Source organism: Haliotis asinina, chromosome 12 (assembly GCF_037392515.1).
Source record: "Haliotis asinina isolate JCU_RB_2024 chromosome 12, JCU_Hal_asi_v2, whole genome shotgun sequence".
Taxonomy (NCBI): domain Eukaryota; kingdom Metazoa; phylum Mollusca; class Gastropoda; order Lepetellida; family Haliotidae; genus Haliotis; species Haliotis asinina.
This window is the reverse complement of record NC_090291.1, coordinates 11,969,204-12,041,292: the sequence shown is the minus strand read 5'-3', so window position 1 is coordinate 12,041,292 and position 72,089 is coordinate 11,969,204. Positions and strand designations below refer to the sequence as shown.

Here is a 72,089-nt window from a genome sequence, read left to right as displayed (position 1 = left end):
GTGTGTAAAAATGTTTGCGGAAACATTGAAATGAATGAACAGCGGATGGATAACTAAACGATATATTGACAGCATCAGCTTGAGTTCAAAGTCATAAGAATATACACTCTTTGAAAAGAAAACCATCTTTAAAAATATATAGTCCAGTATGTTTCTGCTTTGTGATGAATGCGTGATAGTTTATCCGGTTCTTGGTGCCATTATTTTATGACTGTTGTTTATATGAACTTTATGACTGTTGTTTATATGAACATGATGAAACATTTTAAACCGCTTCAGGGCCTCCTTTCACAAGGCACTAAGGTGAACGTAAGTCATTAAGGTAACCTTAGTACAATGTTAAAGAATGGGAGCTAAGGTTAAACTTAGTTAAGGTTACTTCTTGAAAGGACCCCCTGGCCTCGAAATCCAGGAGCGTTGTTCATGCAGGCTAAAAATAACATTTACTGATTCACTTTTCTATGAAAACAATTCTCCTCCTGTTAAACAAGCCACTAAAGCTTATCAGAGTGATGCACTATCCATGAAAGGGCACAGCTTAACACCACACTGGCCCAAGACGTGTATATACAACACGTGGCTATATTTAGACTACATGGAAATATATTATTTTCATGCGTTTTTTTTTTTTTGTTCACGAATTACACGCAGCTATTAAGAGGATGACGGATGTTCGTATTTTGGGGACTGATGTCGTATTGGTCTCAGAACTATCTCTGTGCCTAATATGGTAATATTATTTAAAAATCTTAAATAGAAGACTGACAAACGCGTAAAAAGCCTTTTTTATCATCTAAGCCCAGTTCTTATTTTGTTTGGTTTGGTTTGGGTTCTTTTTTTTTTTCATTATTATTATTAAACGTGGTAGCTAGCTACGCCACTAGCTAAGATGATACGATGCCTCAAAACTTCTCCCATTATCGGGGCGGTGGGGTAGCCTGGTAGTTAAAGCGTCCGCTCGTCACGCCGGTTCGATTCCCCACATGGCAACAGTATGTGAAGCCCATTTTCTGGTGTCCCCCGCCGTGATATTGCTGGAACATTGCTAAAAGCGTCGTAAAACTAAACTCACTCACTCCTCCCATCATCAATTTCTAGCGTCTGTGTATCTCCTCATACAGACTCCCTTCAAACCAAACCTCATTCCCTGTGAATACTGCGATTAGTCAGTATTCATCAAATCGAAAGTATAACTAGGGTTCTTCCTCCTTTCAATGAGTATTTGTTGTTGTTTAACGGATTATTCAACGACTTTCCAGCTCTATAACAACGCTATGTAGTACTCGAGTCTGAACCAAAAAATCCAATGATAAACCTCGATTTTCTCAACTGCGATAAGTTAGCAATGCATCAGATAGGGCAAAATTAACAAGCCTCACCACCAGATACTGTTTGTCGCCTCTTACGACAACGAATAGTCTTCAGTATGTCGTAGATCAGGTTTCAGTGTGCTCATGAATACTTTTCATCATCCGACCCTGATGTTTTCGTATGAATATTTCATTTCCCACACGATACAATGGCATATTAGAAAGAGAAAACCATGCTCTTAATTCAGCTGTTACTTATTTTCCCGTTTCGGTTTCGTTGATCAATAGTGTTAGGATGAAATGAAATATTAAAGAAAACCCACGCATTTAATCAGGTCAAGGATGGAGGGGAGGGGGTTGATGGGAGTGTGTGGAGGGGTGTGGGGGAGCGCAGGGGACCCCTGTAATGGTTTCGATTTCTCACAAGACCATTCGCAACTACTTGCCTCTTTCCGGGTAGTCACGATCGAGTAGTTACCAATGCGTGCAAAATTATGTGCCTCACTCAGTAACAAATCAAGTAGCTGTTGAACATTCGGGTCTGTATCCAGGTGACATAATGAACAACATTCCATGCCGCCGTCGACAGAAGTTACCCAGCAAATCCAAAACTCTAAAAGCATAACAATCCCCACAGGCCCTCAGCATCGAGCTAAGGCTAACGACCGAGAATTAGCACAAGACTTATAGGTCACATTCTCAAGTTAGTGATTAAGCTACGTGGGGTATTTATAGCTTCACGAGACATAATACACGATCAATGTCGCTAGCTCGTGTGATAGGTTATGTACATATGCCCGTTCTACGTCAAGCTGTTTGCTCACACACACATATACAGCGCGTCCATACACCTGTTACCACCAACGAAAACATGGGTTGACTGTAATTGGTCTGACCTGTTCAGACAAATACAAACGAATCAGGATGTAGAATTAGACTAACGACTATTCTCTGAAATTAACATATTGTAATGAAAAAAGTTCACAGTTAAAGAAATTAAATGAAATAAAAAGGAGCTGAGGCTTTCCTCATTCTGAAGCTGTGGAAATCTAGATTTGTAGGGTCTTTCTTGGTTATATTTGTCCCAGGGTCTGTACGAGAGACTTGATGTAGAATATAACAAGGCAATATTGATAATTATGATGAATAATTTGATATCTATTTTCCGTTGGTTTCTTGTTAAATGCCGCAAGCAACTTTCCAGCTATGGGTCTGTAAATGGAGTTTGGACAAGCATGGGTGCTGAAGACCATTTCTAACCATGTTCGTCACGAGCCTATGTATTTTACGTCAAGCAGTGTTTTTCTGCAGCAAGATGGATATCTGATTGCAATTTAGGTTTTCATTTTTTATACCTTATCAAACTCTTTAATTAGAAATCTGTCTAGTTATAAGTGTGTTCTTTGATTGGGGTGGTTTCGTTCTTATGTATGTGTCTGCCTTGAGCAGTTCACAGAATGGTAAAATATTAACTGGTGGGTGTCAGTTTTACCACAACTAAACTTGAGTATGGTTTTACACCGCTTTTAGCAAGATTCCAGGAATATCATAACTGGGCACACCAGAAATTGGTTTCAAACAATGTACCTACGTGGGCAAACGAACCCAGTCTTCGGCGTGACCAGCAGACGCTTTAACTACTAGGCTACCCCGCCACCCTGAACAGTCTTGAAAAGGTATATAATGAAAATAGAGATCTAGAAATGTTTGTTAATAAAATACAAATGTATCTTCACACTCCTATATAGACTTGCACGAATTTATTGGTTAATAAGTTTAAATGAAGTTTCTAAATACTTTCTAAATACTAATAAATAAAGATCGTGGTCATCACACAGCTTAACCATTCTTGCCACAATTGCTATACACATCCATGAGCTCAGCATGCAGTACAACCTTAGAGCAATGCTAACCCTTGTACTACACCACCTTTAGAGAAAAAAATAACCTTTGAAAACATCTTTGTCTACCTAAAATCATCTAATATCCAATCTTAATATTTAGAACCACCAACATAAATGTTGGAACCTGACGCTGGGTGATATCCTAAGAGAGACTGTAGTTCTCCTGGATTTTGTGATGAACTCCAATACATTTTCGCAGTCGCGGCCATGTGTGTATAAACCTCATGTAAGCTATCACTTAAACTTTCGTAAATTTTCCCTCTCTATTTTTACACACTTGACACGTAGTAATGTTTCTATAAATAGTGCAACGTAAGTTACAGTTCTCGGCAAGCATTGCTATCACTGCCGCGTCTCATTTGTAAACAAGACCGTTTGGGATAGGCCTTCCCTTTCAAACAAATTAAATATTTACTGCGTTGTAGAAATGAAAGTGATAACGACAGATTATCATTCTCACGTATTTTAATATATTCTCTCCATACCTCATTCACACGGGAGTTGAATAACTGACAATAAAGTGTAAATACAAAACCGTAACAAAAGTGTTGTGAAACCAATAAATTGCAGTCCATGTCAGAAAGTCACGCCACCTGGCGTTCATCGATCAACGAATGTCGATGATGGCATTAAGCTTCGTCATCCATGACAACGAGGTGTGTCGGGGCACGCTCGCGGCACATTAGCACAGTTTGAGATAATGTATGATCGTGACGTGTTATCAACATGGGTACATTCCAAGTAAACAGTACGTATCTACAGAGTTTATCTTCTCGTTACCTATTTTGATTTCTGGCTTCTCCGAACCAACATAAACCTTCAAATAAAACAATAAGCAAAACACAAAATGAAAACACGTCTCAAATACATACAACGTACCATAAATGGTAATAAATGTCGACAATATTAAGGCAAGTTGCATTGATGTTCATGAATGATCTTGATACACAACATATAAACAGGTCTCTCGTATTTGGAAAAGTTCAGTCTTCAAATTGCAATGACAAGGTAAATAACTGATTAATTTCCTTGGGAAGATCAATGCGCCAAATACAGACACGTCAGGAACGCAAAACAGTCCAAATTGTCTCTCAAACAAACTGCTTCAAGCGCAGACCCGGAAAGAAGACACTGAACAAACAAGCAGCCATTGCTCACTCCGAGGCCACCTAGCTCGCACTCGATAGCACTACAGTACAGCGGTCATGGTTGAGTGACCCCCACACATAAACAAAACCATGTCTTGAGACTGTTGACGATTCGCTCTTGGGGTTCTGTCCGCATAACATGAGAACGATTGTCTATGCACTTAGTCCTTCCAACGAACTCGCTTCGTTCCAAGAAGACGGCCTGAATGTCTGTTTATTTTCAGATTCCCTCGTGGTTTTCAACTGGAGCCGGCGAACGGCTTCCTGAATCAGTGTTTGCTCTTTCAAAAGCCTTTGCAGCAAAATGTGGGGACTATCGTCTTCTGTTTTCAACACTGCACTAGACTTACAACAGCCTTTCAATTTATGGTGAATAAAGCTCCCTGAGTTGGTAGATGAATCGTTTTCACAACACAAATTCGAAATCCTCCCGCAGCCATTATTGGCACGATGCCCAGTCGGCGTGTATGGTGTTTTCCGATAGGAATGTAGTTTCGCCCGATTTTTCAGACACAGTCTCTCTTGAACCTGCTTCACGAGCAAATCAATGTCTGTTGGAATCACAGGACAAGCTTCGGGTTGGTTTTGGGCCTCAATTTTCACCGGCATGATTGCGTCGTTCCGTTTCTTTCGGTTTGTTGTTATAAAACTATGCCTTGTCCGAGTTTGACTCAGCCGGTGAATGAGTCTTTGTTTACAACCACGAGGCTCAGGTCACGCCGCGCACCAGACAGAAACAAGGCGCGACGGGAAATAGTCCCGCATTCCTTACATCGAACATCATTTTACAACACCATTTTCCATATTATCTTTCATTTAAATATTTGAAACACGTTCCAACATCTAAAAACCACATCCACCCATCAAATAATAGTATGTTGTTATTTTTCGATGTAAACAAACACCGCGGATTAATATATCATGCGAGACTTGCGTGGCGGTGTTGTTTTCATTCAATGTTTTGATTGGCTTGTTTGTGTTCGCGAAGCGCGGGCTGCAGATTCACACGCATTTCACAGGTTTCTGCGAACGTCATGACTGCTATTTCTGAATTTGATATTTTGGTGGACTTATTATTAGATCGCAGCATCAAGAAATGTAATGCTTCTTTATTGCAAGGATTAATGTGTTAGATTACGTCTGCATTTTGTTATTAAAGTATATATTTAGAAATAAGCTAATTCAATGGCTTCCGTCATCAACAAGAAACGGTACGAGCCCTACCGATATCGATATCGCCTAGCTTTGTAGACAACATTTTGTATGGGAACGTTTCCATCAGGGTAAAATGTTGTAATATCAGTAATTGCAACTTGAAAACACTAGTATGCATGAATAATATCACCATAACTGGATTGGATCTAAGATTTTCGAGATAATACATAAGGTTAAAGGATATAGTCAATAAATTTAAATGTTTTCAAACTGCTTTACTGTACATTGCAGTATGTTTTATTGTAATTCACAGACAAACCCGTAACGCTGATTATTATTATATTTTTACAACATACAGATATCTCTGATTAATCAACACAAAAATGTGAAAGTGTTCCCCATTCTCGTAAGTATAAGCTTGACTCGCGGAAAGCTGAGATTCCTCACACTCTAGGGAATTTCGCGGCAGTTTCTGTCAATTTATGTTGGTGAGTAATAAACAGAATACTAAACTCGCTTCCGTGAAATACCATTTTTATTAAACTCGTTAAAGATTTAGTATCAAACTCGCTTTCGCTCGTGTGATACCAAATCATTAACTCGTTTACTAAAAATGGTATTACACGGAAGCGGGTTTAGTATCCTCTATATATGATTTTTAGCCGTTTTTAGCAACATTTCAGGAATAACTGGGAATGGGGATGGGGAGGTCAGAAATGGACTTCACTCGTCGTACTGAACCACATCATTTTCCTTTCTAGATTCCCTCTGAGTTTCCCAACTGGCGGGGATTGCTTTTCAATTTAAATGGGTTTATTTGTTACTATCAAAGTTGTTTCTCTCTCTCTATATATATATATTCAAAGACTAAGAGTCAATCTAACTGCAAGTGGGGAACCGAACTCGGATCTTTGGCGTGACGAGCAACGCTGCTTGGCTATCCCAGGGATATTACACAGCGACAGGTCAGAGTATATATAGTAATGTCATGAAGTATACGGTAGGCCTATATATACTGCTGTTGATTTACGCAAATAATTCGACTATCTTATCCACATGATACATGATCCACAATCTCTAGATATGATGCTTGTTTCCCATAGAGAAACGTAAACTATTATATGATAAGCAATGATATTATCAATTATTTTCTTTTTTGGCACGTGTGGTACGAATGTCGTTGAAATTTACATTCAGACTGTTAAGTGTCTTTATAAAAAGATGATTATGACAAAATGCAATAATCACTTCAAACTTGCATGAATCTATTTCACATTTCTTAGGTTGCATAAAAAAATATTAAATGCTTTTGGGCACAAGTGACGAGGGCGGTTGGAATGTTTTCAGTTTTTGATAGAAAAAAAGTTACAAGGGGGGGGAACACATATTTTTTTTTTCTCAGAAATACAGCTTGGGAAGCTTAGCATGCGCTAATGAGTTTCAGCAGGGATTGGGAAAGGCAGGGGCCATGGGCCATTTTGCACATTAGAAAGAAAAATGGCCCATTAAAATTTTGAAGTTTACTATTGATACAAGGGCAGTGGTCCATTCTAAATTCAGAAAATGGCTAATAATCCTGATAATGGCCCATTTTCAAATTTCTCTTTCCCAATCCCTGTTTCAGTCACAGTCGTTCTTACTGACGCTCATTCTTATGGTGGACAAATGCATGAGCGGGACGCGTCAAAGTCATTTTTTTTCCAAATGGCAATACGAATTGTTACGCTCATTAATAAAGTAGTGCGCTGATGCCCGAGAAACATTTATTTTTTTTATTGAGCCTTAGATATGTACAGAAAAGATTAGTCAAAATATTACGTCATCGTTAACTATTTTCAGTTTTTTTCTACTGTTTGAAACCTTTTGTTTGTTCCAAAAAAATTTGTGAATAAACATTTTTGAAAATGGAGATTCCACCAAATTCGCCTGAAGTAAGTCAAGTAATCCGAAGTTCGAGTCAACCATGCCCTAGACAGTGGAGTCATAGTAAAGATTTTAGGTGAGCGCTTTGCTTTACATGAGCTAATTTGTGTAGCACAGTGTGTGATAAATATATCAAAACATATTTCTCTCCTCTGTATAGTTCCAATGCTGGAAAAGAGCTGCATCGACATGTTTTTCATAATCTTGGCCCGTGTTTTCATGAAGTGCATGCATTCAATAACCACTGGGCATAATTGCGATTTGACCAGTGGGGATCATATCGTTAGGTTTTCTCTATACTGTAGCTGTGTTGCTATTAAAGTCATGCTTTTATTATCATATTTATCTCTTTGTTGATAACCAGTTTCCTTGTATATTCGTTCCAAATGACGTGAACATACGCAATGCCCTGATATCGTCTCACCCGTCCAGGCTTGTTAATTTCGTTGTTGAAATCTACATTGATTGGCATTAGACATCTGTCATATTTGTCACCGGCTGAGTCACGAGGGCGCATGCTGCAGGCGTTGTTTATCAACCATATCGACCAGACTTATTGTGAATATTGCGCGATACATTCCACACGAAACACAACACTGTATAAATGGTACATTGGAGAGAACATACCATGTAAACACTGCTGACAATGTCAATATCGACGGAAACACTCTCGCCACAAGGGCATCTACAGGACAAAGTCCTATCCGAGGTGACTCATTTCAGCGTAGTGCAGCTTGAATATAATATTTAGGTCGCTATAGTATATAGTAATGCTTGCTTATATTTTATGTAAATAGTGCCCTAATTTTAGAGACGGGCCCATTTTATAGTGTTAAGTAAATAAGCACATTCAACAGTTATGTCGTTTAACGATATTTTGGTTTGACATTTGAACGCTTATGTCCATGGTGACACATAATATTGCAGTGTTGAAATGAAATCTGTTATATGACTCATGTACATGTACTGACATTCAATTGTTTGTGTTCACGGTATTTCCATGGACTATGGTCTATATTTGGGTTGCATCCCGTTGCAATATCCATGATCTCTGCAAGAAGCCGGCCTTTCGATAACTATATATAAAGATAATATGAACATATCACATGTCGATATTTATATTCGAGATCCGGGCTTTTGATACTGTCTTTACTCAATTGTTAATATACTTTATGTATTATGATAGGCCCAGAAATATGTATAAATACATGCAGCATACAAAAATATGACGAGTGTCGTTAGCAATATCTAAAAATCGAACTGATGTTGGCCAGGTGTAGCTCAAATCCACATTCCACGCAACTGAATTCCATCCACGTATCTAAAACGTTTTAACTAGGTCAGTGAGGTCGAAAGACCTGTTTTCCCTGATGACGAAACGCCCCTCGACAGAATGTGCAAGCGCGGGAACCATATCTCATGAATGAAGCTCAGCACACTACGGTCGTTGTCGGCGGCACAAAGAGAATGTCAGCCGCGTTCAGTGTTTTGACTCGAACATCCAGACAGGCCTCGTTTTGTGACACGGTTGGTGTGTTCTGAATCACGGATGTTCTGGAGATAGGATGAAATTTGAAAAGGATTAGGGGTTGCTCCGATGTTTTCATACAACAAAGCCTCCTTTGAATAAGACGATGAAATATTGGCGTTTATTTCACAGTGGGAAGAGAAATATTGCCGATTTGATATGTAATTCTTCTCTGTTCTTCTCCGAAGAAAATATTTTATACAAAGTTGGTCTGGGCATTTAGGTGTATATGCGACCGAATGTGACTGGGGGTTGTTCTAGCATTCGGTTTATCTAAGGTTAGTGCCCCTCGAGATGATAACACAAAGAGATCAGGCGCTCGCTCTCATTTCAAATCTGTCCTGGATCATTTGTTCGTTGACAGGTTTGGGGGCGTTCTGATTTACAAGGAATAATCCTTGTAATATATGTCGATTTTAGAATCATATATACTTCACTTCACTGCACACGTAGCGTTTTTATGTTTCCCCAGGAGTCTTAACGTTAAACGCGTAGGCGGATGTATATTTATCTGTAGACTAATGCTTTGTCTCTGAATATATAATGTCGGTTGTAACAAACAGACCTATTTACATTGAAAAGGAGCCCAAGGCTGACCAGAGATCATGAACCCGAGGAAACCTAGACTTGCTTTGTTAAGAGCCTTGGCAGTGCAGGGAGAGCTAAACTGTTGGGAAAATAATGTGGTTCTGAGATTGTGAGACAGACTAATTTATTTGTTTCAGCGAGAAATAGCCCAAGCAGAATATGATACCTAGCCTGTCTCACTGTCCCTTAGACAAACAACTAGTCTCTGAAATGAACATATTCTACTGAAAAAAGTTCAAAGTGAAAAACAAAATAATAATATAATGAAATGGAGCCCTGAGACTTTCTTCAGCTAGGGAATCTAGACTTGCCACATTTTCTAGACTTGCATGGGCTTTCTTGGATAATTTTGCTTCAGGGTCTGTCACGTTATTTTCCCATTCAAATCAGCCCTACCTGCAACTGTAAGCTTTAAACAAAGCAAGTATGAATTTCCCCAGGTCCTGGCGGTCTCAACTCGCTAGGGCTCCTTTTGAGTTAAATGGGTTCACTTGTTACTATAAATAGTACAGACATTCGGGACACAGGTGCCCACTGCGGCTCACAAAAATTGATAAACTAAGCCCTGGTTTACTACCCAACCCACTTACTATATAGTATAGTTATATAGTAAGGGGGTGGATAGTGAACCAGGGCTTAGTTTATCGAGTTTTCGGACCGGCGGTGGGCGCCTGTGATTCGGGATTAAGTCTGACTTTGTTGTCCCGGCAACAGATCATCCAAAATCAAGAGTGTTATGTCCTCCAACGTTAACGTTATGAGTTGTGACGTCATCCTATCCCCCAGGTGACGTGGACGCAACATTATCCCCGAATTAGACTAACGTTTTGTCTCTGAATATATGTATAATTACATATAACAGACACATTTAAATATGAAACCAGAGATTCTGAACCCGAGGAAATATACACTTTGCTTCATTTAGGGCTTTAGAGCTGCAGCGAGGGCTTGGCTGTAGGGAAAATAATGTGCATGGTTCAGGAACTCTGAGACAGACTATGGGGACTGATTTTTCCCGGAACCACCTGAGCACTGTCATTATATGTGGTATCAAGTTAGGAACAGTCCGATCTTTGATCGTGCAGTTTTGCATTCAGTACGCATGTGCACAAATTGACTATGGCTGTCCTACTGACCGATTCGATTCCCCAATGTGAGAAGACCATGTCTGGTGTCCACCGCCGTGATAATGTTAAAATATTGCAAAAGAAGGCGTAAAATTAAACTCACTCATATTTAGCATTACGTCATTCTTATCTAAAGGACCCGTGAAGGTCCCGGGGTAGAATAGGCCTTCAGCAACCCATGCTTGCCATAAAAGGCGACTCAGCTTGTCGTAAGAGGCGACTAACGGGATCGGGTGGTCAGACTCGCTGACTTGGTTGACACATGTCATCGGTTCCCAATTGCGCAGATCATGTTGTTGATCACTGGATTGTCTGTTCCAGACTCGATTATTTACAGACCGCCGCCATGTAGCTGTAATATTGCTGAGTGCGGCGTAAAACTAAACTCACTCACTCACTCTTATCTAAAGATGCACTAAGAGTTACGATAGGTCGTAAAATTACGAACACTTTGTGGATCGGGGCACTGGCGTATTGCTTTAACTCCTCACAAACCCATGGTGGCACGTGTTTTGCCAGCTGACTCGAAGACAACGTCTTGTTTCCTGACCTGAATAACACAGGAGAACTGGCACTAAACTGACACGGATACCAACACGACAACCGGGTCGTTCAGCTGGCGTGTTGACACACATATACATATACATATATGGCGACCTGTAACCTTATTCCGCCAGTGTTTTCGTATCTAGATTTGAAGGTTTTAATTGTTATTGTGTTTGATGCTTTGGCTGGTTACTTGACTTTGTATAGTATATGCTGTACATTTTGTATACATTTAGTTTGAAACTGAACATGGTTATTTAGCTGGAGTTGTACAAACAGTAGACGTCGAAAATAGATTCTAATGGAACCGCAGTAAACTTAGCCTCAGTTCTATTCGTTGCAATGTTTTTTAGTCTAGCTGTGTAATGAATTATACTGAGCCCAAGTTTACGTAGACTGAATTGTAGGGTGTGTGGGTGGGTGGGGGGTGGGTGGGGTGGGGTGGGGTGGGGGTGTTACATATCCACATTACTTATCATGTGCACAAAAGCTAACTTAAAAGTCACTGAACAACATTCAGATGTGATAGTGTGATAGGTTGAATGCAATTCATGGCTTTTAACTACTTCATTACTGGGGGAACGTGGGATATTTCGGGGCATTTTCATGCTCCATCATCAAGTACATTACTAAATGAATGAGGATTGTTTCACCATCAGGTATTCCAGATTGCTATTTGTTCAATGCCCTTGTTAGTTTCCACCTTTTTATATCTCATCACATCAAATGTACTTATGTAGCTATCTGATTCCTCGCAAGTATATACTCCGAAACGTCGCGTTTCGCATAAATGTAGTCGACATAAAAACATTCTCACCATTTACTTATTAGTATTATCAATTCTAAACGTACCTAAGGCTGTATGTATGATAATTCGATCACTTTATTAAATAACATTGCAGACTGTAAATCTCAATGCCCGCAAATCTTGCCAATCTTACAATGAACAAATGATTAATGATCCCATTTTGAATGTTTACTAAAGAATTTTCGCAAACATTCAAAACATTTGGGTCTTCAAAAGTCCTGTCCAAAGGGAACTGATATTTTACATTTGAATTTTATTCAATTGTACAATCTGAAGACAAAAGCTTATCCCGTGGAAACCGGCCGGCTTTATCAAAGCTATTGAAACAGCCGGATGTAAACACGAAAATGTGGGGCACGTAGACAATTCTCGGTGCACTTACCGTGTCGTCAAATCATGACAACGATACTTACTTCCCTTTGTAATATTATCATAGTGAATATCTGTTCTGCTTGTTTCATACTTACACAGGTTTCACTATCAAAACGCCTCTCAGACTCAACTCAAATTGACCTTTGCCGGCGACCTGAGCCATGAGGTCATCTTGTCGGGCGGTTTCCGTTTGAAGGCGAGTGGTTGGCTGTTGTGGACGATAAACTTTGTTTGTTAAACTACTGCTGGGGAATTCTGATATCTTGACATTTCCCAAATTTTCTGATTTTTAACGAGGGTTTTAATCGCTTAACGCGTATGAGAAAACGACCGCCAAAGGCAACGGCACCTACGTCAAATACATAATTATGCCTAAAGCAACATGCCGTACACCTGTCGTCAACACAGGCAGTGAGTGCAAACTGTAACACAGGATTATAAACATCCAAACGTTTAAGAAACATGTTATTGTAGGCAGTGATTTGGTGGTCTGAAAATAACATCGTTTAAAAAGGTCATTTTTACCTATCTTTATTAATTTTTGTTTCGTTGTAAATAATATTGACATTACATGGGATTTCTCCACATTACGTAATTTATGTTTTGTGAAGATCCACAAATAGAGGGATTTTTATTTTGTTTTTATTTATTTTATTGGTATTTATATTGCAACTGTAGACATGTTTTCGACTGCCTTTCAGCAAGCTGACCAGATAATTAATTATACGTCCATGTGTTGATTGATGAGTCAGTACCGCTTGTTATTCAGTATTGATTGTGCAATTCTTTCATGTTACACAACTGATGTATTGTGTGAATGAAGGTGGAACTCATGCAGTCGGGGAGATACAAAATTGTGAGTGAGTGAGGGAGGTGTGCTTGACGCCAGTTTGAACAGTATAACAGTCTGTTGTGGGAGAAGGCTCAAATTAAGTGATGAAGATCTCAGACACTGGCTGAGTTTAGTTTTACAACAAGAACTTTGGAAAAAACAGAAACTTTAAAAGTCCCCTAGTTTCTCTGCCTAGGACATTCACTTCACGATCTTGATAATTCCTGTATAACTTAACTTCCGAATACATAACTTATCGAGCTGATTCCACAATAAACACAATTAAGACATCGAACAAAAATATCAAATCCAACCGCGCAATACGTCAGGTCAAACGCCAAACCTGCTCAGAGTCGTTATGGTAGGGAGAGTTACCTCCCATTACACATCTTTCCACCTGTGGCGTTTTCTCGGTTGTTACGGCCCACGCACATCCGTTATCTCGTACAACAACGTCATGTATTTTAACCCACGCTTGTACAAGTACGTACAGCCCGGCAATGACGCTGCATAAAAACGAAAGAAAACAAAATGTGGGTGGTTTTGTCTATACATTTTACGAGTATAGGAAGCCACGACACTGATCCGCACCTGGCGAAAGCTCCTTAAAATCTTTCCTTTTCTTATCACACATTCAACATGTAATATATCAAGTCAAAAAAGACAGCCTTTGTATTTGTAACAGCCGGAAACAAACAAATATTTGGTTTTAATATTTTTAGTCAGTAAGTACTGATACACGCCGATTTTAGCAAGTTTCCAACAACATCAGGGCGGGGACACCAGGAATGGCATTCACACATTGTACCCACGTGGGGAATCGAACCAGAGACTTCGGCGTGGCGAGCGAACACATTAACCACGAGGCTACTCCTCTCCTATGTTTTTCGATGGGTGTTCACAGATTGGAAACACTGAAAAGTGAGATGGTTTTGGACTCATAAACATCTCACGCAGGCGGAGATAGGTTGCATAGAAACATAAGACATTGCTGTTAATAATTATGATTAATGTACAAAATATATTTCTGCACAATTAGATACGTTTTTAACGATCATAGATGGTCCTGTTCATGTTCCGCAAAAGGAGGGCGTCCCCCTAAAACGGATCATCGAAATTATCACCTGAGCTTGATAGTGCTAGTATAAGGGAGGTAACTCCATTTTTCCTGTAAACGGTTCAGTCCATACCCATGGTCTAAGGGAGATGACTCCATCACTCTCTCGACCCCTACAATATGGCGCCATAATTTTAAATAAATAAATAAATAAATAAATAAATAAATAAATAAATAAATAAATAAATAAATAAATTCACCTTCCTTATGTGCTTTGCGGTTCAGCAAGACACCACAGCAAGGCCCACTGATTTTTGTTGTGTAAGCAGTGTGATGGAACTGCAAGTAGTCTGTCTCACGGTCCACGAGCCACATTAATTACTTCCGCCGAGTGCATTATTCATTTACTGCAGTAGATGTATCTAAATTACCAAACATGGATCAACCCGAAAATCTCGAAAATTCTCGAAGGTCAGACTCATCTGTGAAAACCAGTCAACTCAACCCTTTGCAGTGGCGATGAAAGTTACTTCCCTTAGACTGTAGGTGTCGAGAGAGTGATGGAGTCATCTCCCTTAGACCATGGGTAGAGACTTAACCTTTCACAGGAAAATGGAGTTACCTCCCTTATACTACCACTATTAACTCGGCGTTTCTGCCATAGCAGGGGCGGATACAGTTTCTTGAGGAAGAGGTGGGTGCACACTATTGAGAAAAGTTGGTGCTTGAGTTGCTTTGCGGTCCTGTGCTACCAGCACATCAACATAACACTTTAGTTGTTGAACGTTTCAGACCCATCCATGGAAACCAGCCTTCTCAACCCGTAGAGTGACGGCGAAAGTTACTTCCCTTAGACTGTAGGTGTCGAGAGAATGAGAGAGTCGTCTCCCTTAGACCATGGGTATCAACTTGACCGTTACAGAAAAAAATGAGTTACCTCCCTTAGACCACCACGTTCGTACCAGGGGCACATCCCTGTACCGTCCCTTGGTTCCGCTTATGCATTATCTGATCATGTAGTGAGCAGTAATATCTTCATTGAAGTTTTACAGTACAACCATAAAACCACCCCAAACCTTTTTATAAACCAACATGTAGATGACCTGGGTTACAAACATTCCCCTTAACGGTCATTCTTTAACTTCAGCCATCTGTGACCAAGTGGCTTTTAGCAATATTGCGGCAACAGCACATCATAATTTAAGACAATATGCCCATATGGAGAGCTGAACCCATGACTTAGGTGTGACCAGCAAACACTTAAACCATTGGACTACCCAGTTTTCCATTTGAGTAGATGGTTTTGCAACGCACTTAACAGTTCACAGCCATACATTGAGAATAGGTTTCACACTGTACACCTCTCAAGATTCAAACCTTTGTCTTTAGTGCATCGACTGAAACCTTACATCAAAAAACAACATCCTTCATGTTGCATTAGAGGACTTACCTCCCTTCCTTGTGGTAAAATATTGAATCATCTGTTATTCATTAGTGATAAGTTAATATCCCTTCTGTCATCTTTTTGCAACCATATGCCCTGTCCAATAACATTACTAACAGTCTCTTATATAATCCTACAAGATGGTGTGTGGTCATGAGCTCAGGTCATGAATCAGTTGAAGTTAAGCACCATCGAGCTCAGACAGTCCTTGGATGAGTGACCATGACTCCTGACAGTTTCTAGGACACTCCTGCCCCACAATTAAGCACAGAGAACATGTGGTCTCACCTTAGACAAGTGAGTTGGTTCAAAATTGCCTCCGTTCATCCATCAGAAAATGGATACCCAAGGGAATAAGTCATGTAACCACTAACCTTCTAACAGGCGGCTTGGGTTCATCGGGGTATTAATAATCAGTTTGTTTGGGCGCTTTGAGCATGCATGGAGTAATGCACATGATAAATGGACTAGTATACTACTGTTATATTTATCTTGATGTTTGGTACTTTGGATTTTACTCAGCATACTACCAAAGTAGGCATATGTTTATTCCTCTTAGTAACACTAGAATTTGCTGTTCATTAATGTAACCATGTATTTGACTGTAAAATCCAGGATTTAAAAGGTAGTCTGTTCTGACTGGTTTAAAATAAAAGGAAGTTTGTCATATTCATGACCAGCACGCCCTTCCATGAAAAGTCAAATCCTGAAGTTGGCAATGGCAAATGGAATGGGATATGGTACATGTTTACTATCATAAATACACACAGGAATTAACAAATGCTGTGGTAGATGAATGAGTATACAAAGAAATACACACTACAAACATAATATTTTATTCCATAACAATATATCTACAATGCACCACACAATTCTATAACATATTCCTGAATGAAGTTTATGATAACATAATGCCAACTCAATAGAGACCTACCCTGAAACAACAAAGTGAATGAGTGTGTTTAGTTTTACGCTGCATTCAGCAATATTCCAGCTATATGGCAGAGGTCTGTAAATAATCAAGCCTAGACCAGACAATCCAGTGATCAACAGCATAAGCATCGATCTGTGATATAGGGATACAATGGCATGTGCAAACCAAGCAAGCGAGTCTGACCACCCGATCCTGTTAGTCGCCTTGTATGGCAAGCATGGGTTGCTGAATTCTTATTCTACTCCCGATCTTCACAGGTCTGAAACAGCCGAGCCACCAAATACCAATCACTTCTCATGTCAGATACCAATATGTTGTAACCACTTGTAACATTCCATCAATATCACCCTGGGTCCATAATAAACAGAAAGTTGCATGATGGCTTACATTTTTCAATGTACTTTCATCAAAATGAATACAACATTTGGTATTATATGGTAATTTTAATGTAGACACTGAAACTAACAAAAAGTTGATCTCCACTGCTGTTCATTTCATCCAGTTTTCAAAAAGATTTAATATGACTTCAGAAATTATTCATAAAGTTCAGCAATTAAATACCATATTTTACTCAACCAACACATTGATACCAAAACAATCTGTTACTTTACTGGTAGCTGATTTCTTGTTAGTAACAATGAAAATATGCAGATATTCATGTTTGGGAGAGGCATTTATATAAGCCCACTGAGCTTGTTTGCCAATCCTTTTTCTTTCTCTTGTTAAAAAAGCTTAAAACAAACCGAAAGACACAAAACAGATTGTGAAAGGGAGTGAATTGTTTCTGGCTGCTTTTAAGGCAAAGGCTTGCTATTGGTGAGAAGAGTTTCTGTTGTTATAATACAAGAAAAATATAGACTATATATAAGAATATAGGCACTGCTTTCAAAGTTTCAAAATATACTCGTGGACAAAAATAAGGGAACACATGAAAGTACAAGCATTCCTTCATTTATTTCCAGAGTTTCACTCAGAGTGCAATGCATACATTGTGAAGAAACCTGGAAAAGATTAAAGGAACACTCGTACTTTAAGGTGTCCCCTTATTTGTTTCCATGAGTATATTTTGAGTTATCTGATTTTCAACACAACCTTAAAATCACTATGGAGTGTAAGAGTATGGTCAGAGACGCCTTTTGTAACATTCCAGCAATATCATAGACGGGGACCCAGGAATGGTTTTCAGACATAGTGGGGAACCCAGGAATGGTTTTCAGACATAGTGGGACCCAGGAATGGTTTTCAGACAGAGTGCTCACATGGAGAATATAACCCTGGTCTACGATGTGACAAACGAACACTTTATCTACCCCACTACACTTCCCCCAGTGCCCTGGTGACTGAGGAAGTAATACACAGGGAACAATGATAATAATGATAATAATGATAATAATAATGATAATACTAGCCTGCTTAAATGGTGCTTATATCCAGGCATTGCTGTCTGTTAGGTGCAACAAACTAAACACTCACATTGCCAGCACATCCTCACGGGTACCCATTTTACAGCTGGGTGAACTGAGACAATGTGGATCGAAGTATCTTGTACAAGGATAAAACTTCGATTTTTGACAAAACACTGTTTGACTGTAGAGTGCACCCTGGATAAAGCACCACCCTGGTTATAATGCCACCTTGGTTACATAACATCTTAGATATAATGCCATGTTTTGGTCCTAATGGGTTTCCTTTCATTCCCAGAAACTGGAACTTGTGAAATCTGTAAAATCAGTTCATAACCCTGGAATTTGTTTCTCCAAACCTCAGAAATTCAACCAATAAAGATGCTTTTATAACACAGCTTATGGCTTACCTATTTCTACCTGTGTAACAGTAGATAATCATTCTCTGTTGTCAGAATATATGTTCTAGTTATATCGCTGTATTCGTGCCACAGAAGGTGGACATCAAGCGCTTTACCAGTGTATTATTATTAGAAGTAGTATAGGAGACTTGATCAGAAATATGTCTGCTTTTTTCAGGGTCTGTTTGAGGAACTTTAAGTCAGGACCTAATGATGATTCTGAGAAATAATGAAAAAAACAAGGCAAGTGTGTGCGTCCCCAGAGCAGCACAATCTAAACATCTTCTATCAGCATGCTAATGCACACATTTTCAACAGCTCAAAAATACAAATTGTAATGAGTATCAAAATATGATACAAATTACTGATGTAGAGTTAAGCCGGACATGTAGCAGCCACAAGATTTCAGAGTCCCATGCTGAGATTCGAACGATGGACCTTCTGAAGATGGACACCTTGTCCATATGACCAAAGAGGTTAACCCCATCAGCAAGCTCACAAAGTAAGGATGTCATCTGTGGGATGACTCCACACCCTGCTACAGACAGTCTCAAAACTGCAAACATTCATACAAGCTACAAACAATGACTTGCTGATTATGCATAGATTACAAATTGGTTATTGCTCTTTCTTACTTACCATCTGTAAACAAAATGTGTAATATCTTAATCACTTAATTTTATTAGTGATTTGTTTTCCGAAACCATTTTTGCAGTACAGTGGAAACCGCTTAACTAAACAGACCAGATAAGTCAACACTTTTCTTCAGTCCCGGAAAATTTCTTCATTAATTATCACTATTAGAGTCCGGGTAACTAAACACAGATAAGTAAACAATATCGCTTCACTAAACATATTCTCATGGTCCCTGGAAGTAAAGAGTCTGCATAACTAAATTAGCAGTCACCAGATAATCTGACATGAGGGGCTCTGGTGTCCTCCCATTACGCAGATAGGCAGTTTGCAGATGCCTTAGAACAACATTTACAGTTCAATGAACAGATACTACCTGTTACCTACATATTATAATGGACTAGTCCAAATAATAACACGAAAGAGACTGAAACTATATTATTTACTTTAGATATTGCTGCAATATAAAAACAGTTGATTTTCATAAGAATTTGTGTGAGAGGAGAAGAAATTACTTCTCAGTTATGAACTTGTTTCAGGTTCATCCTGCTCTACTCACAAGACAGTCGACTGTTCCATTATACCCGAAGGTGTTACCCTAATAAACCTTCTGGTTCAGTGTCTGTCAATCGTCTGTCTGTCAAATGGGTGTGTCAGTTATTAGATAACAGGCATGTGTCAGCCTCCAGCTAAACAAGCACCAGACTTACAGCTTGCTCGCTGGCATCATGGAGTTGACAATACCATTGCCTGACAAAAAGCCCCACAAGACAAAAGCCCCATTGGACAAAAGCCCCACAAGACAAAAGCCCCACAAGTTAAAAGCCCCATTGGACAAAACCCCACAAGACAAAAGCCCCACAAGACAAAAGCCCCACAAGACAAAAGCCCCATTGGACAAAAGCCCTACAAGACAAAAGCCCCACAAGACAAAAGCCCCATTGGACAAAAGCCCCAGACATTTCAGGCAAAAGCCCCAGATAATATATACGAAAACTGTTCAGGTTCAACAAGATTTATTTAGATCTTAAAACCAACATAGCATTTGAAGATGTTCTCTGAGCAGCACTTCTTGTCAGATGAAACCTGTTACTGAAGACTTGTCATGTCATATATTCTTAATACCATCTTTTGTTACATATTACCCTCATCTTAAAGTGTGTTTGACATAATTGTTCTCCTTGTACAGAATGACAAATCCCATTTCTTCTGAAGATCATCCTTGAAAACAAAATAACACTTAAGTGTCTTAATTAATCCCTAATTTCTCAAGACGAACCTCTTCCTCAAGCCCCACTTCCTCTCCAGATCACCTTGAGAAAACATAATGTGGGGCTTCTGTCTCATATGCTTTTTTCGCTATGGGGATTTTGTCCAAAGGGGCTGTTGTCCGAGGGGTTTTTGTCCATCCACCGATAATACACTGACAACTGGAGGCATCCGTGATAAGTTGTTCTGCTATATAAATATAAATGTATATGTTGTCACTTGCATGTTTTGATAAGTTTGGATAAGTAAAATACCTGATAAGTAAACAATTTTGGTAATTTTACTTTTATCACGTTTCCACTTTAGCTTACATCTAACAAACAAACGGCAAATATATTGCTGGATGATTTTATTCCGCAATGTTTCCAGTTATTAGATGACAGATGACATGAACAGCACAAGAACCTTAGGGTATGTATACAATATGGTTAAAACACATTTAAGATACATTGTATGTTTCACACACTTCAGAAGAGACACATTTTTAAGACTTGATGTTCTGGGTGCCATTGTACAAAGTGATCTTCATGCTAAGGTGACTGTAACTCCCATAATTTAGCATAGACTCAAGCCAGTCTTAGTGCTAAGGTTGTTTTGAACAATGGCACCTGGTTTAGAACCTATCCACATCTTGGTTAGACCCCAGTCACTGAGAATTCTTGATTTTCATGACATAAATGTTAAAATAGAGATTAAACTACATCTTGCACAAAGTATATATTTCGAAGATCAAGAACCCACCAAAAGTCAATCTATGAACCTAAAAATAATCACCAGTCAATTTCTAATGTCATCTTGTTTCACTTAGGATGCTGGGGAACGGAATATATTTTTACAACTAGTGAGTAACAGGAGAATAGGAATTCTTTGCTGGCCAGTCTGACAAAGGCACAAATGACATGGTCCAGCGCATAGGTCACATGCAGCAATCAGTCTTTACAAAAAGTAGGACGGATGACATTTCATAAAATTGAAAAAAACCCCACATGAAACAGGAATGATGCTAAGAGGCTTCCATATAAATGTATAAAAGCAACTTAAAGAAGACATGGGCTGAAATGGTGTCAGTTATCCCTGATGTGTCAGTTCCTCTATAGGCGAAAAATTTCCTGAGGTTTCGAATCAGCATCTCCAACTCCAGCATGCTTCAGATGATACAATCTTCTTGCACTGAAGTGTACGGAATTCAAAAATTTTGGTTTTGTCATGGTCTGTCAGTGTAATGACACAGAATGCTGAAAGCGATGTATGTCTTTGATATTTACAATTATAAAGCGCACAAGCAAAGACTAAGTGCTGACAAACCCGAAGCATAATCAGGGTGAACCCAGGATTAGAAACAATGATCACAAATTTCTCGCATCACCAAAAGACATAATTCCTGGCCTCAGAGCCTTGCATAACATGCCTAACGGTGCATCTGCTTCATCCATCAAAAGACTTGACATTAAATGACTGGGATTTGAACCCATGATAAAAGGATTCTTGCATAAGTAAGGGACATAACTCCATACCATGTGCCTTGTAGAACATGGCTCCATGGGCCTCAGCCTTTCCAAACAGCAAACCTGTTCGACTTACAAGTTACGTTTTTACACTTCCTACCCTGACAGATTCAAACTGGAATCATTCAACAGTAAATAATGCAGGCAAACACAGAAATTAAAAATATATTAGCTTTTTTCCACAAATTCAACAACAGATGAAGCAATCTGCAGGATTTCAGAGTTTTGATCCATGTATGTATACGCTATCAAGCAGCTGTAGATTCATCCATTACATGAGATCCTTTGTAGGTTTTGGTTGTTCATGGGATTGTTCACGTGTTTGCACATTTGTCTTCAGCTTTTCATTCATGGCAGCAAATCTCAACGAAAGTCATTAACATTCCTCAAACTCGTTACCATGACAACCTACTCCTCAATTGAAATGGAGAGTCCTGATTGGTCCACACAAGCTTCATACACGACAACATCTTCCAGGCCCTGTGGAAACAATTTCAGAGTGAGAGAGTATGGGTTAACATGATATCATAAAGGTGATGCTGTTCATGGACAACAACGAAGAAGTCTGTCAAGAATGCTTCCTACCCATATGGACGTATCAGTACCTGTACTTGTTGGTTGTTCAGGGTGGGGGTAAATCTAACTGGTATTGGGACATGTTTTGAAATGAATATGATAAATTTTGAGGTAAATCTGGCATGTTCAGTTTCAGTTTACAAAAGGTATGGCATTAAACAACAAAGTGAACATTGTTATATGTTGCCGTCTTCATTTTTGATAGATTGTGTGCTAGCTCGGTATCCCTATGTGGAACTGAGTACAGTGGAAGCTGTCGAAACCAGCATCTGTCCAATCTCAGTCCCATCAATAGCTTGTACGTTCACCATCAGCTCTACAATCCAGCACTGTGTCTAAACCGGATTATTTATTCAGTCCCTATGAGTGCCAGTTTAGACTGCTTGAACTGTAGTATAGTTGAGACTAGCACAGTATCCCTATGTAGAACTGAGTAGTATTGCTGAGACTAGCACAGTATCCCTATGTGGAACTGAGGAGTATTGTTGAGACAAGCACAGTATCCCTATGTAGAATTGAGGAGTATTGTTGAGACAAGCACTGTATCCCTATGTGGAACTGAGGAGTATTGTTGAGACAAGCACAGTATCCCTATGTAGAATTGAGGAGTATTGCTGTGACTAGCACTGTATCCCTATGTGGAACTGAGGAGTATTGTTGAGACGAGCACAGTATCCCTATGTGGAACTGAGGAGTATTGTTGAGACAAGCACAGTATCCCTATGTAGAATTGAGGAGTATTGCTGTGACTAGCACTGTATCCCTATGTGGAACTGAGTAGTATAGCTGTGACTAGCACTGTATCCCTATGTGGAACTGAGTAGTATTGTTGAGACGAGCACAGTATCCCTATGTGGAACTGAGTAGTATAGCTGTGACTAGCACTGTATCCCTATGTGGAACTGAGTAGTATTGTTGAGACGAGCACAGTATCCCTATGTGGAACTGAGGAGTATTGTTGAGACAAGCACAGTATCCCTATGTAGAATTGAGGAGTATTGCTGTGACTAGCACTGTATCCCTATGGGGAACTGAGTAGTATTGTTGAGACTAGCACAGTATCCCTATGTAGAATTGAGGAGTATTGCTGTGACTAGCACGGTATCCCTATGTGGAACTGAGTAGTATTGTTGAGACTAGCACAGTATCCCTATGTGGAACTGAGTAGTATTGTTGAGACGAGCACAGTATCCCTATGTGGAACTGAGGAGTATTGTTGAGACGAGCACAGTATCCCTATGTGGAACTGAGGAGTATTGTTGAGACAAGCACAGTATCCCTATGTAGAACTGAGGAGTATTGCTGTGACTAGCACGGTATCCCTATGTGGAACTGAGTAGTATTGCTGTGACTAGCACTGTATCCCCATGTGGAACTGAGTAGTATTGCTGAGACGAGCACAGTATCCCTATGTAGAATTGAGGAGTACTGCTGTGACTAGCACTGTATCCCTATGGGGAACTGAGGAGTATTGCTGTGACTAGCACGGTATCCCTATGTGGAACTGAGTAGTATTGTTGAGACGAGCACAGTATCCCTATGTGGAACTGAGTAGTATTGCTGAGACGAGCACAGTATCCCTATGTCGAATTGAGGAGTACTGCTGTGACTAGCACTGTATCCCTATGGGGAACTGAGGAGTATTGTTGAGACGAGCACAGTATCCCTATGTGGAACTGAGGAGTATTGTTGAGACAAGCACAGTATCCCTATGTAGAATTGAGGAGTACTGCTGTGACTAGCACTGTATCCCTATGTGGAACTGAGTAGTATTGTTGAGACGAGCACAGTATCCCTATGTGGAACTGAGTAGTATTGTTGAGACGAGCACAGTATCCCTATGTGTATATGTTACAGTCAGATTGTGAAATCAGTCATTTCGTTAAGTGACTGCAACCGTCAGCCATTTCATGACAACAAATTTCATGAAATGACTGAAGAATACTGTTTGTTGTTACACTAAATGAAGCAAAATGGTGACCCTCTTAGTCATTTCACATAATGACTGAAATTTTGAGTCATTTCATGAAATTACTAATTTCACAATCTGACTGCAACATGTGTATGTGTGCGTGCGATGATGATGACAATGATGTTGATAGTAATGGTTGTGATGATGATGAAAATGAAGATGGTTTTGGTAGTGATTGAGAACATGATGATGATGAAAATGAAGATGGTTTTGGTAGTGATTGAAAACATGATGATGATGATGAAAATGAAGATGGTTTTGGTAGTGACTGAGAACATGATGATGATGAAAATGAAGATGGTTTTGGTAGTGACTGAGAACATGATGATGATGAAAATGAAGATGGTTTTGGTAGTGACTGAGAACATGATGATGATGAAAATGAAGATGGTTTTGGTAGTGACTGAGAACATGATGATGATGATGAAAATGAAGATGGTTTTGGTAGTGATTGAGAACATGATGATGATGATGAAAATGAAGATGGTTTTGGTAGTGACTGAGAACATGATGATGATGAAAATGAAGATGGTTTTGGTAGTGATTGAGAACATGATGATGATGAAAATGAAGATGGTTTTGGTAGTGACTGAGAACATGATGATGATGAAAATGAAGATGGTTTTGGTAGTGACTGAGAACATGATGATGATGATGAAAATGAAGATGGTTTTGGTAGTGATTGAGAACATGATGATGATGAAAATGAAGATGGTTTTGGTAGTGACTGAGAACATGATGATGATGATGAAAATGAAGATGGTTTTGGTAGTGACTGAGAACATGATGATGATGATGAAAATGAAGATGGTTTTGGTAGTGATTGAGAACATGATGATGATGAAAATGAAGATGGTTTTGGTAGTGATTGAAAACATGATGATGATGATGAAAATGAAGATGGTTTTGGTAGTGATTGAGAACATGATGATGATGAAAATGAAGATGGTTTTGGTAGTGATTGAGAACATGATGATGATGATGAAAATGAAGATGGTTTTGGTAGTGACTGAGAACATGATGATGATGAAAATGAAGATGGTTTTGGTAGTGACTGAGAACATGATGATGATGATGAAAATGAAGATGGTTTTGGTAGTGACTGAGAACATGAAGATGATGAAAATGAAGATGGTTTTGGTAGTGATTGAGAACATGATGATGATGAAAATGAAGATGGTTTTGGTAGTGACTGAGAACATGATGATGATGAAAATGAAGATGGTTTTGGTAGTGATTGAGAACATGATGATGATGAAAATGAAGATGGTTTTGGTAGTGACTGAGAACATGAAGATGATGAAAATGAAGATGGTTTTGGTAGTGACTGAGAACATGATGATGATGAAAATGAAGATGGTTTTGGTAGTGACTGAGAACATGATGATGATGAAAATGAAGATGGTTTTGGTAGTGATTGAGAACATGATGATGATGAAAATGAAGATGGTTTTGGTAGTGATTGAGAACATGAAGATGATGAAAATGAAGATGGTTTTGGTAGTGACTGAGAACATGATGATGATGAAAATGAAGATGGTTTTGGTAGTGACTGAGAACATGATGATGATGAAAATGAAGATGGTTTTGGTAGTGACTGAGAACATGAAGATGATGAAAATGAAGATGGTTTTGGTAGTGACTGAGAACATGATGATGATGATGAAAATGAAGATGGTTTTGGTAGTGACTGAGAACATGATGATGATGAAAATGAAGATGGTTTTGGTAGTGATTGAGAACATGATGATGATGATGAAAATGAAGATGGTTTTGGTAGTGATTGAGAACATGATGATGATGATGAAAATGAAGATGGTTTTGGTAGTGATTGAGAACATGATGATGATGATGAAAATGAAGATGGTTTTGGTAGTGACTGAGAACATGATGATGATGATGAAAATGAAGATGGTTTTGGTAGTGACTGAGAACATGATGATGATGAAAATGAAGATGGTTTTGGTAGTGATTGAGAACATGATGATGATGATGAAAATGAAGATGGTTTTGGTAGTGATTGAGAACATGATGATGATGATGAAAATGAAGATGGTTTTGGTAGTGATTGAGAACATGATGATGATGATGAAAATGAAGATGGTTTTGGTAGTGACTGAGAACATGATGATGATGAAAATGAAGATGGTTTTGGTAGTGACTGAGAACATGATGATGATGAAAATGAAGATGGTTTTGGTAGTGATTGAGAACATGATGATGATGATGAAAATGAAGATGGTTTTGGTAGTGACTGAGAACATGATGATGATGAAAATGAAGATGGTTTTGGTAGTGACTGAGAACATGATGATGATGAAAATGAAGATGGTTTTGGTAGTGATTGAGAACATGATGATGATGAAAATGAAGATGGTTTTGGTAGTGATTGAGAACATGATGATGATGATGAAAATGAAGATGGTTTTGGTAGTGACTGAGAACATGATGATGATGAAAATGAAGATGGTTTTGGTAGTGACTGAGAACATGATGATGATGAAAATGAAGATGGTTTTGGTAGTGACTGAGAACATGATGATGATGAAAATGAAGATGGTTTTGGTAGTGACTGAGAACATGATGATGATGAAAATGAAGATGGTTTTGGTAGTGATTGAGAACATGATGATGATGAAAATGAAGATGGTTTTGGTAGTGATTGAGAACATGAAGATGATGAAAATGAAGATGGTTTTGGTAGTGATTGAGAACATGATGATGATGAAAATGAAGATGGTTTTGGTAGTGATTGAGAACATGAAGATGATGAAAATGAAGATGGTTTTGGTAGTGACTGAGAACATGATGATGATGAAAATGAAGATGGTTTTGGTAGTGACTGAGAACATGATGATGATGAAAATGAAGATGGTTTTGGTAGTGACTGAGAACATGAAGATGATGAAAATGAAGATGGTTTTGGTAGTGACTGAGAACATGATGATGATGATGAAAATGAAGATGGTTTTGGTAGTGACTGAGAACATGATGATGATGAAAATGAAGATGGTTTTGGTAGTGACTGAGAACATGAAGATGATGAAAATGAAGATGGTTTTGGTAGTGATTGAGAACATGATGATGATGATGAAAATGAAGATGGTTTTGGTAGTGATTGAGAACATGATGATGATGATGAAAATGAAGATGGTTTTGGTAGTGATTGAGAACATGATGATGATGAAAATGAAGATGGTTTTGGTAGTGACTGAGAACATGATGATGATGAAAATGAAGATGGTTTTGGTAGTGATTGAGAACATGATGATGATGAAAATGAAGATGGTTTTGGTAGTGACTGAGAACATGATGATGATGATGAAAATGAAGATGGTTTTGGTAGTGACTGAGAACATGATGATGATGAAAATGAAGATGGTTTTGGTAGTGACTGAGAACATGATGATGATGAAAATGAAGATGGTTTTGGTAGTGATTGAGAACATGATGATGATGAAAATGAAGATGGTTTTGGTAGTGATTGAGAACATGATGATGATGAAAATGAAGATGGTTTTGGTAGTGATTGAGAACATGATGATGATGATGAAAATGAAGATGGTTTTGGTAGTGATTGAGAACATGATGATGATGAAAATGAAGATGGTTTTGGTAGTGATTGAGAACATGATGATGATGATGAAAATGAAGATGGTTTTGGTAGTGATTGAGAACATGATGATGATGAAAATGAAGATGGTTTTGGTAGTGACTGAGAACATGATGATGATGATGAAAATGAAGATGGTTTTGGTAGTGACTGAGAACATGATGATGATGAAAATGAAGATGGTTTTGGTAGTGATTGAGAACATGATGATGATGAAAATGAAGATGGTTTTGGTAGTGACTGAGAACATGATGATGATGAAAATGAAGATGGTTTTGGTAGTGACTGAGAACATGATGATGATGATGAAAATGAAGATGGTTTTGGTAGTGATTGAGAACATGATGATGATGATGAAAATGAAGATGGTTTTGGTAGTGATTGAGAACATGATGATGATGAAAATGAAGATGGTTTTGGTAGTGATTGAGAACATGATGATGATGATGAAAATGAAGATGGTTTTGGTAGTGATTGAGAACATGATGATGATGAAAATGAAGATGGTTTTGGTAGTGACTGAGAACATGATGATGATGAAAATGAAGATGGTTTTGGTAGTGATTGAGAACATGATGATGATGAAAATGAAGATGGTTTTGGTAGTGACTGAGAACATGAAGATGATGAAAATGAAGATGGTTTTGGTAGTGATTGAGAACATGATGATGATGATGAAAATGAAGATGGTTTTGGTAGTGATTGAGAACATGATGATGATGAAAATGAAGATGGTTTTGGTAGTGATTGAGAACATGATGATGATGATGAAAATGAAGATGGTTTTGGTAGTGACTGAGAACATGATGATGATGAAAATGAAGATGGTTTTGGTAGTGATTGAGAACATGATGATGATGATGAAAATGAAGATGGTTTTGGTAGTGATTGAGAACATGATGATGATGAAAATGAAGATGGTTTTGGTAGTGATTGAGAACATGATGATGATGATGAAAATGAAGATGGTTTTGGTAGTGATTGAGAACATGATGAAGATGAAAATGAAGATGGTTTTGGTAGTGACTGAGAACATGATGATGATGAAAATGAAGATGGTTTTGGTAGTGACTGAGAACATGAAGATGATGAAAATGAAGATGGTTTTGGTAGTGATTGAGAACATGATGATGATGAAAATGAAGATGGTTTTGGTAGTGATTGAGAACATGATGATGATGAAAATGAAGATGGTTTTGGTAGTGACTGAGAACATGATGATGATGAAAATGAAGATGGTTTTGGTAGTGATTGAGAACATGATGATGATGATGAAAATGAAGATGGTTTTGGTAGTGATTGAGAACATGATGATGATGATGAAAATGAAGATGGTTTTGGTAGTGACTGAGAACATGATGATGATGAAAATGAAGATGGTTTTGGTAGTGATTGAGAACATGATGATGATGAAAATGAAGATGGTTTTGGTAGTGACTGAGAACATGATGATGATGAAAATGAAGATGGTTTTGGTAGTGATTGAGAACATGATGATGATGAAAATGAAGATGGTTTTGGTAGTGACTGAGAACATGATGATGATGAAAATGAAGATGGTTTTGGTAGTGATTGAGAACATGATGATGATGAAAATGAAGATGGTTTTGGTAGTGACTGAGAACATGATGATGATGAAAATGAAGATGGTTTTGGTAGTGATTGAGAACATGATGATGATGAAAATGAAGATGGTTTTGGTAGTGATTGAGAACATGATGATGATGATGAAAATGAAGATGGTTTTGGTAGTGACTGAGAACATGATGATGATGAAAATGAAGATGGTTTTGGTAGTGATTGAGAACATGATGATGATGAAAATGAAGATGGTTTTGGTAGTGATTAAGAACATGATGATGATGATGAAAATGAAGATGGTTTTGGTAGTGATTGAGAACATGATGATGATGATGAAAATGAAGATGGTTTTGGTAGTGACTGAGAACATGATGATGATGAAAATGAAGATGGTTTTGGTAGTGATTGAGAACATGAAGATGATGAAAATGAAGATGGTTTTGGTAGTGATTGAGAACATGATGATGATGAAAATGAAGATGGTTTTGGTAGTGACTGAGAACATGATGATGATGATGAAAATGAAGATGGTTTTGGTAGTGACTGAGAACATGATGATGATGATGAAAATGAAGATGGTTTTGGTAGTGACTGAGAACATGATGATGATGAAAATGAAGATGGTTTTGGTAGTGACTGAGAACATGATGATGATGATGAAAATGAAGATGGTTTTGGTAGTGACTGAGAACATGATGATGATGAAAATGAAGATGGTTTTGGTAGTGACTGAGAACATGAAGATGATGAAAATGAAGATGGTTTTGGTAGTGACTGAGAACATGATGATGATGAAAATGAAGATGGTTTTGGCAGTGATTGAGAACATGATGATGATGACAGTTGTGGTGATGGTTGTGATGTTGCTGCTGCTGCTGCTGATGATGATGATGCTGCTGATGATGATGATTATGTAATATTACCTGTACGCAAGAGAGCAGCTTCTCCACCTCCGCCCTTGAGCTTGCTTCCTTCATGATACCCCACAAAAATCCCCCTCCCCCAGCTCCTGCCATACACAGGCCGAGGCTGTGGGGTCGCAGAGCTGCCATTATCTTCTGAATCACAAGCGTCTCACAGCCTGGTGCCATCCTCTTCTTCATTTTCCAGTACTCATTGGCGCATTCACCAAGCATGGTAAAATCACCTACGGTAGATAATCCATATTTTTTTGCCAGACAAACAAATGGTGCATTTCATGTTTTAAGATTTATCAATGCAGAAACATAATGTCGTTGAACAGAGATGTTTATGCAGATACACACATTGGGAAAGACAAATAACACATTTGACAAGTATCCGAATTACCATCAGATAACGCTCAAAGAATAGCGTTTTACATTTATTTCAATTACCATCAGACAAGGCGAAAATACATTTACATTTAACATTACCATTAGACAAGGTGGAAAGAAGAACAAAGTTTGACATGAATCTCAATTACCATCAGAAAAGGCTTCAGCGACTTCTCGCGCTTTTATCACAAGTAAATCCTCTGTTTGAACTATGTAAGGGTTGCGGGCATACCAGTTTCTGATGACATCCTGTAAACATACCAGATCATACCAGATTATACCAATGCACACCACATGGACTGCATACCAACACAACAAACATACCACATGGTTAAGCCAAGTTCAGTGATACGAACAATACTAGTGGCCACCTGATTATCAAACCTAAGCATGTTTTGCAAGAACACAGAATCACAGTTAGTATTATCTGTGATCTCCTACTAACTTTCTACTGTTCATTGCATGTATACATATGGCAAAAACACTGCAACATTTCGTCATGAACTAAAGAAATAAACTTATCTATCCAGTGGATTACTCCCCATTCCAGTAATGTCGAGCAAACACTGTAATGAGCATATGCCAAAATATACATACAGAATGTTGTCACTCACTTAGCAGTAGTCCAACTGATACAGGGGAGATAACTCTCCAATGTCAATATAGTTTATACTAATTACATCATAATGTTAAACAATGCTTTAAACCAGTATTCCAGTTCCATAAGCCCAAAGTGATGCAGGTCATAGACCTTTTAGGCCTTTTTAATTAAAAAGTTGAAAGCCTGGGTACCCAGTATGGTGTGAAACGCATAATCTGCCCAAACTGGGATCAGAACCCATGATAACATTATCAGTTTCTGGAAGACTCAAGGAACGCCAAAAATATTGCAACATCTCTGCCATGAGCCATCGGAAATAAACTTGCCCAGTGGACTACTCCCCAGTTCCAGTAATGTCAAGCTGGACTCAAGGCTAGCTATGCTGCTTTATCTTCTCTTGATAACAATGGATAACTAAAAGGTTGTCTGACCCTGTACAGAGCTGATCTCTTGGACAAACGACAGTGTTGAAGCAGCTCTGTGTTTAACATGACACCAGACGTGAACAGATAAAGTCTTATGATTCTGAGAAGAGCTAGGAAGCCTACTCCAGTGTCTCACACTCTCAGCCATCCACTCCTGCTAAGGTACGGTCTGGTCTTTCCAGCAACTCACACACTCTGCCATCCACTCCTCCTAAGGTACAGTCTGGTCTTTCCAGCATCTCACACTCTCTGTCATCCACTCCTGCAATGGTATGATCTGGTCTTTCAAGCATCTCGCACACTCAGCCATCCACTCCTCCTAAGGTATGGTCTGGTCTTTCCAGCATCTCGCACACTCAGCCATCCACTCCTGCTAAGGTACGGTCTGGTCTTTCCAGCATCTCATACACTCAGCCATCCACTCCTGCTAAGGTACGGTCTGGTCTTTCCAGCATCTCACACACTCTGTCATCCACTCCTCCTAAGGTACAGTCTGGTCTTTCCAGCATCTCGCACACTCTGCCATCCACTCCTCCTAAGGTACGGTCTGGTCTTTCCAGCATCTCACACGCTCTGTCATCCACTCCTGCTATGGTATGGTCTGGTCTTTCCAGCATCTCGCACACTCAGCCATCCACTCCTGCTAAGGTACGGTCTGGTCTTTCCAGCATCTCACACACTCAGCCATCCACTCCTGCTAAGGTACGGTCTGGTCTTTCAAGCATCTCACACACTCTGCCATCTGCTCCTGCTAAGGTACGGTCTGGTCTTTCAAGCATCTCACACCCTCAGCCATCCACTCCTGCTAAGGTACGGTCTGGTCTTTCAAGCATCTTGCACGCTCAGCCATCCACTCCTGCTAAGGTACGGTCTGGTCTTTCAAGTATCTCACACACTCAGCCATCCACTCCTGCTAAGGTACAGTCTGGTCTTTCCAGCATCTCACACACTCTGCCATCTGCTCCTGCTAAGGTACAGTCTGGTCTTTCAAGCATCTCACACCCTCAGCCATCCACTCCTGCTAAGGTACGGTCTGGTCTTTAAAGCATCTCCGTCACTCACTCACTCACTCACTCATACCTGGAGCAGGTTCCTGGCAAGTCTGGTCTTTCCAGTGTAGATGAGGATGAGCCTCTCATTGAACTTCTGGATGTTTCTCTCCGACACCTCCAGGTCCTTCACTTCTACTCTCAAGGGTAGCTGTGCCTCTGACACTGCTAGCTTTACCCCGCCAAACAGCCCCCCAACCTGGTCCTGCCATCCTCCCCCTGTCGTCAGTAACTGCTCCAGATATAGCACCTGTAGGGAACAATAGGTCATTGTAGATACAGCACCTGTAGTGAGCAATAGATCATTGTACATACAGCACCTGCAGTGAACAATAGGTTATTGTGGATACAGCACCTGCAGTGAACAACAGGTCATTGTAGATACAGCACCTGCAGTGAACAATAGGTCATTGCAGATACAGCACCTGTAGTGAGCAATAGATCATTGTACATACAGCACCTGCAGTGAACAATAGGTCATTGTACATACAGCACCTGCAGTGAACAATAGGTCATTGTAGATACAGCACCTGCAGTGAACAATAGGTCATTGTAGATACAGTACCTGTAGTGAACAATGGGCCATTGGCCTACATTTGTTCTACCTTTCACAAATCAAATGTGTTTGGTCAATGCCATGCCCCGCCTACTTCTCGTAAACATGTCCTCGGTGCTGCTTCAACTTATCCTTGTTTGCCAGTATATACATCTTAATGTGAGTGGTGTTTACCAATGTTTTAATGCAGTATTCCAATCTCTAAGGCCAAAGTGATGCAAGTCACAGACCTTTTACACCCATTTGAGACTGCAAAGCATGGGTACCCAGTACGGTGTGAAAAATGCAATCGGACCAAACTGGGATTAGAACCTATGAAAATCAACATCTAAGCATAGAATGAAATTAAGACAAAGAAATTCTACTTGACTTAAATGTATATAAGTTATTGAGAAAAATGAAGAAAATGTCAAACAATTTCTAACAAAACACCTTCTAGTTGGCTTCTGGTTATGTATGGTTTTGTGAAGGATAATTCCACACTTCGCAAAATAACAGATTTATTATGCCTGTCTGTAGCTAATGAAGTCTTGACTAGACCATCGAGTTATCTGTGTTGTAAACAATGATCCATGATATCTAGGCTCACATATTTGAGTCCAACCACAGTGTATGAAATAAGGACAAGAGGTTTGGGCATATTTCACACACTGTCAATCATCCAATCCACTTTGTAGCATATTATCACCATGGTAACCAATTAAATCCAGAATCACCATGGAAATCCAACATATCTAAATGGACAAGGAGTCTACAATTGACTTACAGCATGTACGAGTCCTTCAGGCTCACATGACTTGCCCCCTGCTGTGAGCACTGCCCCCATCACAGCCCCTGCCAAGATGCTGCTGGTGCCAAGTCCTGGGGAAGAAATAGTCCTTATTTAATCGCAACATCTTTACGCCCAGCCTCTGTATTTCCACGAATCACATTAAAACCTCCACTAACCTGTCCTTCCATTATTGTGGTGCTAAATATTGCTAATGTTTTGCCCTCTATTTTGAACAATATTAACCAACGAATCAAACAATGACTAGAGACTAAGGGAGGTAACACGTATCACCTTTAAATTAGCAGCAGTTTTAAGGTATAGGAACCAATCCTTTCCGTCAATAAGATTTTTTGAAACTTTCTTCAGCTTGTCAGTTGAAAATGCATATTCAAATATTTCACTGCAGCAAATACACAATCACATTCAATCCAAATTCATATTATTATTGCTATATTTTTATTATTGCTATGGATTTTTACACTTTGTGATGTAGTGATTTGCTCATCATCAGGTTCAATTTCACACATAGGTCCTGTGTGTGACATCCATTCTTGTGTCCCCCGCCATGATCTTGCTGGAATGTTGCTAAATACGGCATAAAACTCACACACTCACTAACTCACACAAACTGACCAGAGCCTGTGGGAAGGTTTGACCAGGACTGCATCTCAAAGCCACCTCCATATTTTTCCATTAGTTGTTTGGCCAAGGACGTGCTGGATGTCAGGTCAACGATGTCCGCACACACAAATGATGCCTTTAACAAGGCGCCTGCAACAGAAGGTATTAATAGCCTAATACACATACAGTTATATCTGGATCCTGTGTAAACATGATTGCATCCTAAAAATAGACTTAATAAAGTTTGTACCCAGTAGAGGCTTACATAGTTATAATTAGTTGGTTTGTCCTTTCACAACAAACAACAAAGATACAATCACTTTTTTATTTCTCACCCTAGCACCCTGGCATTGCATGAATACACACAAAAATAAAACTTTTTATCTATTTAACGAGCAATATTCCAGCTGTATGGCAGTGGTCTGCAAATAATCAACTCTAGAACTAACAATCCAGTGATCAACAGCATGACCATCGATCCTTGCGACTGTATACCATGACATGTGTCAACCAGGTTAGTGAGCCTGACCAATGCCTTTCATCGTCTCTTACGACAAGAATGGTTTGCTAAAGACCAGTTCTAAGCCCGATCTTCACGGATCTTCATGGGTTGTCTCACCTGGAGTATGAGGCTGGTAGTAGTCTTCAAGGTCGCACAGCTCCTTGCACACCACATACTGGCTCTCCGCAGTGTCACTACATATCTCTAACTTAATCACAGGCCTATGTGAAAATAAAAGTGAGTGAGTGAGTGAGTTCAGTTTTTTGCCTCACTCAACAATGTTTCAGCTATATGGCAGCGGTCTGTAATCAAGTTCTGCACAATTGGGAACCGATGACATGTGTCAACCAAGTCAGCGAGCCTGACCCCCCGATCCTGTTAGTCGCCTCTTAAGACATGCATAGTCAACTTTTACTGCAAGCATGGGTTGCCGAAGGTCTATTCTAACCCGGACCTTCATGGGTCAGAAATTCACAGATACATGGTTGAGTAAGGATTGTGTAAGTGAACATCGATGTCTACATATCTGCTAGGGCTAACATGCATAGAACAGAATTTCTTTCTAATTCAACTCACAAAATAATATTTAATTCAACCAAAACCACTTCACTCAAAATTCTTCTTAACACCAAACAGTCTGCACCAATGATGATAAACAAATCAAAGTAGGTTACCGGTAGATTTAAATCAGTTACTATGACAACTTAACAGTTATCATAATTGATTTCAGGTTTCTAACCCAACTTACTCAGGTATTCTTCGTGCTTTTACACCAATAGGTCTCTGAAAAGATATTAAATCAGTTTTAAAAATATTGATAGAAAGGATATATTCATATAATTAAAACTGATGGTGGCTTAAATATTCCAAGATAGTATGAGCTACCGCCGTAAGAATATGTCAAAGTGTGACTAGTTCAATGTTTAGGGCAGAAACCATAGGAACACTTTCAGTGGTTAGTTTTGTTTGTTGTTTGTTTTTTGTTGCTTATTACCGCATTCAGCAACATCACATCTATATGGTGGCAGTCTGTAAATAATCAAATGTGGACCAACCAGTCCAGCAATTGAGCATCTCTCCACACATTTGGTATATGATGACAGGTGTGAAACAAGTCAGTGAGCCGGAACCAGTGGGTTGGTGAATATCAGTTTTAACATCGATCTTCACTAATTCATGTGGTTATTAAGGGCTTAATAATAATTTTAAAACTAACAATGCATTAAACAGTGCTTGACCCATGACAAGTTGCAGTTCGTAATTGGAAGAATGTAGCTATGTCCTTCTTGTCCATTTACCACCTAGGTCAAAGTCATAAAGTCTGAAAAAATCTGGGATGAAACACAACACATAATTCTGGCAAGGGAGATAACCACCACTACTGTGGCGTCTTGAACCTTTCTCAGGAGGAAATGAGTGAGTGAGTGAGTTAATATTTAACGTCACATCGGCAATAAGGAGGAAATGATGCTGCTGCTGCTGATGATGATGATGACGATGATGACGACGATAACAATGTTGATTCCAAGACAGACAAAGCAGCAGAAATCTACCTTGCCATTAATAAGCAGTCCAACTGTTGTGACAGCACCCCCATGTTCGTATGTGATGGGAGGTGTATCGGACCACCCCCCTGAGATGTCAATACGGGCGGGGCACTCTGCCATCACCCACTTGTTAATTCGTGGCAAAGTTCCCTCTTGAGGCTTGAAGTACTGAAACATAGAAAGTTTAGTAATTACAGCAAGTGTTTCAATTCCCCACATGGACACAATGTGTGAAATCCATTTCTGGTGTCCCCCGTTGTGATATTGTTGGAATATTGCTAAAACCAGTGTAAAAATCAAGTCACTCACTCAACCCAGCAGATGTAAATTAGGATCTAAACATACACTTGCTGCGCTGAAAATGCATGATGTCAACCTATATAGATCAAATTGAATACATGAAAACATTTTGTTATTTGGGACTGAAAGACAGATAACAACCTCAGCAGCTTACAAGTTGAAAGTATCATATATACTTATTTTCAATTACAGATTAAAGCAATGTGTAATAGCTCAAAATGTGACAGTTTTTCATGTCATTAAATTTTTGCCAAATCATGCAGAAATCATATGATCTTGATTTATGTATGAAGCTATCGATTCCTTGCCATCACCATCTCAGTGAACCTACCACTTTTGCTGTCATCACTGCCTGTCTGATAAGTATTTGTGCTGCTCCTTCATAATGTCGCGCTGCCCTGACTAGAAGGTCAGGACGACCCAGCCAACGCTCTCTCTCCTTGGCCAGAGCAGGAACACCCACTGAGAGATCCAAGGCCTTGGTCAGAGAAAATGCCAGAGTAGTCAAGATATTTCTTAGAAACTATTACATGTGAAAATGGAAATCAATAAAAGAACAAGACAAACATTACACAGTGTTTAGTCATTGATTTTTTTATCAGCCCCATGATTACTCTTAAATATTTTTAAATGCATTGTGTTTGTTTGATACATTTATCTATCCAGACCAATATATACTGAAGAGCAACAGAAATGCAACTCTTGCTTTTTGTAAAGCTTCTAAAGGAAAGACATGAACGCTTACTTTATGAGATTTAATTTTTTCGAAACATGGGGCTAAAGTTGTGATTACATAGAGATTGTGTGTGATTGTGCCCTTGTCCAACTCTCTTTGGAAAATTGGCGTCAATCAATCAGGTTTCCCCTTATTTCAGCACTTGAAACTACCCGAGTTGAAGTCAAAATTAGGTCCTCACTGGGTGGAAATAATCAAACATCAAATCAAAATAGTTATAGCGGTTATCAAAAACTGAAACTAATGTGTCAGATTTGGTTTTTTCGATGAATTCAGATGAACTATACCAGCCCTAGTGTGACGGTGTCCTTGTCCGTGCCCATTGAGACATTAGGCTAAACTTTTACATGGATATGCATCTTAGATGCAGTATGCTGGCTCAGACTCTCAGTCCTTGTAATATTCCCATAATGCAAACGACCAGGCAGGGCAACAACAAATACCACCTTTAACATCTTGTGGTATGAATCCACCAGGAATCACACCAAGACTCCTGGCTTGTGCTCTATCAACAAGACTAGACCACTAGACTAGACCGCAAGAGGTCAGTGCCTACCTCAAGATAACCAAAAGCCTTGGACCAGGTCTTGTTGGCTGCAGGACCGCTACGTAGTCCACCCTTATTTCCGGCCATGCAGCCAAGGATGTCGGCAATGTTGGCCAATGTTCGAGCAGCAATCCCTGGGGATTTTGTGCTGCTGGTCACTAAAACAAAAAAAATGCTGACACCCCTAAAAATTCTAATCTGAGTATGTCTAATGATATGTAAAATTAAATTTGCAGAAATTGCAAGTCAACATGGCATTTGTTTGACTGGCAAGTGATGTCCCTTTATGGCATCGTCTGTAAAAAGTAATACGTCAATAAAAGTTCTCTCAAAAGTAACTTGTTTACTTTTGATATTCGATATGTGGTTTTCTTATAAAGACATTTGAGCATCGATATGAACTATAGAAGGGAAATCATTTTTCAATTCAGTATGTAGGATCTGATGCATTAATTAACTTCTAAAAAAACAAGAATTTAAAAAAATATTGATTCATCAATGAACAATTTTTTTATAATAACAAGATTTTTTATAAAAATGTAATTTTCTAAATAAAACTGATATTTTATACTTATCCTGACTCACGCATATTATGCTTATCTCCTTCCTCTATTGCAGGCACATTGGATTTCACAGTAAATTCTTGCGTCAGGCTATGTCTTTACAGAGATAGTGACACACATGGCAGGTCATGTGACCAATATTGGCGGGGAAGCAGGGAGACTTCCTGTGGGTGCGTGTGATTGTACATCCGCTTCAAAAGAAGGGAACTTCAAAGGGATTTCAAGTGTTTCATCATCTTCTCAGAGAGAGAGGCGATAAGCATAATAACTGTGAGTCTAGACACAGGCAAAGTGTAGCTCAAAAGTCTTCGCTCGCATATACGAAGACTGGTCAGTTTCGTTCTGCTGCGCAACCCATTTTGCGCTACACTTTGCCTGTGGTCTGGATAACGAAAAATTGAATTTTCACATGGTAAATTCACACTAAATTGATTTTCAAAAATAAAAAAACATTATGTTACCTGATGGTACCAACATTATCTCCAATTAAAACACCCAGTCTAAGTAAACATAGTCTTAGTACTATTCGTAACAATCCTCTACTAAGTGTAACAAAGCCAAGTAAAACGTCGAATAAGGTAACCTTTGAGTGACCTATAACTGTCCAATCGAAAGTAGGATGGCAGGATAGATTTATCCAATGAGACAATCACTGCTGTTTAGGGTTTGGCAGGACCTACAAAATTCCCCAAGACTCACTGTCACTGACAGTAATCCCTCAACAAACGTAAATCCACAAGTACACAGATATTTGACATGTGGTATATACGCTTAGGGTTTCCTGATAACATGGTTACCATTAGCCAAAATGTCCACAAGCTGACATCTTTGAATACTGAAAAGAAGTGCTATTTTCAGCAACTGTTTACTCACTGTTGACAGAGTTGTAATGAGTTCCATAAGCATCACCCAGAAGCAACTGTATGGAAAATAGATTTTGGAAACGTTTGATTTGAGGTAAAAGTTCAAAAGGAATATGCAAATGTCCTCTTTTGCAATTTGGTAAGCTCTGATTAGTCAATCTGACTGGCAACCTGACCCGACCCCTAGTAGGTTTTCTCAGATTCAGCAGAGGAGTGTAACCAATAACACTGAGACAAAATTTACTGAGACTGTTAATACAGCATAACCCAATTAAACTTGATAGGAGAGATAACTCTTGCCCAGGTTTACCTGGATAAATGCTTGTAGGGCCATGATATCACGAAGAAGGTTTGGGAGCAAGATAAAGGGAAATAACTCTATAACATAAACACAGTGCACAAACAACAGTATCCAGCCTCTTTAAGGACAGAATGTTATACTAATATTGTGCAGCTGCTTTGTATCACAAGATATAAATTCAGCAGAGGTACAACTACCACCAGTACTACCACTACCACTACCACTACTGTTACTACTACTACTATGACTACTTATCATTATAATAATATTATTATTATTATTACTAATAACAGTGTATGTTGTAGAGTACGTGTTCAATGCACTGATGAAGAGACATTAAAGCGTATTGAAGGCACTTTAAAAGAGACACACATTCAAACTTGCAGAGTCTGATTTACAGAGATGAGATATCCCAAAAATTGGTACTGCATGAAAATTGTTTTCAATACAGACACAGTTTGAATGTTGAGTCTTTCAGCCAGTGCTGGTTCTAAGAAGTCTCCCTATCTCTAAAACTTAAAATACATCTAAAACTCAAAAATGGGAAGAGTGTGAGGGTGTTGAAACTCATGCTTAAAGATCTATCTGTACCTTCATCCAGGGATCTGAGAATCATTTGAGAGTATCCCTCCACGCTGGCACTGTTGTAGACATTGCGAAAGCCTTTGTGCTGCTGTTGGGTCAATACGTTGTATATCTCATGTTTGGTGATGTTATAGAAAAGTTCCCTAGAATCCAAAGCACATTATATCAGCTTGCCACCAAGCATTCAAGACAGTCGCATTTCACATCAAATAACACTTAAGATTCATATCGCCTTGATAAAAAAGTCAGAACTGATTTCAATGATATAGTTTTTACACATGAAAATAAATAGTGCGCATAAACTTGCAAAAAATGAAAAAGGACTGTCCACACAAATATATTGTTTATTTATTGTGCTTTGTTAATGTACTGTTTCCAGACAGTATTTTAGGTTTCAGTCTGTGTACATGCGAACAGTTCAAGAAAACACACATTCACCACGACATACTTCACAGAAAGGTAAGAATGTAAAAAGCAAGTGATTTCATAAGATGAGGAATTGTAGTCAGTTTCATTTCAGGTGTTGGTTTGTTAGCAGGCTTAGACAGTATCAGTTACAAATACCTCATGGAGGTGTTATAATATACATGGTGGCAGAGCGAACTGTATTTCTTGACTAGCACAGTTCTTGATGACCAGTAACATTTGTATTGCTCCCATCACAGCTGACTCCTACAAATAGACATGTTTGGTTTCAAGAACAACTTACCGTCTTTGTTCAAATATTTTCCCAGTATCCGAGAAAGCTTGGATTTCTTCCAAAGAAAGACGCCACGATGTGCGCCACCTGGTGGCAGAGAAGGCATGAGTCACTCACAGAGGTCACCATAGTAACACACCATTGCAACATAAATATTTGCTGGATATTAATACAGATGATTATTCTGTGCAAAGGTTTTCAGTAAATAATCTGATATTTGACACGAGACGTCAAAAGAGTTAATGACACTGACGTGTGAGATGTGGTGTGTTAATGACACTAACAGATAAGATGAGGTGAGTTAATGACACTGACAGGTGAGATGTGGTGAGTTAACAACACTGACAGGTGAGATGTGGTTAGTTAATGACACTGACAGATAAGATGCGATGAGTTAATGACACTGACAGGTGACAGATGAGATATGGTGAGTTATTGGCACTGACAGGTGAGAGGTGAGGTAATGACACTGACAGATGAGATGTGAGGTAATGACACTGACAGATGAGATGTGGTGAGTTAATGACACTTACAAGTGAGATGTGATGAGTTAATGACACTGACAGATGAGATGCAATGAGTTAATGACACTGACAGGTGACAGATGAGATGTGAGTTTTCGGCGCTGACAGATGAGATGTGAGGTAGTGACACTGACAGATGAGATGTGATTTAATGACACTGACAGATGAGATGCAGTGAGTTAATGACACTGACAGATGAGGTGAGTTAATAGACACTGGCAGATGAGGAAATGTCAAAATGACACACCCGTAGATGAAATGTCAAAGGGTCAATGACAGACCCACAGCTAAAGAGATGTAACAGTTTTTTGACATATGCACTCTTTCAGCATGATGGAGACACAAAAATGAATGTTCACCGTTTGAGTATTGTCTTGTCACCATCGTCAGCTAGCTCCCCCTGCAGCCACAGAATCTCCCGCAGACCGATCACATCTGTGGCATGAAACACTGGAAACATCTTGGCAGTCAGTATCGTCTGGTTGTCATTCTCCTGGAAGGAACACCCAAAACATTGGTTCTTAATCAGCTGACGTGCCTAAAGAGCTGTTTAACACATACCAAGAGACTATTAGTGAAGTTCTTTGGGGTACACAAAGATTTGGACTATTCCCAATATATTTAAGAAATGAAAACTTTCAATTGGAATAATTTTTATGGCAAACGATTATGATGTCAAGGTCAAGACACATTTCCATTCACTAAAGCAAACTTTCAAAATGGCACAGGGGTACAATAAAATTAAAATTAATTACCTTGCAGTAGGGTGATCGTTGAGGGAGAAACAACTATAGAGACAGCGATAGTCTGTTGCAACACACTACTGTGATAACGATATCTATTGCGATCAATTATTGAAATAATATTGCAATAGCATTTTTCTCCCGGCCTCGCCTATTCTACCCCAGGACTTCCTTGATTCTGGTGTCGACAGGCCTGATTTCCATCCCATACATTGGCAAACCCTCCCACCAGATCAGCAGGCTTCTTAAGCAACAAGCAGGAATAGAAACCACCTTTACTACCTCTGTCACTATCATCAACCTCCTGCAGGCCAATGGAAGAAAACACCCGCAAGCCATAAAACCCAACCCCAAGGATGTAATCTACAAAACTGACTGCAATTGTGGGCACTCATACATAGGAGAAACATCCAGGCCTGTCGACTCCAGAATCAAGGAAGATCAGAAATCTACCATCAAATCGGACCAGAAATCAGCAGTGTCAGATCACATAATCACATCCCGATCACCAAATCAACTGGACTGACTACATCGTCCTCTCAAAGAACCAATCAGACTTTACCAAAAGGAAAATTACTGAAGCTATCAACAACAAACGATACCGACCCCTGATTAACAGAGACCAAGGTTACCCCATCCCCACGGCTTACTATGAGCTCATCAAACCACTCTAGCCTACTGTACCAACAACCCACTCTATGCACCTCACTGGCTTTCTTAGTTATCATGACATTGTTAACTTGTATTCATACTAGGCTCTGTGCACTACTGGCTTCCATGTTATCCTTGTATCCATTGTTAACCCCTTGTCTTTATCATCACTTGTTAATTAGTTTATGTATATATCGCCTGTTCTCTCCCTGTATTATTCACACTTTGAAAACGATACAAGAACCTGTATCGAAACGTTGTGTTCCTGTATTAAAGATGTTGTCATCCATATACACTTATTCTATTTACTTCTAAAATATGCCTCTCAAACAAATACTTACGATGATCAGAATTTCGTCAAAAACATTAAAAAGTCATGAAACATGACATCTGTTCCTTATACTATAATACAAATGCATTATCGTCTGACGAAAGCGAGAAGCTGTCTATGCCATCCAGATTTAACTCACCACTTCAGTCCCCCATAGGTCCTCCTTGGTGATACCAGTCCTGTTGAGGACGACCAGCCATGGTTCATTACAGAAAGTACTGGAACTCTTCCATGATGGCGCCTGTATAACACAAGACATTGACACGCATCAGTTGACCTTCGACTGGAATTTTAATGGATGGTTAGTTGGTTTGCTGCTGCACTAGGAAATAATACAGCTATATGGCAGCATTTGTAAATAATCTGGTTGGGCCACACAATCCAGTGATCAGTAGCATGAGCATTGATCTGAGTTACTGGGATAAGATGACATATGTCAACCAAGTCAGCGAGTCTGACCACCTTTTCCAGTCAGTCGCCTCCTACGACAAGCATGGGTTGTTGAAGGTCAGTTCTAACCAGGATCTTCACGGGGTTCAGCTAGGGTGACAAAAGCATTTTAGGTCCCCAGTTGTTGGTGAACTAACATCATTTTCATAATGTACTGTCGTGGGTAGAAATAACGTTTAATGGTTATCTGCTAGTTTTATGTGTAAATCTGTGACCATCTTGTTTACTGTCCTAGGAAAATATAATCTCTAAATTCATTTTTATTCATTTATTCATGTACAACTTTCATAATCACGATATGGTTGCCATCCTGCTGATGTGGCCTTAGGAGGTGGGAAGGGAGGACTGATTTACTGCAAAGCGATGACTAACTTAGGACTTTGAATGACCGATCTTTTACTTTAAGACAACTGACAAAGCACTGTCTGACCGTAGTTTGGAGTACACTTTACATGAGTATCTGCAAGTGGGTGAAACCATCATTTAACTTTTCTCAATAAATGTGGTTACAAGGTTGGGAATCCTACCTTGATGTTGTCGAATCTGCCATGGACGGTAAGGACATATGGACTTGTCCCTAAGGTCTTCAAATAGATGTGGAATCCCTGGATCACAAGACCATCTCCGAAGTTGATTGTCCTCTTTTTCTTCTACAAAACAAAATGTCACAATACACTGCTTGAAGAATGTTCCTAACCTAAGACTGTACATATAAGAACTATTAACAAAATTTCAGGAGGCCTGCTTTATTGCTCTTAAATCAGTGATGTAGACCACACATCTTATACACAATGTTGTGACATTTCAAGTAGGGTGAGAGGTCACTAGTTAATACATCACTTGTAATGGCGGATTTTGCCGTCTGCACTCAAGCAGAAAAAAAATAAACGTATTAATGAAAATAACACCTGAAATGCAGCTACATGTATATGTAAACATTCTTCCAGGTATGAAGTAAAGTGAACAGTTGACCATGAATATATCTCTCAGTCGTCTGATAACAAATTGTCTGAAATTTTGTGTATTCACAAATGGTGCAGCCTAGACATTGATTGTACAGTCTGATTAATTCACTTGGTTGCACCAGGTGCAGTAGTGAAAAAGATGAAATTATTCCATGTATTCAAACAGATATTTTAATGCAGATTGATTCTACTAACAGCCGCTTGACAGATATCTGTACAACACACTGTAATGAGTGAGTGAGTAGGAATTTACATGTTTCTTGCAATATTTCAACAAAATCAAATTGAGGGGAGGCAGCAGTGAAGCCTGGTTGTTAAATAGTGCACATCGAACATGACAATTCATTTCTCCATATGGATACGATGTGTGAAGCCTATTTCTGGTATTCCCAGTCGTTATAATGTTGGAGTGAGTGAGTGAGTGAGTGAGTGAGTGAGTGAGTGAGTGAGTGAGTTTATTTTCACGCCATACTCAGCAATATTCCAGCTAAATAGCAGCAGTCTGTAAATAATGGAGTCTGGACCAGACAATCCAGTGATCGTCACCATGAGCATCAATCTATGCAATTGGGAACTGATGACATGTGTCAACTAAGTCAGTGAGCCTGACCTCCCGATCCCGTTAGTCACCTCTTATGAAAAGCATAGTCACCTTTAATGGGTAGTAATATTGCTGGAAAAGCGGCCTAAAACCAAACTCATGGCGGGAATACCAGAAATGAGCTTTGGAAATTGTACCTATAGGGGGAATTGAACTTGAGTGGATATATTAACCATTTAGATACTCCATGCCCATTGCCCATGGCTAGAATATCACTTACATGCAGAAAGCATTCATTGAAATAAAGACAAGCAGAAATGGTGTGATCTGTACTCATCAGCACTGACATATTGATGAGTAAACAATGTGGCTTACATTAACTTCCTCCACGCTAAGACAGGAGATGATAGAATCCCGTCCAACGCTGATCCGTCCATGCAGGTCACAGTGACTCATGACACTCCTTGCTCCTACAGTTACCTCCCCTTGCAGACGACTGTTTATGATTGTGACATTGCTATCCACATCGGCTTCATCCTGAAAAAATGAAGTGTTGTGGGTACAGTGAGTGAGTGAGTTACTATTTAATGTCACATGAGCAATACTGCAGCCATATCATGATGATGTGGGTACAGTGATGCATTGATTTTTATCCCCCGGAACGCGTTTTGCGTGGGGTATTAAAATGCACCCAGCCCGTCCGTCCGTACACATTTATCTTTTCTGGAGCAGAACTTCAAAACCATTCAATATTTCTTCACCAAGCTTGACACATGGATAGATCTGGTGTTGTATTAGTGCCTTTTTTCAGTTTGAATATTCTTCATAAAATATTTTTCGAGTTTCCATAGCAACAATTGTGACTTAGACTGAAATTGGAGGTGATGCGGAGGATATTGATGACTGTGTCTTCTTGTTTTTTTTTGCATCCATTCTCAACATTAGTTCACACTTGATGCACATTTGCAAATTGTGTAAAGTGCTGGTTAATGTGATACTGAGACATCCATTCGCATCCTTCCACCATATTCCTAAGTTACTAATACACTAAACCAGCAGCACAACTTTCTGGTTCACACAATGGGCATCAATATCAGAAAGAAAACAAGAGTCATCAGAAGATGACAAATCCCCCGAGCATCCAAAAATTTGAAAGAACAAATCATATCACATAAAAGTCCAACTTGATTCTTTTTCTACTAACTTGATTTTTTTTCACAAAACAAAGTCCAAAACATTTCCATGGAAATCATGAAACATATTAAAGCCAAAATCTGCAAATAGCAAAAGGCACTATTTAAAGATCAGTTTGGTATATCTGCCACTTAAGCTTCTGTTTGATATATCTATCAAGTCTCATAGAAAGATATTGAATGGTTTCCGGAAGTGCTTCTGTAAACGATCCCACCCCTCCCTTTTGAGGTTAAGTCCAAAACATTTCCATGGAAACCAAGGAAAATATAAATGATAAAAACCTGCAAATAGCAACAGGCACAGGTTCTGTTTTTTATATATCTACCAATTTTTTATGAAAAATATTGAACAGTCTGGTAGTAAAATGATTGCAGACAGGTGGACAGACAGGCAGACGGACAGACAGAAGAGGCATCAACTATATCCATCTGCAATATATGGCAGGGGGATGAAAAGAAACTGGCTTCCATCTGATGAGTGACTTGCTGTTTGTTTGGAAAAGCAGTAAATAGTGTAAAAGTAATCAGATCTCTTGGTACTCCAAGCACATCTGGCACAGTGTCATTACAGCAGAACCTACCTTAATGCAAGAGTGGATGATGTTATTCCAGATGAGATCCTTGAAGCCACATTGCTCCAGGGGGCAGGACAGCAGCATTTTCTTGTGTTCTGAGGCTAGGTCTGTAAGGTAGTGGAAGCTCCCACTCTCCACCATACCTGCAGACACACAGTCAGTCAGTCAGTTGATGAATTAACTGATATATGATTAATTGAGTGATTGAGTTGGTGGGTGAAGAGATGCTGGGTGAGTGAGTGAATTGGTGGGTGAGAGAGAGACCGGTTAAGTGAGTGGGTAAGTGAGTGGGTGAGTGAGTGAGTTGGTGGGTAAGAGACCGGGTAAGAGACCGGGTGAGTGAGTGAGTGAGTGAGTGAGTGAGTGAGCAAGCAAGCGAGTGAGCAAGCAAGTTGGTGGGTAAGAGAGAGACCAGGTGAGTGAGCAAGTGAGCTTGTGGGTGAGAGGGAGACCGGTTAAGTGAGCAGGTAAGCGAGTAAGTGGGTGGAAGGGTGGTTGAAGAAGAGAGAATGGTTGAGTGAGTGGATGGGTGATTGTTTGACTAATTGATTGACTATTGTTTTATGCCACACTCAGTTCTATCTCAGCTACATGGCACTGGCCTGTAAATTATTGAACCTGGACAAGACAGTCCAGTGATTAACAATATGAGCATCATACTACGCAACTGGAATATGATGACATGTGTCAACCAAGTCAGCAAGTCTGACCACCCAATCCCTTTAGTCGCCTCTTATGACATACATGGGTTGCTGAAGACCAGTTCTATTCTTGATCTTCACTGGTCTGGAGATAGACTCACATGCTTTCATCCTGTAACCATGTAACTCCTTCCACAGAAGAGCGCGAGCCAGCGCCATGTTGGTCCGAGATTCACTGCTCTGCTGCTGCATGGGTTTACCGAAGGTACCACTTCTCTCACCAGACACAAAGTCTGTCTCGGAGAGTCCAGTGGTCATTGGCAACATGACGTCAAAAAACAGAGAGAGCTAGAAACAGAGTTTAGATTTCGACAAAAATACAGATTTTGAATGTGATTAAATGAAGTGGCCAGACTTAATCAAATTTACATGAGGTAAGTTTGCCACATTCAGCTATACAAAAATAATAATAATGATATGTGCACTTATATTGCGCCAAACTCCATTCACAAGCTGAACGCTCTAAGCGCTAAAAGTCAAAGCAGGCATAATATTATTACCCCACATAACCTGAGCTGCCTGTTAGGTGCTAGAAGGTTATAGTCACATGACTTATCCCACCTGGTACCCATTTCCTGCTGGGTGAACAGAGACACTCTTGAACAAAATCACTTGCCTAATACTCCAGCTATACAATGGCTGTCTGGGGGCCAGTCAAGTCTGGATCTGATAATCCAGTGATCAACATCATTAACATCGATCTGTTGGGGGAAGATGATGTCTAACCCAAGTCAGTGAGTCTGACCACTCGATCCAGCAAAGGTTGTTGAAGACACATGAGTTAAGAAGATACAAAACTGATTCAGTCACTCACTCTCACACTCACTCATTTTCATTCACTCTCTCTATCACTCACTCATACACTCACTCTCATTCACCCACCCATCCACTCATTCTTTTTTTCACTCACGCTTTTCCACTCTCACTCTCTCTCACTCTCACTCACTCTCACACTCTCACACTTTCACTCACTCACACTCTCACTCACTCACACTCATCCACTCCCTCACTCACAATCTCACTCACTCATTCACTCCATAGTATTCTACCTGGAGTGGGGGCTGACCACTGTCCAGACCCATGTAGGTGCAGGCATCGAGCGGGGGCTTCATATAGAAGGACAGAAGTTTCCCAGCAACCGCCTCATTGAAGTAAACAATTCCCACCACCTGAAAATATCAATATTAATTAGCAAAAAATGAAAACTAGTACTGACCTGCATCTAGTGATCTGTGAAGATCTGGGTTAGAACTGATCTTCAGTAACCCATGCCTATCACAAGTGGCACTTCACAATTATTTACAGACCTAAACTCTAAAAACTATACTCACTCACTCAATATTCCAGTAACATGGTGGTAGTCTGATAAAGATTGAATCTGGATCATGCAAACCAGAGGTTAACATCATGAGCACTTAAGTCATCACTAAATCAAAGTGATTTTTACAGCAAGTGTTCTGAATGGTCATTTACTCTTATACGATCAACGACTTTGATTTGCAAAACCTTATATTTATTATGAGTATTTTAAATCCCTGATCCCAACAGATTAATATGACCTCTAACAGATGGGATCACTGACCCTTACTGTAGGATCCATCCCAACCTCTGACTTGACATTACTCACTGATATATTTCATTATGGATACTCACGGCAGGCACAGATCCATCTGACCTCAGACCTGATGTTACTACGGATATATTTCATCATGGATACTCACGGCAGACACAGATCCATCTGACCTCAGACCTGATGTTACTACGGATATATTTCATCATGGATACTCACGGCAGACACAGATCCATCTGACCTCAGACCTGATGTTACTACGGATATATTTCATTATGGATACTCACATCGGGCACAGATCCATCTGACCTCAGACCTGATGTTACTACGGATATATTTCATCATGGATACTCACGGCAGACACAGATCCATCTGACCTCAGACCTGATGTTACTACGGATATATTTCATCATGGATACTCACGGCAGACACAGATCCATCTGACCTCAGACCTGATGTTACTACGGATATATTTCATCATGGATACTCACGGCAGACACAGATCCATCTGACCTCAGACCTGATGTTACTACGGATATATTTCATCATGGATACTCACGGCAGACACAGATCCATCTGACCTCAGACCTGATGTTACTACGGATATATTTCATCATGGATACTCACGGCAGACACAGATCCATCTGACCTCAGACCTGATGTTACTACGGATATATTTCATCATGGATACTCACATCGGGCACAGATCCATCTGACCTCAGACCTGATGTTACTCACTGATATATTTCATCATGGATACTCATGGCAGGGACAGATCCATCTGACCTCAGACCTGATGTTACTACGGATATATTTCATCATGGATACTCACATCGGGCACAGATCCATCTGACCTCAGACCTGATGTTACTCACTGATATATTTCATCATGGATACTCATGGCAGGCACAGATCCATCTGACCTCAGACCTGATGTTACTCACTGATATATTTCATCATGGATACTCATGGCAGGGACAGATCCATCTGACCTCAGACCTGATGTTACTACGGATATATTTCATCATGGATACTCACATCGGGCACAGATCCATCTGACCTCAGACCTGATGTTACTACGGATATATTTCATCATGGATACTCACGGCAGACACAGATCCATCTGACCTCAGGCCTGATGTTACTACGGATATATTTCATCATGGATACTCACGGCAGACACAGATCCATCTGACCTCAGACCTGATGTTACTACGGATATATTTCATCATGGATACTCACGGCAGACACAGATCCATCTGACCTCAGACCTGATGTTACTACGGATATATTTCATTATGGATACTCACATCGGGCACAGATCCATCTGACCTCAGACCTGATGTTACTACGGATATATTTCATCATGGATACTCACGGCAGACACAGATCCATCTGACCTCAGACCTGATGTTACTACGGATATATTTCATCATGGATACTCACGGCAGACACAGATCCATCTGACCTCAGACCTGATGTTACTACGGATATATTTCATCATGGATACTCACGGCAGACACAGATCCATCTGACCTCAGACCTGATGTTACTACGGATATATTTCATCATGGATACTCACATCGGGCACAGATCCATCTGACCTCAGACCTGATGTTACTCACTGATATATTTCATCATGGATACTCATGGCAGGGACAGATCCATCTGACCTCAGACCTGATGTTACTACGGATATATTTCATCATGGATACTCACATCGGGCACAGATCCATCTGACCTCAGACCTGATGTTACTCACTGATATATTTCATCATGGATACTCATGGCAGGGACAGATCCATCTGACCTCAGACCTGATGTTACTACGGATATATTTCATCATGGATACTCACGGCAGACACAGATCCATCTGACCTCAGGCCTGATGTTACTATGGATATATTTCATCATGGATACTCACGGCAGACACAGATCCATCTGACCTCAGACCTGATGTTACTACGGATATATTTCATCATGGATACTCACGGCAGACACAGATCCATCTGACCTCAGACCTGATGTTACTACGGATATATTTCATCATGGATACTCACATCGGGCACAGATCCATCTGACCTCAGACCTGATGTTACTCACTGATATATTTCATCATGGATACTCATGGCAGGGACAGATCCATCTGACCTCAGACCTGATGTTACTACGGATATATTTCATCATGGATACTCACATCGGGCACAGATCCATCTGACCTCAGACCTGATGTTACTCACTGATATATTTCATCATGGATACTCATGGCAGGGACAGATCCATCTGACCTCAGACCTGATGTTACTACGGATATATTTCATCATGGATACTCACATCGGGCACAGATCCATCTGACCTCAGACCTGATGTTACTACGGATATATTTCATCATGGATACTCATGGCAGACACAGATCCATCTGACCTCAGACCTGATGTTACTACGGATATATTTCATCATGGATACTCACATCGGGCACAGATCCATCTGACCTCCGACCTGATGTTACTACGGATATATTTCATCATGGATACTCACGGCAGGCACAGATCCGTCTGACCTCTGACAAGACTCCAAATTTCCAACCTTTTCTTTGTACAGAATGTCCTCTACAAATCCCTGGAATCATACACAGAAGATTAAACATTTACTTCAGACAAACTAATATTGGTCACAAAAACAAATTAATAGTAAATCACAGAGAGCAATATTGCTGATAAAGACATTACTGCTAAAGTAACTGATTCAACAGAATAGTCACACATCAAGTGCTTCATGTTGTCAATAAATTGTTGTACGAATGTCATTCACTTAGAGAACTCACCAATTCCTGAAAATATTTGAAACTTAAAATTCAGAATTCACATTCTTTTCCATTTTTTTCCCATTCGCATCCCGCCTTCATCCAACCCCAGTATCCCTCAAGGATCCCACCCCGACTTCATCCTGCCCCAGTATCGCTCAAGGATCCCATCCCACCTTCATCCAGTCCCACCCTGACTTCATCCAACCCCAGTATCCCTCAAGGATCCCACCACTCCGTCATCCAGCCCCAGTATCCCTCAAGGATCCCACCACGCCTTCATCCAGCCCCAGTATCCCTCTAGTATCTCACCCCTACTTGATTTAGCCCCAGGATCCCTTCAGTATCTCATCCCTCCTTGATCCAGCCGAAGGATCCCTCCAGTATCCCACCCTCCCTTGATCCAGTCCCAGGATCCACCCTTCCAAGATTCACTACTTTAGAAAGCCCTCCAGTACACTGACTGACTTATCCAAGAACTTCCTCACTCCTGTCTTACTGCAACAGCAACACCTTCTGTACTCACCTGTGCATCGATCTTAAACACTCCGTGGTCCTTACAATACTGAGGTGTGGACGGCACAGAGATTGCAATGGCCTCCGACTGTTTCCAAGCAATATCTACAACATTGACAACAGAGTCTACTTAGTGTCTCCTTACAGACCTGTAACATTCAGAAATGCTGCATCTTTGATGCATTTCATCATCATCATCATCATCATCATCATCATCGTCATCTTTGTTGCTGTCGTCATCTTTGTTGCTGTCGTTGTCATGGTCATTGTTGTATTCATCATCATCATTGTAATAGTCACCATCATCTCAGTCAACAAATTTGTTGTCATAGTGATAATCATTATCATCACATTATCATGCTTATGAACATCATTATCATTGTCATCATCAATCATCATTTTGAGGTGTGGTCTTGTGCATAGAGTGCAGGTTACAAATCAGTTGAACTTAAGCAACACTGGCCACAAAGAGTCTTTTTATAGGTGTCAGTGTTTGGCAGTGTGACTCATGAGAGTCTCTGTGACTTCATCATCATCATCATCATCATCATCATCATCATCATCATCATCATCAAACTCACCTGCGTCAGCTGGAATGGAAACTAGCATGTCTGTGCTACTGATCCATACACCAGGGTCTGCCTTCACTGCCAGCTGAAGTAAGCAATGCAGTCATTTCAGAACATAGTCACCATTATATAATTCCTGGCTTTCTCAATAATCATCATAAGTCATGCAAGTATTGTATTGCTTTGTCAGATGTAACAGTGTATTGTACTGCACGATGTAATAGTGTTTTGTACTGTAAGATGTAATAGCGTATTGTAGTGTAAGATGTAATAGTGCATTGTCCTGCATTATGTAATAGTGTATTGTACAGTAAGACATGATAGCGCACTGCATTGTGTGATGCAATTGTGTATTGTACTGTATGATGTGATAGAGCATTTTACTGTAAGATGTAATTGTGTATTATAATGTAAGATGTAATAATGTATTGTCCAGTGCAATGTGATAGAGTATTGTATTGTAAGACATGATAGTGTATTTTACTGTGATATGTAATAGTGAATTGTACTGTAAGATGTAATAGTGTACAATGTGTGCAGCTCATTTTTGGTGTTCCCTGCCTCAATATTGCTTGAATATTGCTAAAAGGGCATAAAAACTATACTCACTCATGCACTAAAGGGATTCCCGCATAACTTTATATAAAACACTTACTTTTTCAGTGAATATTTTGAGGTAGTAGTCCAGCATGTCCACAAGTCCGTCATACTGCGGTGAGTCGTACTGGACAGGAAGGGTCATGAATACTCGACCACATGTATCATAACCGTACGGTCGACCCTGTTACAAACACAGAGCAGTGACTGGTCACTCTGTTATCTCACTACATATGGATTAAACGATGCTGATCTTTTAATCCTCTCACAGCTTCTGTCGAACACATTCCACGGAAGAGCAGCCTAATGACATCCCCAGAAAAAACTTGCAATAATCATTTAACAAGCTGGATTTACGTGTCATTTGAATCATATATGGAATGCATTAATTCTCAGCTTTCTAAACACATAATTTTCAATTAGTTTATTTACCTTGAAAAGAAACACTCGCAAATTAAAAACATGTCACTTCAGGCACTTCACGTCATGTGGTACCTGGCCTAGTATTTTCTTCATAATGGAATAATGCTCTTATAATTTGATCAATATTTTACTTCTCTGATGAAGAGAAAACAATGAAGTTTCCCATTTTCTAAAAATTTGTAACTTTCCGTGTTTTTAGTTAAAAACAATCTCAAAGTTACGTCACCGACTGGATGAATAGGAACATCATGGCAACAGTGGTAAATGAACTACCCTACATACATCCTGAGCACCTACCACATTAGCGAGCCTGACCACCCAATCATCTTAGTCGCCTGTTACGACAAACATAGGTTACTGGACAATTCTAACCCTGATCTTCACAGATTTGAAATATGGAATATGAAAATATGTGATTACAGTAGAACTTATTTCATAATACATACTTCATAAATGACCTCTAAATAGGCAATGTTACATAGTACCAGTCTCTTGTGAACAAAATGTCCATGCACAGCACTTACATTTATCATCCCATGTTTGAGGATCAACAATTTTGAGCCAAACAGTCCAAGTCTGTAATACTCACATGATGGAGGATAAGTATTCGGGCATCTTGAAGCACATCAGGGTTGATCACCTGCAAGAAAGTTACAGTGAGGTTTAATGCTGCTTTGGACAGTCCAGTCCAGTCCAGTTTAGTCCAGTTACATCATATCCAAGTCAGTAGGGCCTTTGGGACATCTAAACATCTTGATGTGTATGACTCCAAAACCTTTCCAGCACTGCTGAACTTTACACCAGTTCCTTGGGCCCAAGTGAGATTTGAAACCTTTAATATACTGGACACAAATAGTTAGGGATATTTGTATCTTTTGAAATTATGAATAATGATGTATTAATTCACTGACATACCAATGAAATATCAGTCATTAAAAATACCAATATCCCCTCCTTGTTTGGAGTCATGATGACTCCTTGATTTTTATGCCTCGGGCAAACACTGCCATAACCCTCCAAGCTCTGATAAATTCTACAATACTCAGTGGGTCCAGGTCATATTTGAAACCTTTATAAGACTCACCATTTACCCTTCTAGCTCTGAAAAACTCTATAACAGTCAGTAGGCCCAGGTGATATTTGAAACCCTTAATGTGTAAGGCTCACCATAACCCTCGTGGCATTGATGTGCTCTACAACAGTTAGTATGACCTTCGTGGTATTTACCCCCTAAAACTCACCGTGTAGCCCTTCCTGGTACTGATAAACTCTACAACAGTCAGTATGACCTTCGTGGTATTTACCCCCTAAAACTCACCGTGTAGCCCTTCCTGGTACTGATAAACTCTACAACAGTTAGTATGACCTTAGTGGTATTTACCCCTTAAAACTCACCGTGTAGCCCTTCCTGGCACTGATAAACTCTACAACAGTCAGTATGACCTTAGTGGTATTTACTCCCTAAAACTCACCGTGTAGCCCTTCCTGGCACTGATAAACTCTACAACAGTCAGCAAGGCATTGATGGTGGCTCCACCACTCCCAACGTTAGACTTGGGATCTTCTACAGTCAGCAGGATGACGTCCTTGTCAATATATCCCTTGGCCTGTCGCAGCTCAAGCTCTGTGCACAGGAAAACAACATGTAACTCTGGTTTAGGCCCCTGTTCTCATTTGCCCCACTTGAAGTAACAGCAACTTGTTCTCCATCCATGAATATCAACAAAGCATATTGCTGTGATCCCCTCTTTAAAGTGTATTTATGTTTTAAAAGGATGAAGATGGATGAAATACTCCTTCAAAATAATTTCATTTTTAAGACAAATCAAGCAGATGTGAAATCAGAATTAACGTCCTATTCAAGATTATAAGATGCATTTCGCGACCCAGTGAGGTAGAGAAACAGGAAAGTAAACAAGAAGAATCCAATCGCCTTCTAATACAATAAAAGGCAATAAAAAATGCACTCAAACACCCATGAGTCTATATTAAAATAGGAACAGTGGGGTTGCCTAATGGTTAAAGCGTTGGCCTGTTATGTGGAAGACCCGGGTTCAAATCCCCCTATAGGTACAATGTGTGAAGCCCATTTCTGGTGTCTACCATTGTGATACTGCTTTTGAATATTGCTAAAAGCAGTGTAAAAGCAGAACTCAATGAGTCAGTCAATACTATAATAAGGAATTTTTTTAGCAATCCTAGGTTCGTTCTCTTCCCACGATGGTTACTTGTCCCATCTTCCTATGTAACCTCTTTTCTAATATGTCCCTTCCATGGTGCGATTGTTCAAGACTCGTGATTGGAGGTAATCAGCGACCTTGTTTCAAAAGTGATCTCGGTAATTTCTGGATGCATCATGAAAACTAGAACCTCTTCCCGATCGCTATACTCAAATGTTTCTTCTAGACAGAACTCAGTCATGTCATTTTTCTTTCTCCACATTGCTTGCATTTGTCAAGTTGAATCTAAGTCAATGTAACACGTGTTCTGATTGGACAGAAAAAAGGGAGATAAATCTGCTGCCATATTTTGCCGCTAGGGGATTTTCTGAGAACACGAAATATGGCCGTATTAGAACAGAGGTTCATAGGAAGATATGACAAGTAACTTCTGTGGAAGAGAATGTCCTTGGTTTGGCACTAACAAAAACCGATTACTATACAAGACATACAGGGACCAAACTTTTACCTTTAGGCAACCACTAGTTCATCACATCACAGTTTGACAGAAGCATATTTAGGATGTAGTCAAAATCAAAATCAAATTGGCACCATAAATTACCACAGATAAGCCTTTTTTTTGTGTTATAAATATCAAAATCAAATTAGTACTACATAGTAAAATAGATAAGTCAAGTTTTGTGGAACCCAAAAGCAGTCTGTAGAATGGGGTCGGCCTATCTACAGGTTACACCTTCGTCAAACATTGTTTTCAGGGTATAGGTAAGTGACATCGTATTACTTTGTGTGAATGAACAAGACAAGATGACCCTGTGTATTTGTATTTGAATTCAAAACCAAGGAAACAACAAGGTCTGGTTTCATTTTACCTTTCTGCAGAGCCTGTGTGTGGGTCTTGTTTGCACATGTGAGGACTATCGCTGTCCATTTCACCCTCTGGGGTGGACTTGCCATTGCTATTAAGAAGAATAAAAATTGATTATATCATTACCATGGCGACATGCAAAATACAACACTTTTCTCCATTAACTTTTGTATTTTCTCCATTAACTTTTGTAGCTGACTGATTTCATTCTTTGTGACCGGGGCACTTGACTAGCCTGGTGATTAAAGCATTTGTTCCACAACCCGAAGTCTAAGATCTCCTAACTTTTCTTGTAGCATTTGTTCCTCCAATACTGTAACATAGAGGCACGAATGTTATGAGAAAAGCTACGAGATCTTAGGCTTATGAGGGCTTTGTCAAACAGGGCCCTAGTTCAGTTCCGCATATGGATACATTGTGTGAACCATGATATTGCAGAAATATTGCTAAAACAGTGATGTATAACCATACTCAGTCAGCATTCTTTGAGACAAAAGTTCAAAAGAGTTTGTTTCAGTTTTGCAGATAAAATCCAACTTGCTCACTCAACAGGTATCAGAGGGGTTCAAAAATTCTATCGCCTGACGCCCAGGACAAGTCAGTTTTCATTTCGGGCAATCAAATAATGGTATCTTACTTGTCCATGGGCTACTTGATAATTCCTCATTATGGTTGCAAACTGCAAATAAACTTGGATTTCATTGTATATCTGCTCAAACTACAGCTACTAAAGTTTGCAATGATAATAAAGTAGGGTTATCTTTCTTGGCTATTTATCACTTTTTGATAGATAGTCCAGTAAACATTAACATCAAATATCACGTTGATTTATTCTTTCTTAATTTCATCATCATAATTATGTCATAACAAGGCAAGTGGAAAATTAGTCAGCAAAAGTTACTTTCTTAAAGTTCCTTGCCCTGTGGCTTTTAAAAAAATTCTTGAACTCCTGAATCAGATTTGGTCACATATATACTCTTCAAAATAAGTCAGGGAACCTGAACTTTCAATTTGGATAGGAAGTGTAAACACTGACAAATGTTTCAAGCACCGACATGCACCGAATGCACCACCATTTCCCTCTATTACCCCTAAACACAACGCATGATATATATGTGCACAACGCAGGTCCCATTCTTGAATTTGACAGTTTTCAAGAGCATCAATAAATCACTTACAATATTAATTTTGCCACTCATCTTGCATCACACATTTCTTAGTGTTTGTTTCGAGTCATTTGTTTTAAAATGAATATCGTATACATGCAAATTACATGCTATACACCAGTCATCTTTCAAAAGCGACAACATTCCAAATAGCTGTGGTTGTAAGGAAGTGCAAATGGTGATGCACTCTCAAAACATTCAATACTATCATATCAACATTGATTGACTCTGATAAATCTCCTTAATATTTTTAATTGTAAATAAAAAAAATGAAGTTTTCCTACTTTTTTTAAGAGTATAAGTGTAGCTGCCCAACAATTATGTCACTGTCTGGTTCTACAAACAATAAAGCTGTGAGTACGCTGAACAACCAGCTGTCAGACCACATCACACGAACAACACCCAGTACAGCCCTTGAACTTGTAATCTACCAATTCCTTCTACCAGTGAACATCCACATTAGAATGTTAGATTGACGCTAGAGGTGACTAATGAGATTGGTTGACACCTGTCATTGTATCGAGATTGGTTGACACCTGTCATTGTATCCCTATTGCCTGGATCAATGCTCATGTAACTTTGAATGTCATATGGATGTTCAAGAACCAATTTATGTAAACTCTTTAGTATTTCCTGGTTAGCTTTAAATGACAGAATCTGCAGAAATAACTGAAAAAGATACAATAGTTTTTCTGTAGTATATGAATAAAGAAAATATTCCAGGGTAATTAGCCAAATCTAGGCAGTTAGTGGGAGCCAGTGGTATAGCTGTGCAGTGTGTTCCAAGTGTAGGTATTTCTCCTACAATATCATATCTTTGTGGTCTCAAATTTGAAAACAAATGCTTCAGGAATGCTTTTCACCTGCAAAAGGATGAGAGAATATGAAAACTTAGGGTGTCTGTTCATAATTTATGGCTGACGATTTTTCCAGAGAAAGTTTTACATTGTGAATGGCCCCTCCTAAAATTTCTTTACAAAACAAGTGACCCCCTTGCATGTCATGTACGAAATCAATGACACATCCTAATGCTCGTACCCATAATTTTCTTCAAACTTTTTTCATGTACAAACTTGCTGACCACTCCAAAGTACACATGTACGAAATTGATGACCCCCTGGCTCTCCACAGCAAAATGGTTTACCACACTTAAAATCATCAGCACCCCTACTTGCCATAAATTAAGCACGGTCCCTTATGAAACAAAAGTAGTTTAGTGGAATCCACATCGTATCACACCCATATCATCAGGACTCACATCATATCTCCGTCTAATTGTATTGTTATTCTGGAAGTTGGTCACTCAATAATGAAACCTAACTCTTGACTTTCAGTATCTTTTCGTTGTTTTTATGCATCTCTCTGGATGCAGTATTTCGGGTTTTCTGGTTCCACTCTCTGCATCTCTTGGTACCAGACGCGCACGTGTCACGTCAAGCCATGCTATCAGATTGTTTTGGTTAATCCCCATTTAGAATCATGTAAGTCTGTACAGCTTCATTCTTGCTTGACAACAAAAGAAGAATTTGTACTGAAATGTTACTCCATAATTGTCATCCATATAGTATTTTCCTTTAATGCAGTTCTTAATGATTGGTTAAGTATCTACCTGATTTGTTTACTTAAGACGTTAATTCAATATTCATGATCAACAGAACCAAATATTTATGAATATCTACTTCTTTGAGAGGCATTTATTAGTTGGGGCAGTAAGGAAGAATGACAATATATGGATGATTCCTTTTTGCTATGAGAGCGATGTTTTACTTGCTTGATAATTGTGTTAGAACCTACAAAGAAATGTCGTTCTCACAGCAATAATATGCTGTTCCTTGGGGCATCCATAATGGGGGATCCATAATAGGGGATCCAGAACAGGGGATCCAGAATGGTGGATCCAGAACAGGGGATGCAGAATGGGGGATCCATAATGGGGGATCCAGAACAGGGGATCCAGAATGGGGGATCCAGAACGGGGGATGCAGAACGGGGGATGCAGAATGGGGGATCCAGAACGGGGGTTCATGCGGTTCAGATGCCACCTTTTAAAAATCACTTATGACCACACTGAAGATTTTTTTTTGTGTTGGTAGAGCCCCCTTCCCAACACCCCTTCACCCTTTCAGAATTCCTGGATCTGCCCATCCATATATTGCCATCCTTCCTAATGAGCATCTACATTTGTTTTGTGAGAGCGTGTTTTACTTGAACCCTTATGTCCTTCTCGAAATTGTGAAGTGCAAGGATGTAATATGTACTGTAGCGCAAGTCATGTTAGTTTGCCAAGGTCGCACCTGGTACTGTAGACTATAACTAGTACATACCAAATTTGAGTGTCATGAGACCAGTGGTTATTGTTAGATAAACATTTGCATTTGTCACCCAATCTTCACCATACATATCATATTCGGCACATAGTGTATTCATTGCAGACCTACTGTTTACACACAAGTCAGAAATGTCTAGGTGACATAAACTTGCCCCGTTACGATTCAGAGGTTTTTCAAGATATTGAGGTACATGAGAACAGAATTGGATATTTAATGCATCTGATTAATAATCGTATGTCGTCAAATGATTCCCTTGACTTGATCAGTAAGCTGAAAAAAAGGGAGAGAATCAAATGAAATAATGTATAGTTATCCCTCCTTACCAGGATATGATTAGCTGATGTTCTACCTGCAAACCAGTATCCGTTTACTGTTCCGCTTTCAGTATAAGATCACTGGTCGCTATTACATTAACAATTGATAACAAAATGGAGGTACATTATATATTTCACCAATAGCTAGATGCGCGAGGTTGAAAGCGAACATGGGACTAACGAGGGCTGGCTTATGGACAGATCATTTTACACCTGTTCCATTATGCTGCAATTCAAGTGTTTACCACAATCCACCTTTGACATTTCAACCCCAAGTTCTGAAATAACATTTCATGTTCTGGGGGTTTGCGGAAAACCGTTGAGTGTTATGAGGAATATGCACTTGTTTCAATACGTACCAGTTGTGAAGATAGGATCCGATCCTCTGGTTTATTGACAAAATTCACGTGAGGGTGTGTTTATTAGAGTTACCTCCCTTTGTACACGGTCCGGTGCATTGGAATGGGGTCCTATTTCCTTGGACGAGTCTGACACACATACATACATCAAGTCCATGCAAGTCTATAAAATATAGCAAGTCTAGATTTCCACGATTTCGGGGAAATCAAGAACGTGTGGTATCGATTTCATTCTGATTACCTTTTATGAACATTTTTGGGGGTCTTTTTTTCGAAAATAATAAGATTAATAAGAAAACGATTCAATAACATAATATTGCTAAAAATGCAGTTCTCTTTCTGCTTGGGAAAACTGTATACAGGTGTGAAAATGCTGTAATTACTCTACTTTAAGAAAGCTAATATAAATGATGTCATTTGAAAAATACAAAATGGGGTTTTGTAAAAACACAAACCTGTCTGCCACTTTACCCGTGATAGACATCGTGAGCATCAGTCAAGCAATTGGGATACGATGACATGTGTGAACCAAATCAGCAACCCTGACGATACGAATTGGCAGGAAATTATACAAGTCTTACACTTATTAAGTAAATGTCTTTGATCGTTAAGGAAAGAATACAGTACATGTACTTTGCTTTTGTAAGCTTTTCAAACTTATGATAATTTCGTATATTGATAACTGGCTTTTATTGGGTTCCTAAATTTGCCATCAGCTTATTTTAGTCAGTAAGCAGTATATCAGATAGTCCCTAAAGCATATTTAACACTTTCGCCTGGCCTTTTCCGGCTGCTAAATACTCTGCATGAACGAAGAAAGTCAGTGTTTTCCTTAGTTTCTGATCCCCATATCTTCACCTAACGCTTCTGTTTCATCTTCCACAGAAAAAACCCCAAATATGTTTCTATCTTATGTTTTTCAGACTAAAGTACGAGTTCTCGTTATTGTTTTCACACTTATGTCTACAATTTATATAGCTGATATGCGAACGTGTGAAATATCTGCTAACCTAAGTTCGGGATTAACTACAGTTCCAGTGACAGGGAGATAGGTAACTTAATGAAAGGACTTTACTGACGAACAGATTAGTGCAGAAGCGAGCAATGCTGAGTCCAAAGCGACTTATTTGGAACAGACAATGGCTTTTTGCAAATTAGTGTGCGATGATATTGTATTACAAAGGACACTGATCAGGGTAAAACTAACGATTCCTTTTTTATACGCATCCATGCCCTCCACATTTTCAGCGGGTTACTCCATATATAGGCGCTCGACTTAGATATATTTACAACTATGACCTAAATATATAACACACAGACATTTAGGCCACACTAATAAATATATATGAGTCGAGCGCCTATGGTTTTGTCGCAAAAAACGCCATTATCTAGCCTCATGTAAGAATGTCGAGTTTTGATTGACTCTGATAAAATACCATATACATCAGTCACGATCCGCGAGCGCGAGTATAACAGTCGTGTACCCTACGAAAGTCATATGACCCCGCTACGCCTTGGTGACGACGTGAAGTGAGAAAAGCGTGCATCGACAAGCCTTTAGTAACGTGCGGTGCTCTGAGGTCAAACGATCAGCTGGTGTCAACATGGCAGCAATGAAACGTGTTGTGTGCTGCGTGTTGTTTTGTTTTGATCTAGTGAAAACATTCAGCTTGATAATACAACCTTACTCGGGACCGATAAAACCCCTTATTTCCCTCGACACGATGTGATAACTTATATTATGAAAATCGTTGGTAGAATGTGATGTTTATTATTCTTTGGAGTGTACGTTGTATTGATAGAATAGAGGCATAGTGTGGATGATGGATGGTGTAATTAGCCAAAAATATCGATAGCCCGAACTAGCTTTTACGTGCACAGTTCCCTTTCGCTGTGTTGCGACTGCTGAATCAGAGGTATGTTCTCGTGATTTGAAACCTCTGACTGTGAACGATCAATGAAGTTTCCTACTTGCCTATAGATTTCGCCCATTCTTTTTTAACCGTTTCCTCGTCGAAAGTTGAAAATATGTGATTTCGTTCCATAATGTGATTTCTGGAAGATAAAACATAATTAGCAAATATGCTGTCATCAGAACAGAACTCTGATTACACTCATTCCGAGATACTCGGTATAAGAGATACACATATACAGTTGATTGTTCATAGGACAAGGAGATGTGTACATGGGAGAGTTTTCATGACGTTGGGGTAGGGGCATGGGGATGTGTTTATTTTTTTAAAAAAGAAAAGAAAACTAACTCGTTCACAATTAAACTATTCCTTAAGTTTTCTCACCTTTTGTTTTGAACCTAGGGATTTTGGATACGCAGATTCAGACGCAGACAGAGACGATTTAACTTCAATTATGTATGTGACTGTTTTGGCAGTACTGTGACATTCTGGTCATAAGTGAATACCTCCCGCTTTCAACTACAATCACTGCTTTTGTAGCAGACACTTTCAAGAGGAGTCAAGTTTTTTAAGGCGACATTTTTCGCTCAGAGACTCGTCCCCTCAACACAATGATTACGGGTTCGAATCCCCGCTCGCTCAGATCATGTATGTCAGGGTAATTTAATTTTGTGAGTGCTCAATAAAGATTAACTCCCACATCAAGGTACTGCTACTATTACTACTACTGCTGCTGCTTCTGCTGCTACTACTACTACTACTACAACTACTGCTACTACTACGGCGATGGGATAGCCTAGCGTGGTGGATGAAACATTCACTAGCCATACCGGAGCCCCGAGTTCAATTCCTCACATGGGTACAATCTGTGTAGGCCTGGTGTCCCAAGCCGTGATATTACTGATAAACCATACTCACTCACTACTAACTGTAGCAGCAGTAGTAGCAGTAGTAGTAGTGGTCTCATTATATCCCAGAATGAGTGTTTTGTGGTTTCGATTAAACAGCGCTGACTGTGAAATGTCCTATGCATGAGCTGTTGAGCTGTATGTAAAGGGGCAAGGTCAATGAACTGATGATGAGCTAAACAAGCCTTAGTTAACGTGTATTTTTGTGCATTTATATATTCAACCTTACTGTACGACGATGAAGGCAATAACTCTTTCTGACTACTTAAAAAAAACTAAATATCCCCTTAAACCGTTTAGTGAGTGAGTGAGTTTAGTTTTACGCCGCTCTTAGCAATTTCCCAGGTACAAGGCGGCGGTCTGTGAGTGAGTGAGTGAGTAGGTGAGTTGAGTTTCATACTCACTAAAATATTCACACATTCTCTATTATCTGTTTACTACGTCATGTATGTGATTAGTCACTAACGGTGACTGCTGAGGGGATGCTATTGCAACAGTTTTTCACTCCTCGAATTCTCTCATTTGAAGTCATTTCCCAAATGAATGTAGAGTTTATGTGAACTGAAAGAAAGCTGAAATAGTTTAAGCCTCATTTAATAACTGACATGAGACCTGAAACCCAGATCAAGCAAATAGTTAAAACATAAACTCAAAGAAGCTACAAGTCCTGTTTTCTTGCGCTGAAGTCAACTACTGAACTATCGATAGTAACACATATCGATGCATCGATAGTTTTCGTTTCCACTATCGATTAATTCATCATATCGGAGTGTCAACAATTGCAATCCAAGGGTTGTGGAGCGGTGGGGTAGCCTAGTGGTTAAAGCGTTCGCTCGTCACGCCGAAGACCCAGGTTTGATTCCCCACATGGGTACAATGTGTGAAGCCCATTTCCTGGTGTCCCCCGCCGTGATATTGCTGGAATATTGCTAAAAGCGGCGTAAAACTAAACTCACTCACTCACTCCATGGGTTGTCTGATGCGTAACTAAGCCGTGCTAAGTCACCTTACCTCCTCTTAGCCGCGACGCCAAATACAGAGACTTGTGGAGAAGTGGATGTACGGATCGACTGTAAGATGGGAGTGTTACCGTTCCGGGTGTGAATCGACTGAAGGCTGTTTGTGTCAACTGGGGTACAGGTGTTTCATGAGATATATGATAAGATACTTGATTGGTTTGGCTCTAAATCGATATGTGGAAATGTACAGAAACAACAGATGGCTAGCATAATTTCGTGTCACCGAAAAAACGGTCTTAACATATAATAAAATTGCTTTAAAATACTTTCTTCAGACTAGAGAGTGTGGTAGTCTAACCTTGCCACAGCATCCAGTCTTTCTTAGACAGCCTTTCTTAGTCTTTCTTAGACATGTGTGGTACGGGGACTGTGTGGCAGACTAAAATGTATATAGTTTGGTTTCTATATTATCTATCGTAAAAACTTCAGCTTTAGAAAGCTTTACCAAAAAAAGCAAGTTAAACAATGCTAATAAATATTTTTCCTTCGCCAGTTGCAATTTTTCAGTGAGAAGAACAATGATGTTGTGAGTGAGTGCTAATGAGTAATGGAGTGAGTGGGCGCATGAGTGTGAATGTGTGTGTGTATGTTGTTAAATATATGAAAATTGTGACAATTGAACATTTAATATGTAACATTTTCAAATCCAGAAACTTTAAAAGCATGGCATGTTAAAGACCGATTGATATTTGAAACTACAAACAAGTTCAGAATAACAAAGACTTTGCCTAAACACTGCACCGGTTTAACCTGCATAAGTATCTTTCACCTGATGAACTATCATGAAAATCACTATTGATTTCTTATGCACAGTAGATCATTGACACACATAGCGACAGCTGACGAAATACAGGAATTGATCTAGGATTTTTATACATGTACTGCATTTGTCAGGAACAATGAAAAAACAAACAAACAAAAGCAACCCCATTATATTGTTCAAAATTTGACGTGTTAATGTTATTAATATAATAATATCTGGGAAAGGGGAAAAAAATTTAAAATGTTAATTTCTATATTGTTGTATATATACCGCGCAGAATCGGTATATGCGGGGCTGATAAGGGCCGCTTTCTCGCGGAAGTAGAAGGCGAGGTAGCGATGGCTCTTATCAGACACCATACTGAACAGCAAACCATCCTTATGTTGGCACCAGCCCACGTTGGCAGGCATCTCGTTGTGTAGGGTTACATCCCTTTGGGAAATCAGAAGCCAGTGACCGTCTCTTTAAATCTAAGATGCGCACTCATTATGCTTGGGATTTGGTTATATCATACGGGTTTCATTGTGTACGACTTGCACAATTTTCGAGTGTTCCAGCCTCAAGATGTCACACCGTGGCATAACATAATTACGTTGCACCCTTGATATAATGTCATGTCTTAGCCAGCACGGGTGTCCTGCCTATATAATACCCTGCATATAATGCCACCCTGATATAATGCCATGTTTTACCAAAACGGATTTCCTGCCTTTATAATACCCAGGTTATAATATCAAACACGATATAATGCCAGCTGTCATTTTTTAACCAAAAGTCATTTTCCTTTGGTTATAATGCCAAGGGCACTAACTGCATGTAAAATAATACCTTGATTGGTTAATAGACATGACTGAAATTAATGCTTTGAATTGTCATTTAATCTCAGATATGGAAACACATGTGACAATACAGTTGCTGCCACCTACAAGTCACCTGCAGTCTCAAACGCTATGATTATCCAGTCACCAAAGGCTCAGTATACAGAGAACATCAACTCCGTCCTACAGGGTTATAATGTCACCCTGGATATAATGCCACATTTTCTCCTGGACAAACAGTGGCATTACAACCATGGTATACAGTATTGCCTAAATGACCGTGAAAGAAAAACAATACTCTCAAATACTTACCTTATCACTGTGCAAGCAAGGTGCTCTCCTCTTCGATATGTGGACGTATAACTAATCACAGGTAATTGATTGCGAGTATGTGTACCCTTCAAACTGACTACGTTAACGCACTCTATCGATTGTATAAAACATGTTACAAACGCCGTATTCATGGTAATACATCCGTATACTGGATATGAATCATGCGCTCATTCTCGATTGGCTAAGTCTGTTTTTTCAGTGAAACTGTAACAGAACGTGCATTCACTGAACCGGACCGCTTCTATGCTCTTGGAAAAACAGTATTATGTGACAGTGCACAATTTATCTTTGTATTCTTCATATTTGTATATTTTTTTGTATGTATGTATTTTGTATATGTTTGCCACTTATTTCTTTCTGTGAGTTGCAATTTTGAAATGCCACATTAATTAGCCTTCATGTCATGGTTCAAACTGATGTTACGCACCTGGCAAGAATAATTAACACAGGCAATATACCATTGAACATGTCACTCTTAAAACTCAAGCTATTGTTTATTGCACTAGTAAATGTCTTAATGACACGTGGTATAGACATCCAGACCACAACTGCAATAAATCCAGTCTAATTAACCCCAAGCTAATTAGCCCCAAACTACTGTTGTCACGGCCAGGTGACATCAGCTGTAGGAAGTTGTAAAACGAACCGTAATTAAGTCGGTGTAATAATCCTGTCACGGTCACGTGACTACCCTTCCAAAAATTCATTTCGGCTTGTTCAATCAGTAACCAATAGTAAAAATATCCGATCTTGGTCAACCAATCAAAATGGTAATTAAAACACCGATTATACCTGTTTGGCCAATCACAAAAGAATTCCAACATTGATCAGTGGTGTTTCGGCTATAAAAAGAGGTCAGTGATTTCTTGTCTACACACTTGACCTCACAATAAATGTTGAAACATCTCTCTGACTGATCATTGACTTACGGAATTCTACATTCTATTTAAGGTAAGCTTTCTTGTACAACTCTGATATCATATTATTTAATGCCATTTAAAGACTAAAATGTCTTATTTATGAATAGAAAGTGGCAATATCATGTATATAGTGTCTTTGCATGAACATCGTCATGCATAATGTCAAAGTCGTTACTGACTATGTAATATTGTCTTTGCATGAACATCGTCATGCATAATGTCAAAGTCGTTACTGACTATGTAATATTGTCTTTGCATGAATATCATCATGCATAATGTCAAAGTCGTTACTGACTGTGTAATATTGTCTTTGCATGAACATCGTCATGCATAATGTCAAAGTCGTTACTGACTATGTAATATTGTCTTTGCATGAACATCGTCATGCATAATGTCAAAGTCGTTACTGACTATGTAATATTGTCTTTGCATGAATATCATCATGCATAATGTCAAAGTCGTTACTGACTATGTAATATTGTATTTGCATGAACATCGTCATGCATAATATCTCAGTCGTTATTTGAACATGTTAGTGAAGTAGATGTGCTGTCATGGATTAGTTGTGCCTGTGTTGCCCTCATGTATGGACACATTAGATGTACTTTGCATCATCATTATGCTAATAGTGAACTAAAGTGAATATTTGGTTCAATAGCAAATATCATTTATGTTTTACATAACGACAGCTGAGGCACAATTGAGATATGTGTTAAAAGGATTTGTATGAATATGCTTTCCCATTATGATTAGTATTTGATGTTATGTTGAAAAAGGAAATGTTATAACTGTTACAGATTTAAGCTCGGCCATTTGAGACGCTAATTCCCCATCAACATGTGTATATTCGATTATTGTTTAAATATCTTTTATGTATTTGTATTTATGACACACACTTGACCTCACAATAAATGTTGAAACATCTCCCTGACTGATCATTGACTTACGGAATTCTACATTCTATTTAAGGATCTAAGCTGGTTACCCCACACGAACCAGCTGACAAATGGTGGAAATAGGGTTTCCCTAAAACCTCTCACATGTCAAGACAGAAAGGGACAACACCATCCTTCAACGCCTACGGACTTCGGAGCAGCTCCCACACAGAGCAAGGTCAAGTCAGACCCAATACTCCCCCACCAGCTGTTCCACAATCACCACGTAGAGAACCAGCTCCCACCATCAGGCCAACCACTCCCCCACCGTCTGTGCCACAAGCTCCACTAACAATGGCCGTCAAAATCAAGCACCTGGGAGTTGACAGGTTTGATGGTGAGGACAATGTCAACTTATTCATTGACAGGCTGAAACATGTTTTCCAACTTCATAAGCTTAATGAAGAACAACAAAGACAGTACCTGCCTATGTTTTTGGAAGGCAAAGCCAAACGCTTTTTCAATTCACAAGCTCTTCCAGTGGACACACCCATCGAAAACCAACTGGAGTGCCTGAGAGAAAGATTTGGACCTGCAACATTTGATACAGCTCTGTACTCTGTTTCCCAAATGGAGTCAGAAAGGGTTCAGGATTACATGGATAGATTCCAGTCTATTGCAGCAGGCCAAGACATTCCCGATCCCATCAAGGTCAAGATTGCACTGAAAGGACTAAAATCAACTATACAGCAAACTGTGGGCAATCGTGAGCCAAAGACTCTCATGGACATTCGGAGGTTTGGCCAGCTTGCTGAAGACCTAAATTTGTCAGCACCGTCAGTCCAAGCCTGCTCAACAACATGATCTTCTATTGAGGCCTTGCTAAAACAATTATTAGCAGAGAGACAAGCTCCAGTCATGCAAGCAGCATATCATCACCAACAACAGGTCCAGCCCTTAGACCAACAAGAGTATCCCCACAGGCAACAACCCCGGCCGCACAACCCTCGACACCAAGGTCACACACAACAACAGTGGCCCAGCCAACATCGCAAGCAACATCAACAGCAACGCCAACAGCAACCCTCCCAGCAATGGCAGAAGTCCCAAGGTCAACACAGATGCAGAGGATGTAAAGGTTGGTGCCCTTCTCGTAGTGTTTGCCCATGCAAAAATCATATTTGTTCAGTGTGTAATTATGATGGTTACCCTGGTCATGCCAGTGAGGCTTGCATACGTGGTCAAAGATGAGATAAGGCACCTGTGTCTTCTTGTAAGACCAGGTACCAAAGTACAACCAAGGCATTTCAAGCCAATTCCAAAACAGAAAGTCATGTAGGTGCTATTTCAAATCCATTTACCACTCAAACAGAACAAAAATATGTTAGTACACCTAAATCCCAAAATCAAATTTCCCCAGACCCAGTTGACCATTTAGTCCCTGAAATCATTAGTCTACAGGTCCCTTTAATCAAAAACACCATAAATGTTGATATCATCAAAACCAGACAAAGTGCTTTAGTTGATACCGGAGCAGCTATCTCATGTGTCACCACGAAAGTTCTCCAAAGAGCAGGTATTTCCTTGGCGGGACTTAAAAAATCTGCCCATAGCCAAATTATAGGTGTAGGTGGCAATCATGTGCCTGTTTTAGGATGTATTAAATTACCAATCCCTGTAGGACACCTCATTATTGAGCACACATTTCATGTTTTTGCACATTTGCACTATTCACTAATCCTTGGCATGGACTTCATCACAAACCACAAGGTCATCATTGATGGCAGTCGTCGTTTAGTTCAATTTTATGATGGTGAAATTCAAGTTAGTTTAGTTGAAACAAACTCAGGTATTGCACGAAACACCAGGTATCAGGTAATCCCTCCTAACACTGAAGGTAATATTCCTGTAACACTCTCACGTGTCATTGACAATCAAGTGCTATTGTTGGAACCAGTTGCCCAACTTTCCAAAATCAACCTCCTCAGTGCAAAGTGTCTAATAGAAACCAAAGGCAACAAGTCAACCATGAGAATGTTCAACTGCACAGATAAACCTATTTCTATTCCTCCAAGAAAAGTGCTAGCTATTGCATCCCACCTGAACACAGACCAGATACAAACACTGGATGACATCTCCCATTCAAGTCCTGATTCCACTGCATCTTTAGATGCAAGCGACAGTCCCGATCTCTCATTTGATCTCACTGAATCAGATTTAAGTTCAGACCAAAAGGGAAAACTTCAGCATTTCCTTAAGACCCATCGTTCAGTTTTTGCTAAAGACTGGAAAGAGCTGGGCAAGACAAGTCTGCATCACCATAAAATTGATACTGGTGATGCACCTCCCGTTCGTATGCCATTCTACAGACAGACAGTCTGTGCAAGTCCGCAACGAGACAGCCAAACAAGTTCAAGAAATGTTGGATGCTGGATTTATTGAACCAAGCCAGTCTGACTGGAGGTCACCTGTTGTCATGGTAAGAAAGAAGGACGGTACTTTTAGATTTGCCATAGATTACAGGAAGCTTAATGCGATCAAGCAGTCCGAATTTTTTCCAATTCCACGCTTTAATGATGTTG

General features: G+C 39.5%; 1 protein-coding gene across 2 annotated transcripts; it reads right to left on the bottom strand.

Annotated features, from left to right (window-relative positions):
• Positions 1-20,716: 20,716 nt before the first annotated feature.
• On the bottom strand, positions 20,717-64,007 carry LOC137257973 (L-fucose kinase-like). 2 transcript variants are annotated; one of them, XM_067795497.1, is made up of 28 exons: positions 63,934-64,007; positions 57,794-57,880; positions 56,217-56,368; positions 55,334-55,384; positions 54,380-54,505; positions 53,737-53,809; positions 53,166-53,260; positions 52,375-52,455; positions 49,316-49,435; positions 48,368-48,554; positions 47,572-47,708; positions 46,173-46,334; positions 44,819-44,941; positions 43,981-44,082; positions 42,476-42,609; positions 41,602-41,679; positions 40,899-41,035; positions 38,590-38,738; positions 37,629-37,775; positions 37,004-37,165; positions 36,199-36,233; positions 35,568-35,671; positions 34,961-35,098; positions 34,322-34,416; positions 33,031-33,249; positions 31,074-31,173; positions 30,553-30,776; positions 20,717-22,367 (listed from the first exon to the last, which is right to left on the bottom strand). In XM_067795497.1, exons 1-28 carry the CDS (start codon positions 64,001-64,003, stop codon positions 22,296-22,298), a joined length of 3,360 nt encoding a protein of 1,119 aa, XP_067651598.1. In that variant the 5' UTR covers positions 64,004-64,007; the 3' UTR covers positions 20,717-22,295. The 2 variants fall into 2 exon arrangements, with proteins under 2 accessions (XP_067651598.1, XP_067651599.1); XM_067795498.1 differs by lacking the exon at positions 63,934-64,007 and adding an exon at positions 61,959-62,029.
• Positions 64,008-72,089: the final 8,082 nt, after the last annotated feature.

What these genes read in the sequence shown, in the direction of transcription:
- LOC137257973 (XM_067795497.1), bottom strand. Translation starts at nt 64,003, where the DNA reads ATGGAACGAAATCACATATTTTCAACTTTCGACGAGGAAACGGTTAAA. An exon ending in ACCTATGGGGGACTGAAGTG is followed by an intron (nt 42,610 to 43,980) that starts GTGAGTTAAATC and finishes TGTTCCTTCCAG; the next exon opens with GAGAATGACAACCAGACGAT. An exon ending in AAAATATTTGAACAAAGACG is followed by an intron (nt 41,036 to 41,601) that starts GTAAGTTGTTCT and finishes TTTGGATTCTAG; the next exon opens with GGAACTTTTCTATAACATCA.